This window comes from Anastrepha ludens, chromosome 6 (assembly GCF_028408465.1).
Source record: "Anastrepha ludens isolate Willacy chromosome 6, idAnaLude1.1, whole genome shotgun sequence".
Classification (NCBI taxonomy): Eukaryota; Metazoa; Arthropoda; class Insecta; order Diptera; family Tephritidae; genus Anastrepha; species Anastrepha ludens.
Window position 1 is genome coordinate 117,912,023 of NC_071502.1, and position 72,089 is coordinate 117,984,111.

At 35.8% G+C, this 72,089-nt stretch overlaps 1 protein-coding gene across 1 annotated transcript; it reads left to right on the forward strand.

The window, feature by feature from the left end:
* The first annotated feature begins 29,354 nt into the window (after positions 1-29,354).
* On the forward strand, positions 29,355-38,019 carry LOC128866708 (toll-like receptor 7). Its single transcript, XM_054107622.1, has one exon. It carries the CDS (start codon positions 30,170-30,172, stop codon positions 34,709-34,711), a length of 4,542 nt encoding a protein of 1,513 aa, XP_053963597.1. The 5' UTR covers positions 29,355-30,169; the 3' UTR covers positions 34,712-38,019.
* The last annotated feature ends 34,070 nt before the right edge of the window (positions 38,020-72,089 follow it).

A 72,089-nucleotide genomic window follows, 5' to 3' on the forward strand; every position in this document is an offset into this window, starting at 1 on the left:
TTTTAAACAGAAATTTAAGTTTTAATTTACACAAATATATAAAAGTTAAGTATGAAAATTTCTTTTATTAATTTTTAAATTTAAATTATAATTTCAAAAAATTTTTCTTTTAACCTATATTTTGACTTAGAAAAAAATTATTTTTTTAATTATTAAATACAAAATTTAAGTTTTAATTAAAGAAAATTATAAAAATTATATGAAATTTTCTTTTTTCAATTTTCGAATTTAAATCTAAATTCTAATTTGAAAAAAATTCCTCTCTAATTTTCGAATTTAAATCTAAATTTTAATTTTAAAAACAGTTTGTTGTTTAAGTTTGTGAATTTAATCTATGTTGTAATTGCAAAAAACACCCAAAAAAACAAACTCTTGCTTTAAATTATCAACTTGAAATTACTGAGGAAAGAAGTTTTTTTTTTTGCTTTTTTTCATAAATTTCAACATTACATTGCTTGCCCAAAAAATGCGGTAAAAGCTGTAAAAGCATTCTTAATATTTGTCGCTTTACTAATTTCTGTAAGTTTGCGCTAAATTTTCAAAGAAAGAATTTTTTGTAACCTTTTTAAATATAGGGTTATCTAATAAGAGTTGTTATTTTGATATTCAAAGAAAAATGCTATTTGATCGTATGTTTATTTCATTATAAAGAGGAAGGTATGCCGTTTATAGTGGAAAATAACATCAGGCAAATGGCCACCACGACCACGCTTAGAGAGATGACACGGTGCCGAAACTTTTCCCGTAAAAGATCAATGGTTTCGTTGCTTATGTGGCACGTAGCGCCGTCTTGTTGAAGTAAACATTGTCCAGATCAATACCATCCAATTCCGGCCATGAAAAATCGTTAATCATCTCTCGATAGCGCAATCCATTCACCAGTTACTGTGTATAATGTTCGCTATCGTGAGATGATAACGAACTTTTTATGGCCCGAATTGGAAGATATGGATGTGGACGATATGTGGTTTCAACAGGACGATGCCACTTGTCACACAGCTAACGAAACAATGGCTCTGTTGCGCGAAAAAATGGCTGATGGCCGAATAATCTCACGTCGCGGCGATGTCAATTGGTCGCCAAGGTCATGTGATTTAACACCGTCGGACTTCTTTCTTTGAGGTTATTTGAAGAAAAGGTGTACGTCGATAAGGCAGCAACAATTCAACATTAACGGCATAGAACCTCAATTATGCCGCAGCGTCATCGAAAATTTGGACCATCGGATGGAGGTGTGCCGCCGAGGCCGCGATGGCCATTTGTTTCATGGTTTGCTCCATACGTAATTGAGCCATATCAATATTATCACAATAAAGAGTAATAACAATAATTTAAAAAAAGAAATTGTATTTTATTTAAAATCGACACCGGCCCTTGAAACTTAACCACCCTTTACTTCGCATGCTATTTCTTAGGACTGTTTCGAATACTTTCGTGTCAAGTGATCTCAAAAGTAGGCACTCAAACCTGCAAATTGCTTGCTCCTGTGTTTTAAAAATAGATATTTGAAAAGTTGTCAAAAGTTTGGAAATTTTTTTAATCCCTTCATTTTAGTAGTGGTTGGTGTCGAAACTTGTTCATATATATGGATATACTAGGATGTATATATCTTCATATATATGCGCATAGAATGATATAATTCGCCATCGTTCATCTACCATAACAACTTTGTTAAATTACTTCCAAATTGAGCTGTAGGATTGCTGCAGTTCTTCCTATCAAAAATTGTATTGGCATTTCAGAATTTTCCTCTTTACTCTCATTAATTTTCAATTTCTTCATTTCCTTTATTCCTTCAATTCTGCTGTTTTAATTGCTTACATTGTTGCCGGCAACAAGTTAAAATTGTCATTTCACTAACTTCGTGAATCTGGTTGTTGTGTTTGTTGCTCTGCATTGCAATGGCATTTGTCGTTGCATCACAGCACTTTGCTCGTACATCATCTGCTGTCATATTTGTCCCAATCGTTGCCCACTTCTTCAACACTCCTTTCGTTATAGCGCACACCCATCTAGGAGTACTCGCTCGCATGCATACTTACATACATACATGCATGTGTATGTGCATGTAGCCTTACCTGCCTTGTTAGTTGCCCATTTCAATTGTTCGACGTGTAATTGACTTTCGGCTTTTAATGTTTTTCCAGCAATTCTTGTTCTTTACTTTTCTGCCCACCATCACTTGTCTTTGCCCCTCTGGTCCAGAAGGAGTCACAGTCATTTGATTGTTTTCTTTCTGTTTTTCCTTGTTGTTGCAATGTTGTCGTTGACATCTCAAATATGTTGCACTCACATGCCTCCGTCGTAGTTGCCTTGCGTTGTTGGTATGTTAGGTGGCATGAAAATCTCTCACCGCCGTTCAACATTTTTAGAATGTGTTATGTGTTATATGTAGGTGTACTAGGTAGTGCGTATGTATGTGTGTGTGTTGTATTCTCGTAAGGTGCACTTTGCCGGCACTGCATTGTAGCTGCTTTTGTTGTTATTGCTCTGGCAGATATCGCATTTAACTAGTTGCAATCAAGTTTTTAATTGTGATTGACTTACCGGGACATTTACAGTTAGTATGGAAAATTGAATAAAGCAATTTGCTCACTCCAGCTGGAAAATGAAACTGGAGGGAATTAATAGCTTTGAACTATATTTAGTGGGAATAAATTCCAAAAAAAAATTTAATTTTTTCAACCTTAAATGAAGGCATATTTGTTGTTGTAGCAGCACAAAACATTACACATAATGCTGGTTTAGCAACAATTCTCGGCCTTATATAAATTCAAGTTACTCCAAATATCATGAAAATAGCCGTGAGATACCTTAACCCTTTCGACCCGACATTCGCACAGCAATCCTGGTATAAAATTGTTTATCGAAGTTGGTTAATTAGGTGATGTATATTTTAAAATTTATTAAAAATCTTAGATACAATAACAAGGTGGCGCGGTGGGTGGTGGTGAACCGTTGTACCACTCCGAATGTTATGTGGTACAAATAAGTACCAGCCGTCCTGCAAAACACACTTTAGAAATAAGAAATATTCTACGCAAAAATTTATATTTTATTCATTTATTTATTTATTTTTTTATTTATATTTTTTAATTGTTACATTATTCAAGAAAATTTTAATGAAAAATATCTTTATACATAAAATTCACGTATGGTAAGGTGCGAAGCACATTTTGCAAAGCGGTACTTGGCACTCTTTACATATCGTCTTAGTGCGAGTCTGAATTTTTTGAGAACTGCAATTGGTACAACGATGTCGTGTAGTACCTTCAACAGGAAGATGTATTGCCTTGCATTTGGCAATTTGTGCTGTAATTTGTACGCCGTCCTGGATCCATGCCTTAGCTAAAGCAACTAAAAACGATTTGAATGGTATCTTTTTTCCGTTGAGGTCGTTATAAATAACCCAAGCGTTCACTGCTGTCAGCATTTTCCGCCACTTATCCGATTTCCTATCGTATTCATAAAGCCCAGACATCTGATCAGTCAAGGGGACTCCTCCCTTGATCTCCCTATAAAGTTTTATCTGACTTGGACATTGCACTAGAATTTTTTCTCCTGTTTTCAACGTTTTTGTTACATTAGTCACAGAAGGTTCGTGAAAACTACTCAATACCAATGCTTCCTTCGTTCCGTGTCTGATCTATACTTGAATGTCTTGGTATGTGGTTTGATATTGGGCAGTTCTGAAGTCCATAAACAGTTTTTTTGTGTACAAAATTTTCATCAGGAGTATTCCAAATAATATTTATTTTCGATGCGCCGGGGGTCGAAGCGACGTCATCAATGTCGCTTTCAATATCATCGGATAAGGATAATATAAATTTTGATCAAAACGAAGAGTCACATTATGTAGTATTTATAAGGCTAGTGGTACACATATGTACCATTATACCAGACGAATGGCACACATAAGTACTATATGCTAAAATAAGTGCAAACCTATATTTTTTTTACAAATACTTATATGCACAAATTGTGAACACTTTTATTATAATTTCTATATTTTTGGCACCTTAGCACAGAATATCTTAGAAAAACTCCGCGAAAACCAACCGCGATTTTAATTTTCACTGCTTGTCAATACAAAAACAGACCCCGTTAGTACAAACAACAAAAATTGTAACGGAACTTATCAGTATGTAAATATTTAGAAAGAGATAGAGATAATCAGGTGAATAGCAAAAGCCAGCAGAAATTCACTGAATCATTATTGTGGCATTTAATCTTTAAGTGGTACACATGTGTACCATTCGGGTCGAAAGCGTTAAGTTAAGTTAATATAGTTTATGCCTCATGAGTTACGTTATGAAAATATGGACACGAAAAATACTGGCCGGGCGAAAATCGTTGTGGCAACAAATTTATTTAATCTATCAAAACAATTCTTCTTTTGATGGCAAAAAGTCAAAAACTACGAAATTTTAAATTTTTTTTATTTAATAATAAAACAAATCTTTGGAATAAAAAATATTTTGAAATAAATTTCATGCTTTTTTTTGTAAGTTAATTTTTTGTATTAAAACATTTGATTATAAAATATCAGCCACTAAGAAATTTACAAATTTGAGTTCGGTTAATTTTTTTAAGAAAAATTTTGCAAAAGGCAAAAAATGCGACAAAAAATGTGACATAAAGTCAAAAACTACCAACTTAAAATTTTTTTTAATTTAAGTTTTTTTTTTTTTTGCCGGGACAGACTAGCAAGTGCGTGCTGCAGACACAATTAAATCCATCGTACTGCACTCGGATTCCCTTTTAAATTTTCTTTAAATCTTCTCGACCTCCGAAGAAATCTGAGTAGATCTTGTGGTGCCAAGGAGCCAAGGTGGTCGCTTCTTAACACATCAGTGCCAAAGACCTCAAGCCTGATTCGAGCGAAGGCGGGGCAGACGCACAGAAAGTGGTCCACTGTCTCATCCTGCTCTCCACATGCTGGGCAAGTGCACTCTCTGAGATGCCCACCCTTTCCATGTGCTTTGACCCGTCATCAGTCCAACCAGCTGTCTCCACTCCTAACTGCACAGGTAACATCAGTTTTGTCCATCTGCAGCCTCTCTCAGCCTGTCAAGCTCGCTTGTGGGCTAGAGTAACCCGTGTGCTAATCGTGGCTTTGATGGCTGCAGAAGGGAGTGACAGAACGGGCTCCGGGCCAAAAAAGTTCGCCTCAGAATTTAACTTAAACTTGAACTAAAACAATTTTGGACTGAAAAATATTTTTTTTGTAAATTAATTCTCTACCTAAGTACGTTTTACATTAAAAATTTGAGTTCAGTTAATTTTTTGAAAAAATTTTGGAATACCTGTTTTTTTTTAGTTGATGGCAAAACGTCCAAAAATAAGAAATTTAAAAATTTGGGTTTGATTAATTTTATGGAAAACATTTTTTTATGACTTGATGGCCTAAAGTTCCTTTGATGGAAAAAATTAAAAGCTTTTTATTTATCGTAATTTATGACTCTCTGATAAATGGCCTCAATGGAAAGGGATTTTTACTTCATTGATAATAATAAAGAAATGCTACTATTTTCTGCTAAATATCAAAATAGGCAGTCTTAGTGGAACACCCTCTATTTTTTCTTCTATTTTTATGAGCGAGATCCAACTCTCCCCTTTCCTACACCATCACATTTCTGTTCGTGCCTATGTATGAGTATTTGTCTCTGAAGCTTGGTAGCTACCCGCATTGTTTGTTTGCAATTGCATAAGACCCACATATTGTAGCGTATTCAAAACGTTGGAAACTGGAGATTGTCGACTAAAAAACGAAGACAGATAAAAGGACAAACTCAGCTACGCGCCTGAGACAACACCGACCAACAAAGCAGCGCAGCGCATGCACACGGACAGCCATCAGTACTCGTATTAAAATAGTCATCGGTATCGAATCGTCAGCAGGACACATACGAGTATCGAATGAGGCAAATCAATGCCACAAAAAAAAAGGAAAAAATTAAGATAGAAAAAATCCAGAAATTCAAACGAAAAAAAACAGCATATCGAGTAAACAAAGTCCCCTGACTGTCGGCTGTAAATCTGCAAATGCGGGCCAAATGCAGAAAGCTGCTGAGACGGCAAAATAAAGCACGTGGAGGAAACAAAAACGGTAGAGCAAATTCAAAAATGTTGTTCACAACATGTCAATCGTCGCGCTCTTAGTAGCTATTGGCTGACTTGTCTGCGGAGTGGTCAGTTGTTAGCTAGTTGACTGCTGGTTCGCCTGCCGCGCGCTGCTTTTTCAAAGCTACCGTTGACAAATACTTTAAGTGCGGCGAATACGCGACGGTCTCTTGCCCGTCCGCTTGCATGCGTGCATTGCTATTCGATCTAGATACCACACACGCTTACACACACACATACAAACATACATTTTTATGTGTCTGTAGTTTTTCACATCTGCGTCTGTATATCGCACTATCCAGCAGCAGGCAGAGGCATCGATTTAACAATTCGACTAACGCCCAGAAGGACTGCAGATTTTGCATGGCATTGGATTTAAGTTGGCTTGGATTTGATTTTGGCTGTTGCATGATTTTTTTGCTTCTCTTTTCTGTTTTCCTCTTTTGGCTTCACACACTAAACTGGTGTTCCAATCTCATTCTATAAGTGGCATATCTGGAGCAACATTGGGGTGTATGAGTGAAAAATTTTGGATTTTTGCAAACTATTTTCAGTTTTTAGTGGACAAAAGTACTTTCACTAGCTGGCCAAGGCGGCGCACACTGCGACTAACCCGGAGGATTTACTTTATATGCGAGTATGTGTGAGCTTGCTGAGCTCTACCGGAACCTCACCTGATTAACTCTCCAATGCCCAAGCCAAAATTAGTGAAAAAAATGTTTTTTAAGCTAACTTCTTTGCATAAATGCATTTAATGGCAAAAAGCCAAAAATTAAGAAATTAAAAATTTGTGTTTATTTAATTTTTTAAATAAATCGTGGAATTAAATTTTTTCTTGAGTTAATGGAACATGCAACATTTCATATCAGAAGTAAAGAAATGAAATAAAATTAAAAAAACTTTTAATTTACTTTAAAAAAAATTTCGAAATAAAAAAAAAATTGAATAAAAAATAATACTTTTTGTAAGTTGATTCTTTTTATAAATACATTTGATAATAAAAGTTAACCACTAAGAACTTTGAAAATTTAAGTTCAGTTAATTTTTTTAAAGATAAATTTAGAATATTTTTTTATGTTGATGGAAAAAATAAGAAATTTAAAAATTTTGAGTTAAAGTATTTTTTTTGAGAAAAATTTGCAATAATTTTTTTTTTTTTGGTTGATGCCAAAATTACAAAAACAAAGAAATTTAAATTTTTTAAATTTAATTTAAAAAAAATTTGGAATAAAAATCATATTTTTTTGTAATTTAATCCTTTGTTGTAATAGTATATTTGATGGTTAATTTAATTTAAAAAAAAAATTAAATAAAAACTCATATTTTTTCGTAAAATAATTCTTTGTATAAAGGACCCATTTTGCTTTTGCTTTGTATGCCGTTGACTCCTAAAAATGGCCTTAAAAATTGTCTTGAATCCTAAAAACTATTTATGACAGACCCAATTTTCAGAACCTTATAACTGTTTTTGTTTTTGTGCTTTAGCTATATTGCTTAGCTTTTGAAAAATTATACAAAGCAAATAAAATATAAGCAGAATAAGTAAGTCATCAAAACGGATGAGCCAAGGCCACGAAGTAACAGAAATAAGCAAAGAATAAAATAATATGAAAAATAAATTCTCATAGCAAGGAAAGTGAAATAAAACTAAAAATTCCAGGAAGAGAGTAGTAAGCAGCATGAATTAGAGGCATAAAAACGTCGTAAAAAAATTAAAAACGATAAAAATATTATATTTTCTTTTTCATAAATGAAAGTAAGGGAGATTTTGGGCGCGGTTTGTCGCATGGCCTCTTGGAAAATGGAAAGTTACCAGATATTCGCTTCTACACGCTTTAGGTCGACCAAAGAGTTTAGCAGAAAACTGCCTATGCGACTATTCACCATTTTAGAGTATTTCTATATACGAGTACACTAACACACGCGTGCACGCACGGCTGAAAGGCGCAGTAATAAAATTAAGATTTTACGACTTTTTGGTGGGTTGTAATAAGTAATAACATTTTTTTTTGAAACCTGCTTTTATGAGCAAATCAGCCGTATGACCTACTACTCCTGCCACAAGAACAATTTTTTATGTTTTTTGCTATAAAAATAGGTTAAAATTGGTGTAATGTCAGTAATAATGAATGAATGAAAGTAAAAATTGCTACTAAAATGCAGAAAAAAAGAAAAAATAAATAAAAAAAACATAGTCATAAAACATAGTAAAGTCGAATGCTGATTATATTTTATGATAAATGAAAAATATGGAAAGGAAACTGTTAATATAAAATAAGCTGCAATTTTAAGAAAATGTATGCTTGTATGTGTTACTGGGATTAGCTGCCAAATGCTGTTCCAATACTCAATGCTGAACCGTCTGCGAAGATTTGAGATCTCTTCATCACGTAGAACGCTATCATATTGCCCAAATTCTGCCGAAGCTATGAGCTATGGTGTTTTTATTTATTTATTTTGTTTAAGTTAAACATACAACGATAGGCTTTCTTTACAATAATTGTGCTTAAAAACAGCTTACATATTTAAATCATGGTTAAAAAAAAATAAAATTAAATTAAAATTATGCTACTAAAAAGTTGAAGTCTGATGCGCCAAAAGTTCTGAATATTATATTACAAAATCTTTTCACTCACGTTTGATCTTCTGCAAAAGCCACATACACAAACCAGTCGACTATCGTAACTTGTACGCAGCTCGTCTCGCTAGTACTGCCTGCGTATTGCAGCTCCCTACATGTTGCTAAAGAACTCAGCAACATGTTGTGCAGTTTGTTGCGCCACATCTTTTTTGCGCTACTGGCTCTCACATTGTTTCTCACTCACTACTGTTTCTACAATTTTTAATGACGTTAAACAATATTATTTACATGTTGCCGTTCGTTCGTCTCTTGGCAACAAATTCTTGTTGCTTTCGCTGCTGGCAAATGCTTGCTGGATTGCACTATTTCTGTCTTCGTAAACGCTGCGTTGCTGTTTTTTCATGTTACCTGCAGTTGTTGAGTAATTCGCTTTGTTGCGTATTTTTCTTTTCTTCGCCCAAAAACCTGTTTCATATAGTTTGTTTACATTTGCGTTGTAGGTAAAATGCTCACTTAGCACCGCTTGACAGGATTCGCTGTTCAATGAGGTATAAAAATTGAAGCAAAAAGCATGCGAATTTTTTGAATTTTTTTTTCAAAATTAAAGGAAAAATAATGTTTAAGTTAAAAGCTATAGTAATATTGTGCATGACTTTTTGTTCTTTATTAATTAGTTCCAAAAAAAACTTAGTTTTCTTAAGAGAGCTTCGTTATATATTTTTTTTTCTTTTTTTTATTATTTACATTGTAACTAGTTAATAAATTATAAACTAACAAATTTGAATTTAATTTTGTGCAATACAACTAAATTTAATAATGCTTTGCCCAAGGCTTGCACAGAAGTGGGCTACTGCGTGAGTTGGTGCGGTTTTTTTCGTTTCAGCCTTTCTTTTCATTTACCGGGATCAATTAGGGCTGAGGCTTCACTATTTACGTGGTGGCGTAGTTTTTCCATATAAGACTTGGCGTTTATGTTGATCGAAGTGGAAACTGATTCGATGCCATGGTCGTGTTCGATATCGGTGTTGCGCACGTACGGAGGTGCATTGAAAGCGCATCGTAGTACCTTATTTCGGAATCTTTGTATAGGTTTTATATTGGTTGAGCTTGAGCAGCCCCATAGGTCTAAATTGGTGTAAGCACCTGATTATATAAAAGAATTTTATTGTATAGGGATAAATCTGATTGGTTGCCCATAAGCCAGTACATATTTCTATATCTGATTTCTAACAGTTCTTTTTTCTTTTTAACGTGAGCATTCCATCTAAGCTTGGTATCTAGTGTCATACCTAAGTATTTGGCGTTGTTGTGATACGGGATTTGCACGCCGTTTATGTATAGTGGCAGATATTGGATTTTCTTCTGTGTGAAGTCTAAATGAACCGATTTTGTTTCATTTAGTTTTATGCGCCATTTAATGGTTCATTGGTATTTAAATAAATTTGAAGGTTTTTGATTGAGTCAATATGAGTTTCTCCTACCGACAAGATGGCTGTGTCGTCAGCAAAAGTTGCCGTGAATATATATATAAGAATATAGAGAATGGGCCCCAGCACGCTGCCCTGTGGGAAGCCAGTTTTAATTTCCTTAAGTTCGGAATATGTGACTTCGTATTTTATTCGGAAGAAACAATCCGATAGGTACGATTTTAGAATATTAAAATATTGTGTTGGTAGAAGCGCATTTATTTTGTTGAGGGCCCACCGTGGCAAACTAGTTATTTGTATGAAAAACAAAACAATTAAAAACTGATACAAAATATTTTTTTTAATAACTTATACATTTTTTTTATCTCTCCTATAGCGAATAAAAGGCATGAAGTTTATATTTAAATTTTGCTATCTAGATTAGATCAAGAGCTTTACACGAATGCTAAAATAAATGCGAACCAAAGACATTTTTTTCCTACAGTTTTATGGCACTTCCGAACGGCAGTTGATTCTTTAGAAACATTTTTTCATAGCAAACAAGAATGCTCCCGAATGCTCTTATTGCCTGCCGAGTAAGAATCACTAGCTGAATTTATTTCTCTATAATTTGATGTTTCATATTCAAAATGAACCTCGAGCCAGGGACCCACCGAAGTACACTTGCCTATAAACTCACTCGGCTAAGGCGAGCATTCAGCATGGAGATTTTAATCCTAAACATTATGCAAAAAAGTGTTTTTCAAAAACTACTTTCGAAAGATTAAAGTTGATTGACTAACCAATAAAACTATAGTACGAATCAGCTGGCTAGGAGGGAAGCGTAGCCTCCGTTGTTGCTTCGTGCAAAGAGTGGAGGATTCCTTTAACTAAATGTGGCCTCAGGTGAGTGAGCTCTGAGTATATCGACATGCAAGGTTGCAAAGTCTTTCTAGCCACCGCTACACAGTGCACTGAGGTGGTCGAGGGAGCTTCGGCATCTAAGAAAGCCGCAATTCTAGTTGTCCGTAAGGATTTTAACTGGGCCCTTACCGACGCAAGTCCATTCAGGGCGAATTTAGCATACCTTCTGATTGCACTTTTGCAGTTGCTGACTTTTGGATATATAATTGATGCTTACCCCCATATATTTGTTGAGTAAAGGGAACCACAATTTTATACCGCCCACGAATGATAGACAGACTGTTCTTTATGAGGAGATTTTCCATGGCAAAAATTCATTCGGAGATTTACTACCGCTAGCCAAGAGACGATTGCTATTAAGCTCAAATTGTTCTATGATTTGTTATTTCATGAATAAAGTGGGTTTCAAGCACGGACCCACCGAAAGGTAGTGATGTCAAATCATTAAGTACGGAAGCCGCGTTGGACTCTTCAATTATGACGTGGAATTATCTCAGCATCACCTTGGATGTGCAGCTCTCACGAGGTTAACATACAAATATTTAGACTTTCACTTCTTATATGCTGGATCTGTCAGGTTTGGCTATTCGCGAAAATTTTTAATTAGCAAGCGTTCTTAATTTTCATGGCTCGAATAGCTGATTTGTCTCTATTACCTTTCTTCTCCTTAACTGCCTTTTAATGTTATATAAATGGACGGTCCTCCTTTACTTACCTGCCCAAATGCGCCTTGTCCTTCGGGAGCGGCCTTCTAACCTAACCTGATCTTAGTCTTATTCTACCTACTCCATCCTAATTCAAACTCATTATTCCTCGTGAGCAATCTATCTGAAGCGGCTAGCAGCGGAGCTTAATTGTACGCGTTACAATGTATTCTAGTCGTCAGAGTCTACGAAATCGATTCCTGTGTGATTGTAGTTATAGCGACTTCTTGTTTTTTTAACAGCTGCCGCCCGGAAAAGCCGGCTATAAAAACCATTTGCTGATCGTAGGCGAAATAAACTGAAGTTATCTTTCCGAATGGCAAGGAAATCAAGATGTACGCAATATCTTTTACTATAAACTTTCTTCTTAAAATTCAATAAAAACAGAATTCGGCATTATCCGCATTTTTAATTGTTAATTGGCATTTATAATTGAAATTTCTTAGCACTCGATTGGTTGTAAAAATTTCAATTGCCATGTGGCAATTTAATTGCTGCTACCTGCAATCAGCAGCCCATTCGCTGGCAGAGAGGCGGCAAATCGCGCAAAAAGTGGCGATTTGACGCAAAAATTAACGAACATAAATTTGCCGCATAAACAGCGGCAAATCAAGCGCAGCAACTATGTTACTGCACACACCAGCAAATGTAACAGTAAGCAAAGAAAAACCAAGCAACACAAAAAAAAGAAGAAAACAAGAAAACGTAAAGACATGCCTATAAAATTCTAACCACCATCGGCTACTGAGCACAGCATAGCTCAGTGAAACCTACACCTTCTTCCGTAGCATCGCAATGCCAGCGCATCAAGCAGCAGCATCAGAGGCGCGACAACAATTGCCGGTTAGCTCAGCTGCTGCTGGTGCTGCTCGTCTTCGCGTTCACTGCTGCATCATCAGTAATCAAAGTGCAAAAAATTAGTGGCAACAGCTATAAAATGCGAGCAAGAACAACAAAAACAACAGCAATTAAGCTCATTGCCAAAGCCAAACAAGCAATCAAACAAGCAGTTAACCAACCAGCTTTCCGCTCATTCCGCCGCCGCTGTTGTTGCTGCTGTTTACGCTGCTATGTTGATATGCTGCTATGCTCTGTGCTGTTGGCTGCAAGTGGCACTGTGGCTAAGACACATTTCAATGCGAAACTAGTTAAACTTGTTTGGGCCACATCAAAACAAACTCAATTTTTTTGTTTCGCTGTATTTAATATTTTGTTTGAGTCTTGTCAGGGCAGCAGTAGGAGCAGCAGCAGCAGCTGTTGTTGATTATTTCATATGAAATCAAAACAATGAAGAAACCGCACTGAAAATCGCTGTTGCCGCAGTCAGCGATAGAAAATGCGCTCAGGTTGTTGTTTCTCTTAGTCGTGGTAGTGGGCGCTCTTTGTTGGCAAATTGTAATAGATCTGCTGGTGTTTGTGCGAGAATTCATTTTAGTCTACACTTTTGAGTGAGACTCGATAGAAATTGTTGAGCGAAATTTCAGTGAAGTTCGAGTGAATTATTGGTAGTGAGAGTGATGATTTTAGTTGTAGCTGTAATTTCTTAGTAATTTGAGTTGTTGCTTTGTGCCTTTATGCGTAGCACTAACAGAAGTTTGGGTAGTGGAATGATTGTTAAGTATTTTTCGAATACAAAACTCGGTTTTTGAAATCGGAAAACGTAAATATAATTACAGATATTCAATTTCGTTTTCGCTTTTCCTTTACAATAATGTTTTAGTAAAAAAAAATAGTAAAATAGTAAAATTAGTTTTTACTAAACATTTTTTTTACTAGTAAAGTTTACTAAAAGAAAATATTTTACAATTTTTTTAAGTTAACATTTATTTTAAATAAAAAAATTATTTTACAATTATTTTACAATTTTTTTAGTAAAAATTAATTTTAAATAAAAAAAATTATTTTACTATTTTTTTTTTAGAAAAAATGTTCTATTTTTTTGAGGCATTTTATGCGAAATTCTTTCTATCTAACTTATTTTCAAGTTCATTTAAAGTTGTTTTAATCCCAAAACTCTGTTTTTAATATCGGAAAACGTAAAAATATAATTACAAATATTCAAATTCGTTTTTGCTTTAAAATAATTTTTTACTAAAACGAAATAGTCAAATGGTAAAATTATTTTTTATTAAAAAGTAAGTTTTACTATAGTAAAATAATTTTTTTTGTAAAAAATTTAAAATTTAAAGTAAATTTTCACAAAACAAAAATTTTTTTACTATTTTTTTTAGAAAAATGTTCTACTCTTTTCAGGCACTTTATGCGAAATTCTTTTGAATAAACAGTTTTTTATCCAAACTTTATTTGAAGATTATTTAAAGTTGTTTTAATTCGACTATTTGAAAAAGAAATATATTGTATATACGTTCTATAAGTATTTTATATTAAAATAAAATTTTAATTAAATGTTTAAGCATTTTCTTGAATGAAATATCTTTCAAGAGAAATAAATTTCTTAAATAAAACAAATATATATATTTTTTACTTAATTATGAAATTGAAATATATTTTATTTATATTTTACAAAAAAAATGCTTCTTTTGATATTTAATATATTTTAAATTTAATTCTTAAAATAAATTTTTCTTAAAAAAAAATCGTCGTAACGTTAAACTTAATAATAAAATATTAAGAAATAATTATTCTTAAAAAACAAAAGTTTGTTTCATTAAAAATAAAATTTAAAATCTTAACCTAATTACGCAAACTAATTTTTTTCATAAATTAATTTCTTTTAAAAAAACTGTTTTATTCAATATAAATTTTTTATATGTGTACGGGTACGTATTTGCAATATATTATTGTATAATATTCCAAAAAAATGCTATATTTAAAATAGTTTTATGATTAATATTTAAATTAAATTTCCGTATAAAATTTTGTTTTTATTTATACTTATGAAATTTCATTAAATTATATTCACTTCACTTAAGTTTCGTTAGCCTAACTAACTAACTAAATCAGGTTGCTTGTCTAAGACAGGACACTCGGTGGCCCTGAGGCTAATTATGATGCCTACATTTGATTTCCATCCCCGAACTATGTTCCTTAAACCACTTTTGAGCAGGACAATTTAGTCTCTCCAGTTAGACATTTTGCAAATTTCTCAAATCTTTAAAGAAATAATCACCAAGATATTTGGTTCGGCTTCTTTGAAGTGCATGGCATTCACAAAGAAGGTGTTGCAGGTACAATGCCAAAACATACAACTTCTTTCATAAAAAATATTAGGCACCATTTAAATTACAAAATAAAATAAAATTTAATTTAGTGTCAAATTAAATATAAAATTAAGTCTTTTTTCAAATATTTTAAAATTTTTTTTCTAAAAGAAGTAATATTTTAATTTCAAATTGAATTTATTCTTAAATATTTTATTACTTTTATTGTATTTTTAGATATTTAAAGTAAATATTGAAATTTTTACTAAAAATATATTAATATTCTTATACATTGAATCAAAATATTTTAAATATATTTGTTTATCTTCACTGACAACATGCAATAGTTCACATAAAGGCCGATTGAAAGGGCAAAAGAAAAGGCATTAAATAAAATTTTGTTTACAAAAGCAAAGGCGTGCAATAGACAATAAAGACACTTTGTATAAAGCAAGCGCAGTCCTGTGTGTGTGTTGGTATGGTTACGTACATACAAATAGGTTTGGGTTAGTACCAATTCTAATGGGAGAAAATAGTATAATAAATGTACATATACATGCGTGAGTGATGAAAAATATACACATAAAATTATTTAAAAATAGTCCCTTAAATGTAACTAAGTGGCCTTTTACGGGTGCTTGCACTGTTTGTGTGCGCGTGAGAGTGATTTTTGTGCGCACAAGTGCCACCATCAGATCTGCTCGTACAAACAGTTAGACAAACTCGCTGATACCACCGACAACACATTGAACTCCTGACACCGTCAGACGGTTTGATAGATAAACAAAGCCACAGACTAACCGAACATACATACATACATACACACATACTTGCCTACTTGCATACAAAACTAAATGCATAAATGCTTACATACACATAAATATGCGTAGCTACAATGACACACTGCTTAAAGTGTTGAAGCTGCAAGCGAAAGAAAATTCGATTCGTATTTTCCAGTACGCAAACACACATACAAATACTAGCATCGACTATTGTATGTTGATATACTTGAAGAGGCAGCTCTTTGAGTTACTTTCAGTGACATCGCGACAACAGCTGGCGTTGAAACAGGAATCAAGTCATTGTACTAATAACAAGCCCAGTTGGCGTAGCAAGAAGATATATGGGCTTACTCTTTGATTTGGAATGATTTGTGTGCATGTGTGTGTGTGTGTAGCAGTGTGTGTGTAAAAACCTATACCAGCTTGAAGCGAGTAAGCGCTTAGTGAAAGACATGTAGACACGCGTCGCAACTAATCGATATTAAGTTTTCAATATTAAAATATCAAATGCAGCAGTGCAACAACAACAGTCATGGCAGACAGCTCAGCTGTCAATAAGCGCAAACATATACTTATGTAAGTGAAAGTGTGTTTGTAATTGTCGGTATAAGTAAAAACTGTTGTAAGTCTGTCGGAAGACGAATGTCTTTTAGCCTCAAGGCTCAAGGCTTAAAAAAAAACATTTACTAACTCAGCTGTAGATACTGGCAATAAGCTTATGAAGCACGTCATTGGAATAAGATAAAATGAATCAATGGGGATAGCCAATAATCGAAATGGTTTTTCACCTTAACAGCCTCCATTCGATGATATGTCAAAAGAGCGCTCAAAAATCACTTTCTATTCCTTAACTCTTACGCAATGTATGCTGGTATTTGTTAGAATGTGGTCACATAACGCGACATAATATTCCATAGAAAGTCTAAGGGATCTCCTGCCAATAAATATACTTCTCTGTTCACAATAATAATAGCGTGTAGTTGCCAGCAATGAGACTGAATTGGTCTCAGAGACCTCCTACCCGATCATCGGCATCACTCCGACTGTTGCTAAAGGGAAATTGCACAACATATTTCTCAGGTAAGCGCAGAAAAGATGGACCTCCATTTCTTTATGTGCTATTCCGAAAACCCTTTGGCCCGAGTACAATAGACGGAAGACTCACAAAGTCTTGGGGACTCCACGCCATTAAATTTACAAACTCCTCACTGTCTTTACAGGTCATTGGATGACTGGCACACTCACAAGAAAGGTAGGTTTACCATTTAACCCCCATTGCAGAAGCTGTGGGGACCTTTCAGAGAGGAGGGCAGTGCGCCAACCTAAACCCCACCAAGCTTCTCCATTACATCAACAGCGCTGGCTGGCTGCACATCTTATTCATGAGTTAGTGTGACATTCGGTTCGTTGGAAACGAAGTTAATGCGTCTAAAGTGTGAGTATATTTCTGTCATTGGTACAAAAATGAGTTTCGAACAAAGAGCTAATATCAAATTTGGTTTTAAAATCGGTAAGACGTTTACCGAAGCATTTGAATTGATGAAACAAGTTTATGGCGCCGATTGTCTATCTCGTACCAGACTTCATGAGTGGTTTACACGTTTCAGAGATGGTTGTGGGGACATAAATGGCAATGAACATACGGGAAGCCCAAAGTCAGTAATCACCGAAAACTCCATCGAAGTCGTTCGTAAATTTATCAAAAATGGTGTTTTCAACATGAACCTGGAATTAAGAGTCAAAGTGCCGAATGGAAGGCCCCAGACGAGCTACCACCCAAAAAATCGCGTTTAGAGAAGTCAAAAATCAAGCCGATGCTCATTTGTTTTTACGATTCCAGGGGAATTGCCCACAAGGAGTTCGTGCCAACGACCAAACCGTCAACGCAATTTTCTATCTTGGCGTTTTAAAGCGTTTGCTGCATCGCATTCGTCGAAATCGCCCTGAATACCGAGAAGGGCCAAGCTGGCGCTTAATGCATGATAATACACCATCTCATCAATCCATTCTTGTGTCTAAGTTTTAGACTAGACATCGCATTTTAACCATCAATCACGCACCGTATTCGGAAAATTGCATTTGGCTATGAGAGGAAAACGTTTTGCGTCCGTAGAGGGCATCCAAAATGTTTGTACCGACATCCCGACGAACATTCCGGTCAATGACTTGAAACACTCTTTCGAAAAGCTTTTAGACGCGTAAAACAATGTATCGAGACCAGAGAGGACTATTTTGAATAAATAAACTCCAAGTTATCTGAACAAAGCTCCTGTCGTTTTCATTTTAGCTCAGTCTTCTTTATTTTGAGCTTGACCTTGTAGATATCTGCCTGTTGGAGGTCTCATAGTGGTATCAAAATGGCGCTTTAGTGCTACTTGGGGAGTGCCAGAGTGGTGTTTCAACTATTTCACCTTGCGATGCATTGCAAAGTGTTGACTGCTTATTTAATATTTTTTATTTTTTTTTTTATTTATAACATAAAGTTTCATACTTTTTACAAAATAAAAAACAAATTTAACTTTCATTAAAATGTCAAACTTTTTAGTTAGAGTTTTTAGAAAAGTTCCGGGTACGCAGTTTTATAGTCCATTAAATTTCAGTGTTTTAGTTTTCAATAAATTGCATGTCTGAAGTGTCTTAAAAATCGCGTTGATTTTTGACAATTTTTTTTTTCGGTGGTCCTTTGCATTTCTCCCATGTAAAAAATATTTCGGACTTTCTAAATTGAATGTGTCACCACTGAAAATCTCCAAAACAAAAAAACCGTGTTTTTGACAACAAAAAAAAACCGTAACATCCGAAATGAAATTTTTTTTTTTTAAAGTTATGGTTCGTTTCATGTTTTCTACTCACTTTTCAGCTCTTTTCTCTTTTTTGAATCTTACTAATAAAAAGATGAAAATTGGAGTCCCATCTTTCAGTAGAATTTTTTGCAATTTATGCCACTCGAAAAAATGTGTAGAAGTAGTTTTAATCAAGACGGCGTAACTTTTGAAATTTGACAAGTAATGGAGATACAATTTTGGTAGGAATGCATGCCACAGATGTGACAACCTAACAAAGAACAAACAGTACACAAATTATTTGACTGATAGCGAAACCTGCCTGTTGTTTCGGGAACTGCTGATCAAAGTGGTATAATGAAAAATGATTTTCTTCTGAATTTTTGAAAATTTTGAAATTTTTGGAATTTTGATAGTTTTGAATATGAAATTTTTTCTTAATTTTACATATTTATTTTCCATATCTAGCAATACTTAGAAAATGTAAGACCAATATTATTAGCAAATCTAAATCTAATATTGAGTATCCATACATTTATGTGATTTTTTAGTTATCCTATTTTCCCTATTCTCTTCTTTTTATTTTCCTATTTTTCCTATTATCCTAACAATCCTAAATTAGTGGTTTGGACCCATAATCGGACTGTATCTTTGTTTTGTATATTTTGAATTACGATGACAAGCATATTTCTGATCGAAATGTGACAATGGACATTTGGTAGCTCATCGCCATGTAAAAAATTGTTGCGAGTTGCTGGTCTGGAAAAAAGACAGTTGCCTGACTAGTTGGGTCTACCACTCATACTAGTTGTGAGGTAGTTTACTGATTGCGTTACGCAGAGCTGTTTGATTTGTGAAAATATCCTACTTAGGCCCCTAGGATCCGTTGTGTTGCCAGGATGAAAACTATGTTGATCCTAGGCTCATTTGTCGAGTCCTATAAGAAGCAGAGCAGGGGCAAAGTAGGTGTTCCAAAGCACCCCTAGCATTCGCTTCGTTGCATCTGGCTGCATGATGTGGGGTGAGGCAGTGTCCCGTCAGCACTCCAAGCATTATTTTGCAGTATTTCCTAGGCAGTGATAAAATAAAACTTGTAGTTTTGGTATTGATATTGACTACAGGGTTACTAAAACTACAAAACAAAATATATACAAGGGCCATACAAAAACATTTTAGTTCTCCTAAAAATAATTACCCGCTCAGCAAAGCAGGTATTTCATTCTGAAAGAAGCTTCGGAGCTACAAACACAAAGTGAAAAAGATTACATACAAAAGAAAGTGTAACAAAAAAAACCTTGCACACTGAGTTCAATGTGGTAGTTTAACCAATGCATCAAATTTAGCGCAGACGTATACGCGTACATGCACACACACATACGCATATCATTCAAGATTTGAACTGCTTGCTGCCAATTGCTTGCCTATACAAGCGCGCTTAACAGTGTCTGAGTATATCGTATGTATGTATGCATGCATGCATGTAGATACAGTGTTTGTGTAAAGCTTACTTGCGGTTGCCAACAACAACAGCAACAACAGTACAACAACATGCTGCTGACAACAGCAAAACGAATCAACGAAACATTGACACTTGAAAAGCAGCAGGCCGCGTAAACATGCATACCTACCTACACAGGCATACATACATATTCACGCATGCATGCATGCAAACATAAACACATGCATCCAAGCGTACACACACAAATACTCTTCTAGCGCATATTTTTGGTAGCCAGCAGGGAGATGGGAGGCCGGCAGTTGCTCAGAATGTATCGCACGAAGGTGTGCTTTCGCGATCGCAGCAACAAAGGCACCTCACTGCCGTCATTCGTCATTGAGCCATGATAGATATGCACATATATATGCATAATAGGCACTACACATGTATGTATGTATGTATGTAGGTACGCTACAATGCGAGCAATCTGTAAGATGTCCATCAACATTGACAAACTTTGTTGTTGCTGCTGAGATTTTGGGGCTGGGATAGCCGCGGTTGCGGCTGCTGTTGGGTGAGCTGTCTCGCTGCTCTGCGTTGTTGTTTTTGGCTTGTCCGCGCTGTAGCTACCTTGCCAAATCTTTGAATTGTGTGCATGCACGCATGCATGCATGAATGAATGGGCGAATGGATGAATGAATGAATGGAAATCGAAAGGTTCAAAAGAATGCATTCACCAGCATGCAAGAAAAGAGAAGTATATGCATTTGCACACACACACACACACGTACACAGGAGTACATCAATGCATGCTTGTAAGGCATTTTCAATTTGGTATATATTTAGATGTTGCACGTATGTTTGCACGTTTATTGTCTCTGGCACACGTGAATCTCAGCTGCTTCGCACGCAGAAATCCTAGTTTCCTCAATGGAGCTGCTTAAATATTCTTGTAGTGATGCTGGTGGAGAATTTCTAGATAATTAATTGCTTTGTTGAGTTTTGTATTAAATGGCGAAAGAGAATCAGTGTTTCGGCAAACCCAGTGAGTAATAAAATACACGTCATTTTCACTCAATGGGAAACACACAAAAGTTGACTGAAAATAAAAATGTATTGCCAGCGAGAGATTCTCTACAAAAATCGTGTGTGCGAGAGCAATGGTCTTCTTGGTGTCTGGTATCTCTATAGAGAGCATAGAGCGTTAATTTTATGCGCTAATTTAACACTTCAAGTTGAGTGAATGAATGCATTTGAATGCATGGGTTTGGTAAATTTTGTTCTGATATGGGTTTTTTGAAATAAGAAAAAACAAGAAAATTATAGTATTACTATAATGAACCTTTTGCTTGTACCTAGGAAAAACCCTCCTAATGAAATATTAAAATCAATTTAGGGAAACAACAAAACTCATTCCTCCGAAGGTAGTAAATTACAACTGCTGAGGGAATTTTTTTGTAAATTTGTTGATACATATATTTATTGTAGATAAATGTATTTCAAATACATTAAATTTTATTAAGGGGGTATTCTGCTCTAGACGCCTTAATCTTAGGTATTTTTAAAACTAAGATAAAAAAATGGTTTTCTGGTTTTTATTAATATTGGAAAAGTAAAAAAAAAATTAATAAAATAAAAAAATTTTGGAATTACAGGCCGGTGGAGTGGGGGCTACATAAAAAACGGTGCTCCATGGTTGACATGATTTCAACCCTTCTAGTGATTTAAAACAAACAAATTAAAAAAATTATTCATTAGTTAGGATGTCGCTATCGGATTACGCCAAATCAAAGAAACAAAATTCACAAAATGGCGTCATCTTGAAAACAAAAAATTTAAAATACTTCAAACTTAAATTTTTCAAAATCCGAGGCAGGCGCGATAGACAGATGTATAATAAAAAATTGTTATCAAACTTCAAAGCGATCGGTCAAGTAGAACTTGAGATATCAGGACGACCATCTCAAAAAAGTAGTTTTGAGAAAATCGCGTTTGAAGTTTCAGCAACAATTCCAATAGAATGACTTAGATTATAATATTTACTACTCACTCTGGATTAATCGGCGATATATTTCCAGGTATATATTAAAGAAGTAAAGGGTTTTTCAATAAGGGCGGGTAGATGTTGAAATGGAATAAAATGGCGTTTGCTGTGTGGCACGTAGCGCCGTCCTGCTGGAACCACATGTCGTCTAGGTTCATATGGTTCAATATGGGCCATAAGAAATTGGAAGGGCCACCACGTCTACCGAAAAATTGGCGCAATGCGCGCTTTGCGTTAATGAACACTCATTTTGATAATAAAGTTTTATCATTTGAACGTGCTGTTCAATCGTGTAACTTGCCATGATGATTTGGCATAAACAACTGAATAATAAACAAAGATGACAGATGTCACCAAAACAAAATGGCTGCCACAGGACGCCAAAATCGACCCGCGCCAATTGAAAAACCCTTTATAAAGTATGTATATATATATATATATACATATGTATAGAATAAATAAAGGTTGTCAAGTCGTCCGGTAACATCTGCCCTTCATTGTGCGATTCGCTCCACTCGGCCGGCTTAGACGTCACGTCACAAAATCCGCTGTATATACGAAAATAATTCGAATTTAGAAAAATTGAAGGGCATCTAAACTTTGAAAATATGCAAAAGAAAAAAATCGATTTTCTTAAATTTGAATATATTATAATTTTTTTTAGAACAATTTTTTAATAGAATTTATAAATTATTTTTTTATCGAATTTTAACTTGTTTTTATTATTTTCATTAATAATTTCTAGTCCCTTCTTCAGTTTCCAAAACATTTGATACACCTGCAGCCACTTTAGTTTTTCAAAAACTCTTTCTTGCATTTCGCAGCCCGCAGCATCAAAAAATTAAATTTCTTTTATACCCAGAAATCAGAAAAATCTGTACCAGGATATTCACAATTCATCAATCATCCGTGAATGTGTGTGTAATGGCATATAAAACACGTTTCGGGTATTGAAAGCATTCAATTTCAATTTCGAAAGTGTTGCGAACCCAAAGTTTAGTTTCGCTAATTTCTAGTTTTGCTATACAATTTTAAATTTATCAGACTATTAAACTTTAAAACAGCAAAGTTAGAATCGAACTTTAAATTTTTACAGCCTGTTAAATTTTTCAATTTACTAGTGAAACGGCGCATGAGTCTCGCACAAAATATTTTCTTATAATTGCCAAATTTTTATAAAGGAAATAAGTTTTCGCTATTTTAATATAATTCTGATGCTGGAACAAAAGAAATAAAGGTCGGTAGAAAAAATGCTAAAAAAGAGAGCCTTTTAGAAGAGATTGCGTGGTGTCTATAGGGTTTACCATCCACTTTTTATCTTTCCTATCTGTATTCTTTCGACTGAAATCTATTCGGGTGTAGTACAATAGTCTACTGACTGAGTGCTTGGACTTGTGAAGCCCTCCCACATATCTAATCTGATCGAATCTAGCCTATAGGGTGGTCCATTATGTGTTTGGGCTTTAATTCGACCATAAATAGAATATGCATAAATATTTTTCAATATGTTTTTTGGAAAAAATTAAACTTTACCAGCTTAATTTCGTTAAAATTACTTCCACAACTGGCTTTACAGAAGTCTTTTACACAAGTTTTCTAGTACACTTTATTACTATTATTATTATTATTTAATTATGTATTTATTTAATAGGACTATGAATAAGTTCGCGCGGTTTTTTTTCGAAATTTGAAACTTTATTGACGTAAAATGGTTACAAATTTAATATTCAAAATATTGTCCATCGCTTACTACTACTTTTTCCCATCTTTCTGGCAATTCACGGATTCCCTTTGTGAAAAATTCGGTCGGTTTTGCCGCAATCCACGAATCGATCCATTTTTTGACTTCATCGTAATTACGGAAGTGCTGGTCAGCCAGGCCATGTTGCATCGATCGGAAGAGATAGTAATCGGATGGCGCAAGGTCTGGACTATACGGCGGGTGGGGTAGGACATCCCATTTGAGCGTTTCTAAGTATGTTTTGACCACTTGTGCAACATGTGGCCGAGCATTGTCATGTTGCAAAATAACTTTGTCGTGTCTATCGGCGTATTGCGGCCGTTTTTCTCGCAGTGCTCGGCTCAAACGCATCAATTGTCGTCGGTAGACATCCCCCGTAATCGTTTCATTCGGTTTCAGTAGCTCATAATACACAACACCCAGCTGGTCCCACCAGATACACAGCATAACCTTCAGGCCATGAATATTCTGCGCCGACGTCGATGTTGAAGCATGGCAAGGGTATCCATACGTTGCCCGACGTTTTGGATTGTCGTAATGGACCCACTTTTCATCGCCAGTCACAATTCGATGCAAAAAACCCTTTCTTTTGTGCCGTTGAAGCAGTTGTTCGCATGCCATAAAACGGCGTTCAACGTCTCTTGGCTTCAATTCATACGGCACCCAATGGCCTACCTTTCGGATCATTCCCATGGCTTTTAAACGTTTGGAAATGGTTGATTGATCAACTCCCAAAGTTTTTGCAACCTCTTCTTGCGTTTGAGCCGGATCTTGATCGAGCAATTCCTCCAATTCGGTATCCATGAACTTTGGCGGCGCACCCTCGCGTTCTTCGTCTTCCAAGCCAAAATCACCACTTTTAAAGCGTGCAAACCACTTCTGGCACGTTCGCTCAGATAGAGCATGCTCACCATAAACTTCCACCAAGATACGATGACTTTCGGCTGCTTTTTTCTTCATATTAAAATAATGAAGAAGAATTCCCCGCAAAAACACATTATTTGGCACGAAATTCGACATTTTCAAGTGTGGTAAAAATATTGTTGTTTACGCTTCAAATAAAAAACTTATACTGACGTTTGTGCCTTACGACAGTAGCTCTCCAATGAATGTTTGGAAATGTGGATCGATGGAATAATAATCAAGTTACGCCATCTGTTGTAAAACCGCACGAACTTATAAATAGACCTATCAGATCAGGCTATGAACACAAACTTCTTACGCACAAATTGCAACGAAAAGTAAAATAACTATTGGCATTGGTTTAGAACCTAAAAAAATGTAATATAAGGTACTTACAAATACAATTTTCGGCGATGACAAATATAATTGAATAGCACCCGATATTGAATTAAATTCACTTAAGGCTCGAACAGCAGGGTCATTACGTGAGCACTGTGTTTTTTGTTTATCACCATACAAAGATAAAGAGCTAGTTCCGGCCTTTATCTCACCGATTGCCCTCTTCGATTTTATGTTTTAACTCTTGGAAAGTCTCTGGGTGGTTGGCATTAGACTCACCTCTAAGAGCTCGTCATAGAAAATAGTCTATTGAAATCAAATACAAGCTTAAAGGCGTCCAATTTACATAAGCAATTCAGCTGATTATTCTCCTAATGAAATTACTCTTAGGATAACCAGGCTCTCAAAGTGGTGGTCCACCTAAAATTTAAAATCAATTTTTTTTTGCATGACTGGACTGGCATACTATTTTTCGAATAGACTCTGGCTCTTTTTCATCTTTAAAGTACCACCCGTAAGCCTCATTAAACTGGACTCTAAGCCTTTAGAAATAATTTTCCTCATTTCGACACCAGCTGCAAATTTTATTGTATCCGGTTTCTAAAATTGGAAAACAATTTTTAATTTTTTCTAAAGTATCTGCAGATTTTCTAGTACAAGTTTCCACACTTAAAAGATTTTCTTTAGATTTTTTATTAATTTTTTTTATACGAGAGTTTCAATCAAATCACATAAAACAATTAACAATAACAGAAAAAATTGATAATTTTAATAATGATAAGATTTTATTGTTCAAGTGACCAGCCTGTGGATATTAACTACCATTTTTTCTAGAGTAGCCACAAATTTTCTTGTATTAAGTTTTGAACCTTGGAAATTAATTTTCATTTTCTCTAAAATACCTGCAGGCTTCAGTGAACTAGATAGCGATCCTTGAAAAATAATTTTCAAAATAATAATATTTTATTATGCAAATCCCCGACCTGGTGATAAAAGCTTTTATTATCTCTAATGTTCCTTCAGATTTAATTTTACAAGTTTCAAAGTCTAGGCATATTTTTCTTAATTTTCTTAAATAGCAGTTTCAATGAAAAACACAAAAAATAGTTTTAAAAATAATACTATTTTATTACACAAGTTTCCATGTATGAACAAATTTTTTTCTATAAAAAATAAAAATAAAAAACTTACGAAATCGTAAAAACTAATGCCATTCACTTTTATTTTTTTCATTTTCATATTGTATTTCCATCGTCAGCTCCTTGAGTACCAAGTTGGAATATAGGGGGCCGTGATAAATATACTTGTTTATTATTTAGAAAAAATAAAATCAAATAAATTATAGATTATTTAATGCAATAAGGCTTGATTAAAGTGTTTGGTAGCACACCTTGATTGGATTTACCAATGAAGCTGGTTTTTCCTAAGTTATTATAAGCAAAATCTTTTCATTTTATACCTCCAGGCGAATTAATTTCATGCATTCAGTCCACTCACAAAAAGTCCCCACAATTTGGTTTTCCCTAACGGAAAATTTTCCAACATGAAAATTAATATTTAATTTCCTTCAACTACTACTGGTGCAACTCTAAGAGCATACAAAGCAGCGCCCCAACACCACTCATTTGAAATGAAAATTTCTACAAAAATCTCAGAGCACACTGGAGGAATATTTCGCATCCTTTTTGCAATAGAACAGAGATTTCGTCACTCTCAAGTTCACTCTTCTGACGCTCCCACACACTCACCTTGCCAAATAGCGCCATTTGCCACCAAAGCGGCCAAAAACCTTTAACAAAATCACAATTGTTAGAGTGCCAGCAACTCGGCTCAACAAATGTTTCGGATTCGCGAGCGAAAGGACAACACAGCTACTTCGTGAGCGCGTAGAGTGGCGCTCGTATTGGCAGCTGATTTTCGGCAAATTTTCGCTTGCTTCTATTTCTTTTCAGCTACTTTATTATGATATTACTTCCACCTTCTTCTTGTTCGTTTTCTTTTCCTTTGCTTTGCCTGCGTGTCAATGTCTATTGCAGGCCAAGAAGCAAAAAACGAAAAAGGCAAACAACAAAAACAAATACTTGCTCAAATGCCAAGTTTACGTACTTACAACATTTTGGGGCGGTGGAAAAGCGAATTTGGTTACAACGAGTTGAATAAACTGTGTAAGAAGCAAGTGGGCTCAGCAGCAGCAGCAGCAGCAGAGCATGCAGGCGCGACCTACAAGCGGGAGAAATGTGAGAGTTTGTGTGTGGGTGTGTTTGCTGTAATTTCCATGTGTATGTGGGTATGTGGATCTTGAAATGCAAAAGGATATTTGCATTTACAAAAGAATTAGCACAATTAGGCTGCTGGGTATTAAAGATGAAATGCTGTGGAGGATGAACTTTTGATGTGATTTAAGAAAGTATTTTTTTTTTCCTTTGTGGGTAAACAATTTTCCAAGCGACCAACGGGCAGAAGAGGCTAGGAGATGTCTAGTTTGACGAATAAAAGGTGGATTTTTGTGCGGTATATGGAATTTAGTAGTTAAGAATGGCTTTGAAATTCTCATCAAACAACTTTTAAATACTTACAAGGCATTGATGGTTTTTGAGATCGGTCTATAGAGGGTTGTAGAGCATTTCCTTTAGGAAAGTTCGAAACTTTTCAATAAGCATTGGGTAGACCTGCAGATTGTATTGACTATAATTGTTGTTGTTCTAAGCGTATGAAATATTCACTACATCTACTTGTGAAAACCCTTTGGCTTATACAGGATAACAATAATTTTAGAGACATTTTTATATGCAAACATTGTCGAATTTGTATGAAAGAAATTGGCAGAGACTGTCAGCAAAAAATTCCCAAAAATCAGAAGGTATTTCGTAGCCATTTACGACGTGCACTCTATATTAAAATGTAATAGGCTATAAAACGGCATACCGCTATTTATTCTAAAAATTCTGATTCAATTCAATTCAATTTTTGCACGAAGTTAGAGAAAACGATGTATACGGTTTTTGTGGTAAATGAACTAAACTTTTTTAAAAAACACTAATAGACACTAAATCAGCAAAAGCTAAAAACCGAATTGGCCAAGATGAATGTGCATGAGTGTGAGTCCGAGTTATTCCGGTAAAGTAGGCCCAACTGGCATGGAAATGCGCATTTGACTTTCAAGCATTCAAAATCTTACTTCGATTCAGACCAGAGATTTGCTAGACCTTCAAAATGTCAAGAGTAGAGTAACATATGAGCACTCCATTTCTTTGTTTCCTTCAGCGAACCACTAATTTGTTCTACCCTCATTTAGATCCACTTAATAAAATTTAACGAGTATTTTTTTTTTGGCAGGAGCAATTTTTTCATAATTACTTCATAGGATTCTCCTCTTCACTTACCACATACAACATATTTTCCTTAATAATCCTTCCCAGCCACAGCCTATCACAGTAAAAATGCAAATTCGACAACCGGAAGCGGAAATAAGTAGTGAAATGTGGGAAATGCAACATTCTCGTTTCCTTGAGAAGCCCCAGCAAAAAACCAAATCCCAACTAGCGAGCAAATGTGAATATCCTTTTTAATTTGCTACTTCTGGTATGTAAACGAATAATAAACATAGGCCTTTCCACACAAAAGGAAACAATGAAAAAACCCACTTGGCATAAACTCGAGTCCAAGGCGAAGAGTGAGGAAAACCACAAATGAAAATATAACAAAAACTGTAAACGCTCATCATAAACGAGGAGAGAATTGGAAATACATTTTTTGTAACTGACCAACGAAACTGCTCAAACATTTGAGAGGATAAATGGAGAGAGGGAGAGAGAGCCAGAGCGAGCGAGTGTGAGAGAGTGCGCAAAAGAGCACATTCAAAGCTACCGTACCGTGAGAGTAGAGCGCACACTTTGAGAAGTGAAAATTTATCTCAAAATGAACTCAACGCAGAGAGTTAATTTGTGCGGCGCTTGAGTGAAAAACGGCAAACGAGTACATTTAATATGTGCAGTGCTGCTCGAATCAGAAGAAAATCCCAGCAATGTGTGATGTGAGAGTTAGCTGTTTTATTTACAGCGTCAGTGGTAAGTTGCTGAGTTGAGCGCGTACTCGACAGCGCTCCAGCGAGAAACTCTACAAACGAGCGCTCAGTAGTAGTGACCACCCAAATACGCTCTAAGTGCTGCCGTTGTCTTCTACAAAAACTCGTTTTTGGGGTGGTTGCGCGCTGGCCACCGCCTGCTAGTGGCAAGAATCGTGCGCCAGCTCGTTCAACTATAGAATTTTCGTTACAAGCAGCAGCAGCAGCACCGTCGTTTATTATTGACTGCCGTCGCTAATGCTTTGACTTCGCCATCGTTGCTGCTGCCGCTGCTACTACGACTATTATTGCCACACCACACAACCGACTCGAAAGCAAGTCGAATTGTGCATACGACAGCGGCCAAGTGAACGACGAGTAAAAATGTTGAGCTCGACAACGGTTTGCAATCAGTTCGAGTTCGAGCGTCGTATAAAGTGGACGTGTTGGTTGTGTATGATTTTACGCGAAAAACGGGTTTTTCAGTTTTACTTTTTTCCATACACACAACCACCAAGCAAACAAACGCTTTAGTTAAAGCTGAAAAACGAAGTCTAGTGGCTGGCAGCAGCTTATGAAAAAGTCAATAATGACTGCAAACAAACGCCGTGCAAAGCGTTTTCCGCCCAACAAATAAAGTGCGTATAAATCAATGAAAAAAATGTTGTGTATTTTACGAAGGAAGCGAAGCTGAGGCAAAAAAAGGAAAAACTGGTGTAGTGAAAAAGTTCAACGACGACCACGACGACGACGACAACGACGACAATTGCGTTGACAAGTGATATGCTTTGCGTACTAAGCGTGAAAATTGTTGGTTGAGAATTTTCGTTAATGAAAAATTTATGCAGAATAATTCGTTTGGTGGACAAAGTGCAAAGTGTTTCGTGAAAAGCCGTATGAATTGGAAATTTATTAAAATCGATGCAAAGCAAATAGTGTAACAGATTTACACAAGAAATTGTTTTAAAATTACAAAAAAAAATTAAAAAAAAAACTAACCAACCGACATTTATGTGCAGAATTACAATTCACTACCATGAAAGTATCTAAATGCATTTAACCAAAGGCACCTATTCGACCGCAACGCGTAGAAAGCGCATATCTATGCAAGCGTTTAACTGTATAAGTCATTAACAAAAACAAAAAACAAAAACCGAGTATTAAATAAAACTAAGAAATGTGTAAATTAAGCAGACTACAAATGCGCCTCTCTGCCAACTACAGCGCGTACACGTTCCTGCTACTAGCACACTTGCTGACCCAGGGCTTGGGTGGCGCTTGGGCACTCCACACTAAGGGCGCCATTAGACCAGAGTCCTCCTATGCACTCTCCTCGGAAGCTGCCTCAGCCAGCGCGGCCAGCATGATGGCCACCTCCATGGCCGGTGCTAGTGCCGCTGCCACAGCAGGCGCTGGTGCTGCATTGTCCTCCGCCTCCAACAACGACGATGCTGCGAGTGCTACATCGGCCGCAGCGGCCGCCGCCCAGCCACAGCCTACAAATCAATGTTCCTGGCAGTATAATGGCACCACATCGGTACGCTGTAATTTGCGCACCATCGAACGGCATATTGCGCTCGATTTGCAGGGCGCTGATGGCACCAGTCAGTTGGAGATCAAATGCAGCGAAATCTACCTCTTTGAATCGCAACTGCCACAGGCGGCATTTGCACGTCTACAAACGTTGGATGTGTTGCGTATTGATGGTTGCAAATTGTTGCAATTGCCGAATAATGCTTTTGAGGGACTGAATGTGCTGCGTACGTTGGCGGTGAATACGCGCAATCCCGATTGGGGACCTGGCAAAACGTTGGAATTGTATCCGGATTCGTTGAATAGCTTGAAGCAGCTGACCGAATTGCAGTTGGGCGATAATAATTTGCGCGCCTTGCCGGCTGGATTTCTATGCCCGGTGGGGAATTTGCAGGTGCTCAATTTGACGCACAATCGCATACGCTCTGCGGAGAATCTCGGTTTCGCCGATATGAATTGTAATGGCGGTAGCGAGCTGCAAGTGCTAGATGCGAGCTTCAATGAGCTGCGCTCTGTGACCGAGAGTTGGGGTATTTCACGCTTGAGGCGATTGCAACAATTGAATTTGCAACACAATAATATTTCGGAGTTGTCGGGCGAGGCGTTGGCCGGACTGAGTTCATTGCGTATAGTTAATTTGAGTAACAATCATTTAGAAACACTGCCCGAGGGACTGTTTGCCGGCTCGAAAGAACTACGTGAAATACATCTGCAAAACAATGAGATTTACGAACTGCCAAAGGGTCTGTTTCACCGTTTGGAGCAATTGCTGGTGGTGGATCTGTCCGGTAATCAGTTGACCTCGAACCACATAGACAATACCACCTTCGCTGGTCTGATACGACTGATTGTGTTGAACCTGGCGCACAATGCGCTCACACGCATCGACTATCGCACTTTCAAGGAGTTGTACTTCCTCCAGATTTTGAATTTACGTAACAATTCCATTGGTCATATCGAAGATAATGCCTTTCTGCCACTCTATAACTTGCACACCTTAAATTTGGCCGAGAATCGTCTGCATACCTTGGATGATAAGCTTTTCAATGGGTTGTATGTGCTTTCAAAACTCACGCTCAACAATAATCTGATCAGCGTAATTGAGCCAAATGTGTTTAAGAATTGCTCTGACCTAAAAGAATTGGATCTGAGCTCTAACCAGCTTAACGAGGTACCGCGCGCTTTACAAGACCTCGCCATGCTACGCACACTAGACTTGGGTGAGAATCAGATACGCACTTTCGACAATCAGAGCTTCAAAAATCTGCATCAGCTGACAGGTTTGCGTCTAATAGACAACCAAATTGGCAACATTACCGTGGGCATGTTCGCCGACTTGCCACGTCTTAGCGTACTCAACCTCGCCAAGAATCGCATACAGTCCATTGAGCGTGGTGCCTTTGACAAGAACTTCGAACTGGAGGCTATACGCTTGGACCGCAACTTCCTGTCCGACATCAATGGCGTCTTTGCTACGCTAGTCTCGTTGCTGTGGCTTAACCTATCGGAAAACCATCTCGTTTGGTTTGATTATGCCTTCATTCCAAGCAATCTCAAATGGCTGGACATACATGGTAACTATATTGAGGCGCTTGGCAACTACTACAAATTGCAAGAGGAGATACGCGTAAAGACGTTGGACGCCAGCCACAATCGCATCACTGAAATTGGTGCCATGTCTATACCAAACACCATTGAATTGCTGTTCATCAATAATAATCTCATCAACACTGTGCATCCGAACTCCTTTGTGGACAAGGTCAATTTGGCGCGCGTCGACCTCTACGCCAACGCGATGTCTAAACTGCAACTTCAACAGTTGCGTGTTGCACCTGTTCAACCGGCCAAACCGCTGCCGGAGTTCTATCTTGGCGGCAACCCATTCGAATGTGACTGCACCATGGACTGGCTGCAACGTATCAACAACCTCACCACACGCCAGCATCCACGCGTCATGGATCTCACAAACATTGAATGCGTCATGCCACATGCGCGCGGTGCCCCCGTACGTCCACTTACCTCACTCAAACCAAAGGACTTCCTCTGTCGCTACGAATCACATTGTTTTGCTTTGTGCCACTGCTGTGATTTTGATGCTTGTGATTGCGAGATGACATGCCCAAGCAATTGTACCTGCTATCACGACCAAATCTGGTCGACCAATGTGGTAGATTGCGGTGGCCAGCAGACCACCGAATTACCGCGTCGTGTGCCCATGGACTCGAGTGTTGTATACTTGGATGGCAACAACTTTCCAGTGTTGAAGGACCATGCTTTCATTGGACGCAAGAATCTGCGTTCACTCTATGTGAATGGCAGCCAGGTAGCGCGCATACAGAACCGCACCTTCGCGGGACTGATTTCACTGCAGGTTTTACACTTGGAAGATAATCTGCTACGAACGCTGCATGGCAACGAATTTGAATTCCTCTTCGCATTACGCGAGCTCTATCTACAAAACAACCAGCTGACTGCGCTGGATAATATAACACTTGCCCCACTCGTGTCCCTTGAAGTGCTGCGCATCGATGGCAATCGCCTGGTGACCCTTTCTATGTGGCAGCTGCAGCAACCACAATTCAAGCAAATGCGTACGCTGGCGCTGGGTCGTAATCAGTGGAGCTGCCGCTGCAAGTTTCTGCAGGAGCTGACGGCCTATGTTGCTGACAACGCGCTGATAGTGCAAGACCTGCAGGACATCTACTGCGTGGACACGGGTGTGAGCGGCAATAGTGTATTGCAAAAACGCGAGCTGGACTTTAATGCCACCGCTGCCTGCACAGATTACTATGCTGGTGGCTCCATGCTGCAACATGGCATACCAAAGACTTACATACCGCTGCTTGCTGCAGCGCTAGCACTCATCTTTTTGCTCGTGGTGATCATCATAATTTTTGTTTTTCGTGAATCATTACGAATCTGGCTGTTCGCACACTATGGCGTACGTGTGTTCGGACCGCGTTGTGAGGAGTCGGAGAAGCTGTACGATGCCGTGCTGCTGCACTCGGCCAAGGACTCGGAGTTTGTTGCACAACACTTAGTGGCAGAGCTAGAAACTGGGCGCCCACCGTTGCGTGTGTGCCTGCAACACCGCGATCTAGCGCACGACGCCACACACTATCAGCTGTTGGAGGCATCTCGTGTCTCGCGACGCATAGTCATACTGCTATCACGCAACTTTCTACAGACTGAATGGTCACGCTGCGAGCTGCGACGTGCCGTGCACGATGCGTTGCGAGGGCGACCGCAAAAGCTGGTCATCATCGAGGAACCGGAAGTGCTGTTCGAAGCGGAGAGCGACATTGAACTGCTGCCCTACCTGAAGACGTCCGCAGTGCACCGCATACGTCGCACCGATCGACACTTCTGGGAGAAGCTACGTTACGCGCTGCCCGTCGACTACCCCACCTATCGTGGTGGCGTCGCCGGTGTACCCGGCAATAACTACACATTGGATCACAACCACGAACGCATCAAGCAGCCTGCCAGTCCAGGCATACTCTATCGTCAAGCGCCACCACCCGCTTACTGCACTGATGGTGTGGCGGGCGCAGTTGGCGAGCACGGTGGTGGTGGTGGTGGTGGTACCGAACCCACTAACTACTCCTCCGCCACAACAGCGACGCCCAGCCCGCGACCACAACGACGTGAACACGGCGGGGCCGTTGGTGCTACGGCCACGTTGCATAATACCATTGTGGGCACACATCTGCATCCCAGCGCAGCGCAAGCGGCAACGCTGGCAGCCGCAGCAGCACAAAGAGGTGCAGAACTGAATAGCGGTGGAGGCAGCGTTTCTGGCGTAGGAAATAATAGCCAGTATTATCACCATGCCACGGCGCCCAGTCAAACGTACACAATGCGTCCGCCCTCGGAGCACATTTACTCCAGTATCGATTCGGACTACTCGACGCTGGACAATGAGAATATGCTCATGATGCCGCCACCCTCACCCACACCCAATGGTGTTGCGGGCGTGCAGAGCTTACAGCGATTTCAACAACAGCACCACCACCAACAACAACAGCAACAGCAGCCGCATATGTCACAAACATGGCGGCCGCAACAACAACAACAGCAGCAGCATCAACAGCGCAGGGAGGTAGAGACGGCGAGTGGCGTGACGTCAGTAACAGCGGCGAACGGACAACAGCAGGGGCCGCATGTGCAGGCGTATCTAGTGTAGATGTAGTTGTAAAGCAAATAGCGGAATAAAAATACGACGCACAGCTAAAGAAATAATAATGATTTAGATATTTATTAAGTAGGAACGTAGCGAGAAGAATTTGGGACTGGTTCCTGGCACTGAAACTAACACAACAAAAGTGTAAATGTAAAGTTTTTATATTACCTAAAAGTTGATATATATTTAAATACAAGTTTAAAAAGTCTAAAATTTTGCATAAACTAAAAATCTAATTTTTTTTATTCGGAAAACTATTTATGCTAAAATGAAAAAATTTAACACAATTTTTATTTTTTTTTGTATTAATTTTAAAAGCGTCAAGTGTCGATATTTGCTGCGTAGCTATTATTAAAATGTAATTGTATTTATATGAAACGCGTAAATGAAATACAAAAAAATTAAATTATTAAATATGAAAAAGTTGCTCAGTTGCCTAAGCTGAACAACTGTTCTAAAAACTAATTTATTTAAAAATTAACTAATTAAAATGTTAAATTGTATAAAAAATGGTAAATGAAAATAAAAATAAAAATAAAAACTAACTCATCTACGGCAAACTACTTGACAACCCAGTGACGAAAAATAAATAAAGCCTAGATAAACAGCAAGGAAAATGCCCTGTTTATGAGTTTGAAAAAAACAAAAAAAAAAAAAAAACAATTTGTAATATTGAACAAAGCGATTAAGTCGATGCAAATGCCGTTAATGACGACGATGATAAACGTATGTAATGTAGTTATGTATGTAAACTCGATTTTCCTCATATAAATATTATATAAACCTACGTATCTAAAGAGACTCTCATAAGTGTAAATAGCTACTATAGATATACATACATACACACACATGTATATGCATAAGTCTAAGTACATACATAATGTATATGAATACCGTGTACCTACATGGCTATATTTAGTTAGAGTAACCGCATGAAAGTCTCGGACATTAGCTGTACAGTGAGTGCTGAAGTTGAGTTGAAGCGCTAGAAGGTTGTGCGTGGGGGCAGAGGCGGGTTGGAGCAGCGTGAGGCGTGCAGCGCACAGGTCATGCGACTGCCAGTGATTTCTAGTGCGAATTTATATAAACTACACACACGAACACTCCCGCATACGGATGCTCTTATGTATGTATGAGAGCCCGCCCGCCAGCCTCTGTGACCATTGCAGCGCTTCTCGCTCGCTTAACCGACTGTCCAACTACTTGCGTTGTGCCCGAGCTGATGTGTAAATATTTAATTTAATTAATATAAAATAAACAACTATTACAGCAGCAAATAAAACACACACACACACAGACGCACACACATACACGGAACAACACCACCACAAGCAAAACTGCCAAACGCTATGTAACAATTAATATAACACTGATGTACAGTTACAGTTGGTTAATGTGCACTACACTAATGACGCAAGGACATTCATTACTGTTGACAAGGACGCACTGATCATATTTATTAAGTGAATTCACTCAACATATGTACATATACCTATATTTTGTGTTTTTTTTGTTGTACATTTGTATGTATCTTTGAGTGCATGTATCTACGCGTGTTTGATGAGAAATTATGACTGACAGTGACCGGAATGAGTTTTGTATATTATAGCTTAAGCACTTCTTACTTTTTTGCTCGACGAAAAAGTGAATATTTATTAATTAGTGTAAGCGACAATTCGAAATTGTGAAAAATTTTAAATAAATTTTTGTTACAAAAAATTAAATCTTTTTTATTTTTATTTCATTTCTGTTTTAAATTAAACGCAGTAAGTTCAACTAACACAAATAAAAAAAATAAATAACTAACTGAAAGTGAATAGTAATTTTGTGGAGAAGTGTGCGAAACACTGCGAAGGAGTGGAGTTTGAACAAAATAATTCTTAAGGGGGAACGCCACTGTGGGGGGTCAAAAAATAGTAGATTTTTGGGAATTTTTGTTTTTTTGTAAGTAGGAATAATTATTCGAGGATCGGACAAAAGGCAATTTATTATATATGTATTAAACTATGTTGATGTAAATTTTTATTAAAAAATATTGAAAATTGACAAATTAATGTAAATAAACGCAACGAGTTAAAAAAATGACGTCATCTGGTGGCAGCGATACAGCAATGAATAATCATCTGAAATCAAAAAACCAAAAATTGTATTAATCTACACAATATTGCCTATCGTTGTACGTAGCCGTTTTTTTTTTTTTTGACAAAATGGTGGTGATTTGAATTTCGATGTGTGTTTTACACCATTTTTTTGATTTGCAACAGGCCCAAAAAAATAGTTATTTTCAAAATTTTGAAAATCGGCTACGTACTACGAAGCCAATGCGATAACAAAAATTTTGAAAAAAAGAAAATTAAAATCGGTTATTCTTCGAGAAATCGTTGCCACCGTATCAAAAAAAGTCGTTTTGAGAAATAAGCGTTTAAAGTTTTCATTGCGTATTCAATAGTTCTGCATGCAGTTACACCTATTTGGTATATCTCAGTCAATTTCTAAGATTTTAAATTAATAATTTTTTACATATTTTTGAATATTTACACTTTCAGAAAATCCAAAAAAAAAATCGTTTTCACACAGTGGCGTTCCCCCTTAAAGATTTAATCAACAGCTTATGAAAAATTGTAAACAGACAAAAAAGTTTAAAATTTTGAAAAGTGAGAAAAAGAGATAAATCATTTAGTAATAGTAAAGAATTCCCCAAGTTTACCCCATTACTGCCGATTTGCATTTAAATACACAGCAAAAAGTGTTCACACAAAATCTAATGTTTCGAAACTGCCACATTCTGTTGAATTGGAAGGCTTTTAAAGTATAAAGTTTTATAGGTGCCAAGGCATATTAAACAGCTACTAGCAGTAGAGTGAAAAAAATGAGACAGAATCTTAAAATCTATAAACAACGACTGACAGGTTGGACAAGAAATTACAAAAACAAAAAAATCAAATCAGCTGCTCTACTGCTTCGAATACCTTTTCAATGTGCCTTAAGGGGGTCTCTTATCACTGGCTTAAAAAAAAAGGGTTTTTGCTAAATTTTTTTTCGAGGCGAAAAAAGCGACACACAGGCATGATTGAAGAGTAATAAACATTTTTCTAACATAAACAAAAAAACAAAATGGCGGACATATGAGGGATCTGGCACAGCTTCTCGATGGGCGCTAGTAAAACGGCGTGTAAGATTGCGGTCGTAGTTTTCACCGGCTTACCCGCATATATGTAATAGACTACTCTTGTATAAAAATATAAAAAATGAACACAAAATTATTTATTGAAAAAAGTGCTTTTTTTCGCTTTTTTCAAAAAAGGTGTTAAATAAAATTAAAAATGATTTTTTCTTGTATTTTGTTAGTTAATTAGTTGCGCATTTTAATTATCTTTATATAGATTATCGGTCTTAAACGATAAATTTCGTCGTTTTTTTTAATCTTACACGGCATTTTCGAAAACCTGGTTTTGAGAAAACATGTTTCAAAGTTTTCAGAAGGTAGACAGTATACTCCCACGAGGAACGGCCTGTAACTACGAAATCACTTTGAATTCCGCTATAAAATGTTGAGAGCATACTCGTATTCTCCTATAATATATCTATCGACTGCAGTAAAAAAATCGATTTTTTGTAGCCGACTGATAAGAAGCCCCCCTTAATGGATAACAATTACTTTTTAGAGGTGGAAAAGTTCAAACTTTTTAGAATTGGAAAATTTTTTTTCAAATTTCAAATTACACATCAGCCGTTAAATTTGTAATTCATTTAATTAATTTACTTGTGTTTTCTGCCAATTTTTTGTTTTATTAAAACCTTTGTGCTTTAATTCACATTCACTATTTTTTTTTTTGAAATTTCATAAAAGTTGTACGGCGAGTTCTTGGGTTAGGTGGAAAATTTAAAATTTTTGGAATTGGAAATTTTTTTTCAACTAATAAATTTGTAATTCATTTAATTAATTTACTTGTTTTTCCTTTCAAATTTTTATCATTTAACATTTTTGTTGACATTTGACTAATTTTTTCGTACGGCGAGTTTCTTTGGTTAGGCAGAAATCGTTTTCCTATTATAAAAATTGCTTCACTCTTCATAGAAATAAAATCTTTATCACTCGATTAGCGCGCCCACAGCTGCATTAAAAATGTTTTAAATCTTTAGAAAACATAGAAAACAGTTTTGTGTATTTGAAAAAGCGAGTTCATAAATTTTATCCATTTGAATAGCACAGAAAAGGTTTTTTTAAAGTTCAAATTATAAATCAGTCATTCAAATCAATTCATTTTTAAGTTAGTTGAAAAAGTTAATATTTTTTTGTTTTAAATTTTTTTCATCTACAATTTTTATACCTTTATCTACATTCAATAATTTTTTCGTAGAACTTCATAGGCATCGAATGGCGGCGAGCTCTGCAAGAGGCTTTGGTTTAATTAAAAAATAGCCTTTACTAGAAAAAGTTGTTCAGTATAGAATTAAAATTTTCAGACTTTACAAATTTCAATAAATATTTTGCATATACAATATTATATTTCTTTCTAGTATGAAAAAAGTTCTTTGCACTGAAAGAAATGAAGAATTAATGTTAAATAATTGTATTAAAAAAGTTATTAATCTAAGGGAATTTTTTTATTTACAACAATTTATACAGCAATTAATTGCAGCGTAAAGTAATAAAAAAGCGACGCCAGCTACAAGGCTTTCGGTCTAAATTAGAGGACTTTTACATTTTAATTAAAATCAAGTTTTCGGTTTTTTTTTAATTAAAACTGAATTCTTCTTCTAAAATTAAGCTATTTCTCTATATTTTAATTTTTTTAACTAAGTTGTTCTTATACTTTATAATTAAAATCGAGTTTTCATGAATTTTTCCCTATTTAAAGTGAAGTATTTGTACATTTTTTGAATTAAAATATTTTTTTGCGACATTTGTGTATTTTTAAATATTATAAAAATGCCTTTTTAATTAGAAAAATCAGAATATGTAAAACGAATCTTGAAAAGGTACTCAGAACAAAATAAAAAAATATCTGATTCATTAATTCAACTTAATAAAACAAAAATTTGTTAGAACCTTGATCGAATTCTTTGTCCTTAATTTAAAATATCAAAATGAAGACAAGTTGTGGTTTCTGTCGGAATTCTCAAATTTTAGTGCAATTTCTTTCAACAAAAAAATCAGCTAAATAGTTAAATTATTCAATTATTTTCATTAAAAAGTAAAATTAAATTAAAATTAAAATTAAAATCAAAAAACAAAAAAATTTAATCAAATATTTTAATTAAAAAAATTGTTTTTAAAAAATATTGCAAACTGTTTATTAAAAAAATAAGCGATACAGATTACAATTTTAAATAAGAATTCAAAAAATGCTGTAAATTATTTTGTTATTTAAATTTCTTAAACAATTTTAGAATAATGAAATTTTCCATTGAAAAAATTGAAGAAGGCAGTCTTTTGCCAGAGCTTCTAAAATTCAATCCATGCTTTTCAAATTTAATACAATTAAAAAAAAATTAAATTTAAAATTAAAAAAAAATTGAATTACTTTAAAATTTTTATTTTAGTTCGTTTTGATTTTAAAATGCTTTTAAAAAAATTTAAATCTGAGTTCAAAAAATCTAAAATTACCATCATAAAAAATTGTTTTTTTAATAGGCTGTATATGCATTTTTTTGCTTGAAAAAGAATAAAATGTTTCGAAATAATTTTTTATTTAAATATCAATTTTCGTACTTTATTATAATTCACAAAAATATTTAGTTCAGAGTTTCTGTTAATTTTTTTTGTCCACAATAAAAGAAAAGTAACAAATTTGTAGTTTCTGCGAAAATCAGGAAAGATTTCAATACTACTTTTCATAGCTATTGTTTGCGAATATAAAAAATGGTATATTTTTTCAAATTCAAAGTAAACTAGAAATGAAGTTAAATGTTCGACTATCAATTTGTCTTTAGTAGTTGAGTACTTGGCGAGTAGTCAATAGTCGTTGAATAGTATTTGGTTTTAAAACATAAAATATTTGCTTGATTATAGCCATTCGTTACTTCATTACTTTTTTAAATCTTATACATTTATATTATTTTTATCCTTTTGAATATTCCATAAGACCAGTAATTTAATGCAAAAAATTAATATATTCTGATTGACATTCCCTCTACACCAAACGCAATTTTATATACAGTAGGTTCTGTTTTTATGCGGTAGATACGTTCCGCAAGAAACAGCATAAAGAAAAAACAGCATAAAAAAAGCTACTAGTTCTATAGTAAAACTATAGATACGTTTCAAATGCTAAAACCGCATAAATCTGAAATAATGTAATAAAATCACATAAAAAAGGGCACTAGTCCCATATTATTACTATAGATACGTTCCATAGACCACATGAATCTGAAATAATTAAATAAAATCGCATAAACAAAATATTGTATCTTTGAAAATTATATCTTTATATATCTTCCATGCTTGTAGGGTTAGCATTTCTGATGTAATCTGTGATGAGTTTTTGCTTAGCTGGTTTAGAATCTTGTTTATATGTACAATTCCCGATAGGTCGACATGCATTTTGTAATTTAAAAAAAACCGCACTATTTCAAAACCGCATAAAAAAAGCCGCATAAAAACAGAACCTACTGTATATATTTTTTAACAGCATTCACATGAAAGCTGAAAATTCAAACTCGATTCTCGAAAACTTCCATATCAGTGCCTGCCAGCTGTGGTTAACGGTTCAATGGAATGCTCTCCCAATTACAGTATAGAATAGCAACATGAGAAAAGTATTTATTAATTTGGGTTTTGCTAACATTTTGAAGTAAACGAGCTCAACTCAAATACTAGATATGCAATCGATTTTAGGAAAACTAATTATTAAAATTTTTTAATATTTAATTTGCTGTATAATTTTGTTACAAAATTTCCAGTTAGCCTTTTCCTAACTTTCATTATTCATTTTTAAATAAATTGAGCTCTAAAATGTTCAACTTAATTTCTTATATGTAAATCATTTACTGGCCCAATAAAATGCAAAACAAAAAAAAAAAATTTTATCTAAATTTTGCTCTAAAAAGTTCAAATAGGAAATTTAAAAATTTAAATAAACTGTCATATGAAAATCACTTAGATACTGGCTGAATAAAATGCAAGAAAACTAAAAAAAATGTTTCCTAGCTTAAAACGACAACAAGCAAATGGTAGAAAAAATTCTTAAAATTTTAAATAAATTTAATTCTAAAAAGTTCACACGAAAATTTAAAAATTTAATTGAATTATTATATGCAAATGACTTATAAAAATCAGCTATAAGTTTTGTTTTTATTCTCAATCATTAACGGAAAAAGGAAACCAGCAATAGGAGGGAAAGTCTCTAAAAAACTATAACAAGATTGAGTTCCTAAAAGTTGAAATAAAATAATTAAAAACTTTTAAATTGTTGCGTGTAAATCACTTAGGTAATGGCCCAATAAAGTGCAGGAAAATTAAAAAAAAATTGTTTATCCAGTTTATTCATATAAAGTTAGTCTACGAAAGTGCAAGCTTTTTACAGACTATAGGCAAATAAAAAGTTTATTACTAAAAGCACTAAAAAGTGATTACAAGAATTTATGAAATTAAGAGATTAAAAGTAAGAGTTCAAAGTCTTAACAAACTCATATTTCGCTAAGAAAAACAATGATATAGAACTCGAGATCTTATTTTATATCTCAGTCGTTAAGAGAAAAGCTCACCAGCAAAGGTAGAGTCGGCCGCCGTAGTCGAATGGTTGGTGCGTGACGACCACTCGGAATTCACAGAGAGAACGTAGGTTCGAATCTCGGCGAAACACCAAAGTTAAGAAAAACATTTTTCTAATAGCGGGCGCCCCTTGGCAGGGAAGGGCAAACCTCCGAGTGTATTTCTGCCATGAAAAAGCTCCTCATAAAAATATCTGCCGTTCGGAGTCAGCTTGAAACTGTAGGTTCCTCCATTTTGTGGAACAACATCAAGACGTACTCCACAAATAAGAGGAGGAGCTCGGCCAAACACCCAAAAAAGGGTGTACACGCCAATTATATATATATAAAAAGGTAGAAGTACAAAATATTTATTTCGGTGATTGCCACTCTTCGACCAACGGATTTCTTCCTCAAAAATTTGAGTGCGAGCAAAATCACAATTTTAGATGAGTTAGGAAAACTTAAAAGTCTGATAAGATGTTGAATGTAAAAATTGTTGACCTTAGTTAAGTGGAAGCGGAATTGTTGGAAATGGGGTTAAGCGAAAATGTTCTCCATTGTGCTCCTCCCTTTCATAAAACATTTACAAATATTTGGCCTTTGGTGGTATAATGTCTATTGCGGTGGCTATAAATAAGGTCTTGTGTTCAGTCGGTTCATAAATTCATTCTACGCCGTTTCGGAAGGAATTTCGCTAAAGGAAACGACCCTCATAGGTTTTGTTCAGTAAACTGAATAACTCTCATATTATCAAGTTACAGGAGCATAACTACTACATAGCACCCCCTTATTAGCCATTACATTTTAAATTACAGGGTATCTAATTTAAATTTTTTAATAAAATTTGTATGCATTAAGAACTCTTTTTTATTCTCGGGACAACTAGCAAGTACAGCACTCAAACAACATTAAGTGGGTTCTACTGTACTCCGGTTCCCTATTTAATTTTCTTTAAATCTACCCGACATCCGAAGAAATCTGAGTTGATCATGTGGTGTCAAGGAGGGAAGGTGGTCGCTTTTTAACACATCATTGCGAAAGACCTCATGTCTGATTCAAGCGAAAGTCGGGCAGACGCACAGAAAGTGGTCCGCCGTTTCATTCTCCTCTCCACAAGCTGGGCAGAGTGCTTCGGCCATGGTAAGTGGTCCGTCATCAATCCAACACGCAGCCTACAGTCGCTTCTGCTTAATGATAGAAAAATCTGCGACAGTAGGTAATAGGTGACAGAAAACATTACTTCTGTCAAGATATACAATTTTAAAATTTCTCATAATATTTTATTTATTTAAAATTTAACTTATACTGAACAAAAATGAATTTGTTGGCGCTTAATATTTCTACTTAATAAATTTTCCTACTGAGGCTATGTTAAAATCCATCATAAAATTGAATGCCCTTTAGCCCTGGTCATCAGTTGTTTATACTGAACGCCATCGGTTGCCATTAAACATAAAAGCTCAAAATTATTTCAGTTTAGAGCACAATTTTTAATCAATTTGCTTATCTAAATGATTTGTAAAGCGACTTCATAGATGCATTTTCTAGGCATTCAGCTCATCTTCGCTAACATTTTGAAGAGATGAATGGAATTTCTAGGTCACTTAGATTAGCCTAGCTGTCACTGCAGTCTCTTATTTGGTATGCCAGCTACCTTTTAGGATGCTCCTGCCAAGCATCTCCCGTATCACTGCAACCCTTACAGGTCATTAGAAGGCAGTCATACTTAACCTTCCTCTCAATCCCATCTGCAGAAGATTTCAGGCGAAACGGGGAAATAAAGTATTTTCCACCACTTATTCGAATGCCCAGGTCTATCAAGAGCAAGCCTTCGCTCTTTCGATAATCCTTCTTACAACAAGTTAATGAAATTTCAGACATAGATATAAAAAGTTTGCTGCTAGACTTGGATCTCACGAAATGGATTTGACATCAAGACATCACACGAGAACAGTGGTAGTAATAGCCCTGTCGCTAATTACAATTATTCCAATAAAAATAGTCAACCTTTTCCCCTTCCACAGCTGCAACAACAACAACAACAACAACAACATGCCCGCTAACTTTTCTGAGCTTAACTTTTCCCTGTTTTTGTAAATTCAGCGCTCTTTAGTATTTAAAGATCTTCGATAGAAAGACAAACGACCTATTCAGGCGCAGAAAGTTCTGATATTTCCCGCCAGCACTATAAACTAACAAACAAACCTTTGACGTTGTTCTTTTAAAACACTGCATACATATACAGTATGAGCTCGAACAAGTATTTGGGTTGGGAAACTGGTAGAAGCAAAAATTATCGACGTACACCTTTTATTTTAAATAACCCCAAAGAAAGAAGTCCAACGGTGTCGTTGACGTTGTGGTGTGGTTCACATTCAACATCGGCCCTTGAAATTTAACCACCCTTTATATATATATATATAAAAGAAGAACTTGTGGTGCTTTTTGTATACTTAGGTTAGGTTAGGTTAGGTTAGGTTTGGCAGCCGCATCGCACATAGAGACAACGATGCCACTTAGACCACCGGTCCGTTGTGAACCGCGGGGGCTGAGCTACATTTCCCTCTCCATATTAAACCATCCTGAGCTTTTGACAAAGCGTAAAAGGTTGTTGATACCTAAAATGTATAGATTATCTCTATTCGTTAAAAAGTAGGATTTTAAAAATTGGTTCCTGCTTCTGGCTAGAGCTGGGCATGTGCAAAAAAAGGTGTTGAATTGTTTCCAACTCCTCCTAATTTCTGCAGCTACGACAGAAATCATGCGTGTAAACGCCTAATCTCTTTGCATGATTTCCTGTGAGACAATCTCCTGTGAGGGCCCCTACTAAGGTCCTGATTTGAAGTCTATTCAGTTTTATAATACTCTTGGACAGACGTAAATTTAGCCTTGGCCATGTTTGCCTAGCAATTTCACAGGTGTTAACGCTAATCCATCTTTGATTTGTAGACCTGATTAATGCGTCCTTAATGAGAAGCTTACAAGTTGCGAGAGGTATCTCCATAAAATTACTTATGTCTGGCATACAGGTACCTTCTCTTGCAAGTTGGTCTGCCCTACAGTTCCCTGGTATATCTCTGTGGCCTGGGACCCAGCACAAGATTTACGATATTGTTTGGCCATCTCATTTAGAGATTGGCGACAACGTAAGACACTCCTTGATGTTGTTTGGAATGCATCCAGGGCTCGTAGGGCAGCTTGGCTGTCTGATAGAATGCAGATATCCGTTGATGATATTCTGTTTATCTTTAGCCATTTTAAGGCTTCATGAATAGCGTTTATTTCCGCTTGAAAAACACTACAGTGATCCGGTAGTTTAAAGGATTCACTAATAGAAAGCTCTTCGCAAAATAACACCGGTATCCATTTTAGACCCGTCCGTGTAGATCGGGTGTGTTGGGTGTTGGATCTTCTTCAAACCATTCCAGCCTAGAAGGGATTTTCATTAGGAAATTCCTTTCGAAGCAGAGAATGGGAGGGTGATAATCACAGTGACTGGGTATATCCGTGTAGGACTTAGTTGAGGGATTTTGTGTTTCCTAGTGAACAATATAAGTTGTGTTTTGTCTCGGTTGACTCCTAGACCACACTTTCCTGCCCACCTAGAAAGTATGTCTAGAGCATTTTGTATTAGGTCTCTTAATGTAGATACAAATTTACCAGAGACAGCAATGACAACATCATCGGCGTAAGCTATCACCTTACATCCCACCGATTCCAGTATTAACAGGAGTTTATTTACAACTGCGTTCCATAGAAACGGTGAGAGGACTCCACCTTGCGGTGCACCTCTACTTACCAATCTCCTGAGCACCGATTCTAGTTTTTTATTTTTTTATAAAGTTTTTTTATAACTCTTTATTATAATTGTTTTTAATATTTTGTTTTTAATATTTGCTTTAAGTTTTTTTATAATTTTTTTTATAAAAATTGTTTCTTTATAATTTTTTTTTTTAATTTTTTTTTATTTTGGATTATGACACTTTTGAAGTAGATGAGCGATATGCAATTGCATACATACAACTCGCGAAGAAACTTTAGTAACACAACATTTTAACCACTTTTAACTACTTTTCTTACGTTTTTCTAGTTTAGATTTATTCTTATAAAAACTGACTTCATTTCGCAATAAATATCATTTAAATAAAAGTTTCAGACATCGTACAAAATTCATAAAAATTCTAAAAATTTTCATGAAAATTTCAAACTTCACACAAAATTGATGAAATTTCGAAAAATGTGTATCAAAATTTTTAATTAGCATCTTTAAAAAAAGTTCGAGTATGCAGTTTTATAGCCTATTAAAAATTCTTATAATAAAATGCAAGTTTTGAGTGGCTTTAAATTCGCATTGATTTTTGATTTTTTCCTATGCGCAGCTGTATGTAAGATTTGTGTAAAAGTGCAAAGAAGTTAATTTCAAATTACCAAATTACTGATTACCAACAAGACGTCGACAAACAGACGTGTAACACATACAACCACAGGTACAATAGACACTTAATTTTGTAAACAACAAAAGACATGCAACCAAATACTGCCATATTTTGAAAAAAAAAAAAAAAATTTATAACACAGTACAAAAACAAACACACACATACACATAGCCGTGTATGTGCGGATAAGTGCAGCATTTAAATGGTAAAATTAATGCACAACCACATCAAAACTAAATAACCAACTTGCATACACTGCAACAAAAAAGTATGCAGCTAAGTGCATTTTCTGCATCAACAAACAAACATACACTTACAAAGAACATATTGAACACTTATTCATAAACAGACATTTTTTTTTTGAATTCATATAAGCCGTTGTTTTGCTTTACCACTTAACCTATGTGTCATATTTATGTATTACAAATGTACGCTCATACATACAAAAAAGAGAACTATTTCATATTTCATATTCATGCATACCTACAAATACATAAATACATACATATGTATACCAACAATACATGCAAAAAACAAGAAGTAAAAAAATTCTTGCAAAAAGTTATATAATTAATTGCTTACATAAAATACATAAAAAAAATACATACTTACATACATACATATGTGTACATACATATGCTTCGCTCATGCTCATATAACATACTCATATTTGTATTTATGTATGTACAGGCATAGAAAAAACACCAAAAAATATTTAATTCATAAATACATACATACTTACATGCATACATATACCTGCGTATATATTTGTGTGTATATATAAAAGCATGCCATGTAATCCATTAAATCATGCCTAACGCTTAATAATCGCCACATACATACATACATACATACATACCTACATGTACATACATACATACATACATTCATGTACATGCCTATGCGTATATGTTAGTGTCAGGCTTTCCTTTCGAAATACTTACGCTACACTTTTTCTCGAGTTCGCATCATAAATTACCGATGATTTGTGTGTAACTAGTAAGTGTGTGTGTTTATAAATTATTTACGAAAAAACGTAAATACATACTTACATACATACAAAAATACTCGTAACATAATGAATACAACGCCAGGCATACATACACACAGGCAATCGTAGGCTTGTATTCTGCTGAAATAGCAGCCCAATAAATTACAACTACAAACATAATTACATGCGCATATAAACAAATGCCTAGACACACATACATACACACACACATATATTTAGCTTTACAAGTACTCAGCTATTACACACACATACATACATACCTACAACTGTAGTTAGCCAAACTTTTTTAACATAAACAATTTTACACCAACAACTTGTAGCTAAAACAAAAAATTCGAAAAAAATTAGTTCAACGTCAAAAATTGAAACACTTAACATTTGTTGAAATTTCAATAGCAAATTTAAAGCTAATTTTTCTTCCAAAATAAAATAAATACGCATGTATGTGTGCGCTGCACTGCTATGCTAGCCAAATTTCATGCGTAATATTTCAAAAAAACAAAAAAGCGAATGAAAATATTGACTAATTGATGCATTTAGGCATAAAAGCTTTAATTACTATTCATTTTATTCATTGCGCAACATAAATTGATACACCACAGAAAAAACAAAACAAAACAAAAGGAAATATAAAATGAAATATAATATTTACATGTAGTCTCTCCTAACGGACACCTCTCTTAAGTGGATGTTTAGCATAAGCGGACATTTTTTTCAGTACATACCAGAAATCCTTAAAAAAGATTTTACAATTTTTGTTTATCCCTCCCAAAAACGTTAATACTCGCATAACATATTATTCCATTTTTTCATTCCTTTCTCATAAGCGCACACCCGTCATAACAGGACACATTTTTCAATTCCTAAGGTGTACGCTGAAGCGAGTGTTTACTTACTCTATTGGAAGAGAAGGGATACCAAAAACGCATAATAATAAAGAGGAGGATATGAAAAGTTAAATTTGAAATTATTTTCGCTTTTCGACATATTCTCCTATAAGCCTAACCACACTTCGCAGAAATTTCATAAAATCTAAAATAAAATTAAAAAAAAACTGTAGGCTTTGAAGAGTCTTCAGAAATAAAGGTTGGTTAAGTTTCAAGGGCGGGTGTTGATTTTAAATAAAATACAATTTTTTAGGAAACTATTCTTATTTCTTTTTATTATGATAATATTAGTATGTCCCAATTACGTATGAAACAAAATATGGGCCAAATGGCCGCCGCGGCCTCGGCGGCACACCTCCATCCGATGGTCCAAATTTTCGATGACGCTGCGGCATAATTGAGGTTCTATGCCGTTAATGTGCCGAATTATCCCATCCTTTAACTCTTGAATTGTTGCTGGTTTATCGACGTACACCTTTTCTTTCAAATAACGCCGAAGACAGAAGTCCAACGGTGTCAAATCACATGACCTTGGCGGCCAATTGACATCGCCCCGACGTGAGATTATTCGGCCATCAAATGTTTCGCGCAAAAGAGCCATTGTTTCGTTAGCTGTGTGACAAGTGGCACCGTCCTGTTGAAACCACATATCGTCCACATCCATATCTTCCAATTCGGCCCATAAAAAGTTCGTCATCATCTCACGATAGCGAACCCTATTCACAGTAACTGCCTCACCGGCCGCATTTTGGAAAAAGTACGGCCCAATGATGCCGGCGGTCCATAAACCGCACCAAACAGTAACTCTTTGTGGGTGCATTGGTTTTCCGGCAATCACTCTTGGATTATCATTTGCCCAAATCCGGCAATTCTGCTTATTGACGAATCCATTGAGGTGAAAATGTGCCTCATCACTGCAGATGAAGTGCGCGATATGCATTTTGATTTGAACGCCCGTTTTCATAATAAGCCTGAATAAGTTTAACGGGTTGCTCGATTGTGTATCTTTCAATGGTTCAAATTGAGTTAGTCTGAAATTGAAAAATGTCAAATAAAATGCAGAAAAGCACTTGACGTTTACGTGTGGTTCACTTCAACATCGGCCCTTAAAATTGAACCACCCTTTAGAAATAATACAAATATTTTTTCAATGCCCTTTTTTGATTTATACGTTAGAACACCTTCTGTGCTTGCCCTGCGTTAGCTACAATATGAGAAGTTGACTGTCTATCGGGGTCGCAAAAGACGCAGTCTTGATTACAAGATGTCTACTACAAAGAAACGTAAAGGTCTAGCTCCATTTGGTAACACTAAGTACCAACAGGTCTATGTCTCAGCTAGCCAGGCCAACCTAACCTAATCTTCATTTAAGCAGATAAAAAAATGTTGCCAAGATGGCATTAATTAAACTAAAATGGTCTAGCGGCTTGCCATCCTGCATTGGCAGACGCAAACTTCTCGGTGTACAATCTTAACAATATCGGAGAACTTACTTACTTAAATCAAAGAATTGACTGTGAGGAATAATTGATGAATTGGGAATGTAGAGTTTTTTGTATTTCAGTACTTCATCGCGTGAATTGGGGCATAGTCAGTTGCTTGTCGAAAGGCCGCATATAATCCATACTGGCTACAATGAACCAATTCTACGTCTATGCAATAATTACGCGCTATATAGATTTTAATTCAACTTTGACGAAATTTAAATAAAGCTTATTTTCTCTGTTAAATTAGTATTTATTCTGCAGACTGAACAAATAAATAATAATAATAATAAAATAATAATAGTAATAAAAAGTAATGATATGAAGGCACGAAATCTACAATATAAAGAAGGTGATTTAGTGCTTCAAAGCTTCTTGTACATTTTTGTCGATCAGCCACAATCTTCAACACCTCTTTAGTCTATTTTCCTGTCCTTTTTTCCAGAGTGACATCGCTTTTGCTGACACTTTTTGAATGACATCTTCTTCCCAATAATAGTAGGGTATTTTCGCTTAATATTGACGCCTTCTTCTACATAATCGAACTAATCAAATGCCTTCTGAAATTTAAACAATCCTGTACACACATTTCTAGCCGATTGAAATTTTTAAACATTATCCGGCATCTTACTTCGGGCACAGGTTCTAAGAGTGTTAAGTCTAAGTTTTTTTCTCAAGCAACTATTCGGCTCATAAGTATTTTTTTAACTTCTCTTTCGCACGTAATTTGCGATCTCTGCCGCTGCCTTAAGGCGAGTCTCCTTATTAAAATAACTTGAAAAAAAATGTAAGCAAAAAATCGTAAAAAACGTCTTGCGCATAAAAAAGATGTTGAAAAAATCTTAGCTCCAGAAACTTGAGTTGTAGTCTCCGTGCAATTCAACAGCGTATTCGTCGCGTCAAATCTGCCAGCTTGGGCTCTCGAGCTTTCCCCTAAAATTGTATATTTTTTTGGAATTTTTTAAGAAACACTTACCAATCCTCAACCATTGGCCTGATATCGTGCACTTACTAGGTATCAAAATGATTTTTTTCCATAGCTTCAAAGCGAAAATTGTTCCAAATACAATAGTTTCAGTGCTCTCTTTTCCATACTTTTTATCTTGAAATAAATTTCTAAAGTAAATAATACTCAAAAAATAATAATAACATATGGCAGGTTCTATAATTCACTATCGAGTTAATTTCATTGAAATTTTCTGGCAACCACTTTGAAATTCCCTGTAAGTGAATGACAGTAGGTACCTGCCCGAACAAATATATTTTTTTTGTGTATCAAATTGCACAATAGCCTAATCGTCTAAATGCGTCAAATTGAAATTTTATTAAATCGAAAAGTTGCACATTTTCGCTCTTTTAGCCTAAAATGTTATGCTATGAATTAAAATCTCTTTCAGTAATTACAAAGTAAGCGTTAGTTAAAATGATTTAATGCTCAATGAACTGACAGCTGAAAACTGAAAACAAAAACGAAAAAAACACACTTGAACACCATTGAACTCGCAGCAAATTTTGTTTCCTTTTAATCGACACGCTTCAAAGTAAAAAAGAAAAATGATTTTTATTGATAAAAAATAATTACTGAAAAAGTACTCATGCATGAAACAAGCACTTCATAAACACATACAACTAAACATTTGTACATAACACACACCCTTTTGAAGCGTAAATAAAAGCCAATACATGAACATGAACACGGACACAAACTCAAATGAAATGCTAACGTTTCCGTAACTCAAATTTATACTGGGAAATAAATTTATTTATGTAATACTTTTTTTTTTCAAATAGATGAATAATTAATGTGCAAAAAGAAAGAAATTATTTAGCGGTAATTAAATATATGATAGATATTTAAATAGAAATAAAAATTGCAAAACAAAAACACAAACAAATTCACACTGCTAAAATATGAATGATATGAAATTTACTTTTAAAAGCCATGTACGCGTATACATATAAACATATATACATATATTTATATAGATAAATACATACTTACTAAATAAAACATATATGTATGTAATGGCAGATGATTGTACGTAAAATGTGAAGCAGAAAAATCCAAAACTGTTATTTATTTTTTATTTTGTAAATTATAATTATGCGATAATTAATTATGCGCTGAAGGCAAACTGATATATGGCGTTTATGATAGAATAAAAAACCAAACAAAAAACTGAATATGAAATGCAAATGCAAATAAGAAAAGAAAGCAACTTTTTTGTGAATATATATTTTTGTTTTAAAAAACAATTTCAAAAAATTCAAAACAACTGTTTTTTATTTACAATGCGAGTAATTTTTTGGTGGAAAGCTGTTTGCTCGGTAGGTTGAGGTGAGAAATGTAAATACTCGTAATGCGAGTAGCAGCGAGTGGGCGAAAATTTTTGAATATATTAAATTTTGGAATTTTATCAATGTTTATCTCCCAAGGTGTTTCTCTTTTCCTTCTTCTTTACCTTCTTCTTGATTGGCGTAGTAGCCGCCTTAGCGATTTGGGTTAATTGCAGAATTTTCTCTCGCGTACCAAACTTTACTCTAGTCGATCTTATCAACATAGGGGAGGCCTTTCTTCTGCTCATTCACAACCAGCTGCGTTAGATCCCTGGATTTTCCTAGTTTCTTTTCGCATTAGGAATTCTAAAAAAATGTTACCCCATCATCACCTCAATGTACGTAGTTCGATGATAAGGAACAAGTAACTTATCCGAGTAAAAACTCATTTTAGAATTCATTTTATGAATTCATCGAATTGACGAAATATGTGTCCCATTAAGTATAAATATCGAACCAATGAAATATTTATTTCTGCCCCCTGGACTTTTACAATTAAAATATATAAAATTTTTTTTGTTGCTGATTCTCAATCCTTATTAGCTCAAAATAAAATCATCGAAATGACGAATTATGAATACTTATATCATTAAGTATACTATAAATATTACAAAAGCAGTAGTACCATTTATTCATTTTTATTATTACAACGCGCAATCGAAATTTCATCGAATAGATGAAATATTTATATGTGCTCTCTGAACTTTCGCTATTTCAATTTGTAAGAATATTTTTGGCGGTCATGCTCAAGCCTCAATAATTCAAAACAAATTCATCGATTCGACGAATTTTAAAAATTGAATTGACGAATTATGAGTATATGCCCTCTTAGGTATAATTATTATAAAAGCGGTGGCCCCACCTACTAAATGCTTTATTACAACTTACAAGCGAAATTCATTGAACTGATGAAATTCTTTTTATGCCACCCGAACCTTGTCTATGTCGATTTATAAGTACATTTTTCGAATTTATCGCCAACTCTCCTTACCTCAAAAAGAAATTCATCGAATCGAATGACAAAAAACATAATATTTATTTTTGCTTCCTGTACTATTATTACACTCGTTTTAATAGTGCTATGAATGCAATGAAATACATGTTCGCCTGAAGTTCAAAAGTTCATCGATTGGATGAAAAATTTGGATGAAAAAAATAATATTCCGATTTTGCAACAAATGGGTGACGAAACATGTGATCTTAGGCGATTCATCGATTGGATGAAATTGATTGACTTTGATGTAGGGGTAATGTGTTACTCGTTTTTTTTAAGTTAACAATGCATTGTGTTTTTTCAGCAGATACATACATCGATTGGATGAAATATATGCTCTTGTTTGTAGCAGTGTTAAATTACAATTTTTTAATAACTGCAAATGATTCATCGATTGGATGAAAAATATGCAATCGTGGAGAAAAAAAGTTAATATTTAAATTTTTTAAATCGATAACGAAATATTTATTCTTAGGAGGTTCATCCTTTTGATGAAGTAATTTTGTTTTATGTAAAAATTGTGCAACGATTTGCAATGAAATGAGTGTTCCCAGCAGATACATCGATTGGATCAAATGTATACACTTGTTTGTCAAATTCCTTTTTTTAAGAACTATGTATTATGAGTAAGTTCAAGTGTTCATCGATTGGATGAAAACTTATAATTGTAGCTGAAAATTATTAACTTTGATGTGACTTAGCAGTGCTAAGCGAATTACGAACGTTTTACAATGAGGATAAAAATTTATTGTGGAAAGCGTAAAATTTCGCAGGGATTTCTTTATCGCTTAACAGAAAATATGTGGATTAAAAGTTTTTGCGCTCGTTTCGGATTAAAAAAATTGATTTTCCATTGTTGCAGATTTTATAAATGTTTTCTACGGTTGACCATACATGCATACACACATATCCATATCCGGTCAATGCAATTCAGCATTCAGTTTTCTTCTAGCAAACCGTAAAACAGTACGGCAAAGAGGTCAAGCCACTGAAATAAAAGCAAATATGTAATTTGCATATGGAATTGTTTTTCGCTATAATGCACACCTCTGGAAAAGTTTTTAATATTTCTTTGCTGTACAACAAAGCACTAAAGCGTCGCCCTGATTGGCACTGCCGGCAAGCGATTTTTATTGTTATTGTTATTCATTATTGCATTACATAATTGTAAATTCATGCGCGGACACAAATTGTTTTTATTCACATTGAATTACATTTGCGCCAGAATTTGTTTTTTATGTATGTGAAAATGTTGGTGACGACGTTCAGGCATTCAGTCATTCATTTAGTCATTTTTTCGGTCACTCATTCATGCAATCGTTCGTTCATTCTTCCTGTGTTGTCACAAACATCAACGAAATTATTATATAAAAAATGCAAACTAAAATGCGCACAAAAAAATTTTACAAAAAAATCGAAACTTAAGCGCTGCGTTGAAAAAACTGTAGCAACAACAATAACAATATCCTAGTGTACAACAAAACATGATAAATCATCGCCAAAGCAGACAAATGTGCTCATACACAATTGCACACATTCATACTTACACAGGAACATAGGGACATACATACATACAAGCGACCAAAAGTGATGCAAGCAGCAGCAGAGAGTAGTCGTTGGATTTGCATATGAACGCATGATATACGTACATATTGTACACACACATACACACACATGCATATACAAAAACAAAGGTATATCGCGAAAGAAAGGCAGTCGCCCATAGATTTCAGCAGCAGGCGGTCTCCCCGGTTGACTTGTCTATCTCTTCGTCCATCTATCTGTCTGTCTGTCTGTTTGCATCGCAGTGGGTATCTGCATACACACATACACACATACATTTGTTTGACTGGCTGTTGTTCATTTGGCAGTTTAACTGAATTGTTGCAATACAGTTTGTGGGTATGTATATATGTATGTATGTACGAATGTTTGTACACTACCTAGTACGATATTATTTATTGTACTTTGTATACTTTTCGCGCCGAAAACCCGAAAAAATCATAATAGCGGCATCGCCGTTGAAATTGATGCCGTGAATCACCTTCAGCGCGCCTGAATGAAATTGTTTTTCAGCGGCACTTGGAGGCCTCCCGATGCTGCGGCATTTATGTAGATTGCGAGTAGAAGAGTAGGTGTCAGGGGGTGGGCGGTGCGTTGGGTTGGTGAGGTAGGTGGGTGGCTGCTGGATGCTGAAAGCTGAATGCTGGATGATGGCAAAAATCGTGTACGACTGCAATGATTGACTGTTGGCATGAATTGAATTGGTTTCAATTAAATTGGTGGAATCTACGTAGTTATGTATATATGTGTGTGTGTGCATGCATGCATATTTATATACAATTTTGAAACTACTTCTCTACTGTGCCATTTTGCTATTTTATTATTCATATTTTTCCACAATCGTGTTTTTTATAATATATTCGAGTTCAGCTACACATTTATACAGGGTGGTCCAATATAGAATTTTGTAATTTAATGTGTTTTATGAATATTTTTGTTTTGTTTTTTTCTTGGAAAGAAAGCTAGCTCTACAGTGGCTCATCCAGTCTACCCTATTAAAAACAATTTCGACTTAAGTTTAAACTATTGATGCCTATACATTCTTACTCTTCTTAAAGCAACTTTAGGTCGAATTTAACAAAGCGCGTCAGTCGTTTCTTTCTCGTGGTAACCGGGGCCAGTTGGACACACCCAAGTGAAGCCAAGTCCCTCTCAACCTGATCTTACCACCAGCAGATACCGCATTGAATACTTTCAGAGCCGCAACAATTGCATCCATTCAGACAACATGACCCAGCCAACGAAGCCGCTGGATCTTCATGCGCTGCACTATGTCTATGTCGTCGTAAAGTCATAGTTCCATCCATCGCCTACGATGCTCTGCATCTCAAACACTCCTTTCTCTCAAACGCTCTAAGCGACGCCTCATCGTATAGTATCATCGTCATACTTCTGCGTCATACTTTAGGACGGGCGCGATGAGAGCCTTGTAGAGTGTTAGTTTTGTTTGTAGAGAAGAGACTTTACTATTCAATTGCCTACTTAGTCGAAGTCGAGCTTCCCTTATATTTGTGGTGTGGATCTTAATGGTTTCCGACAAACGGAGCGATCTAAAATTTTATGCCGCCAGATAGTTTTTCTTTTAGAAATATACTTAGAGCCTTGCCTACCGAGGCGCGATTGCTATTAGCAAAACACCTTTTCTATCATTTCGTACTTTTTTCCGGGATTTGGACACCGTGCACTACTGAATGGTAGTCACACACGCGCTTATTCGGCTACGGCGGCCGGCTTTCAGATGTTTAGCGTAAGACTTATCCTTTACGGCTCGTTACACAAAAATGGTCTACTGGAGTCAAACTGCGCCTTCCAATTGACTTCATCATTTCGACTGTTTATTCAACTTTCGTAGATTTTTATATTTCCGAACTTTGTTTAAGTGAAATTCAGCTGTTTTGTAAATGGCAAATTATCAGCTAAAATTGTGACACATTACGAATTTAAGCATTACTACAGCATTCAAAGTCAAAAAGATTTATAGTTTAAATTCTTACTTCTGGTTGGACTACCTTGTACTAGTTACAGCTACGGTCGAATAATTAGCAACGCAGCAGTAATGGCACTCCTTCTAATAATGTTTTCCAATTTTCGCCTTAAATATTTTTTCTTCCATGGGGAATACCTTTGACGATTTCCAAACCTGTTTTTATTTTTAATTGCGTCTTTCCCGCAGTTTTTTATAAAGAACCTGATTTAATTGTTGCCGTTCATATCAATGAGATTTTTGCTTTTTGTCGCATTTTATTTGCTACTTCCATAGCTCGAAACTCTATTTATTTTACCTTCATGCGAAAGCAGTACGATTTTTCATACCTTCAGTACCCAGTTGCGCCTTTTCCAGCGAGTTCGATTTAGTTTTTTGCGATGTCGTTCCAAGAATAGAGCTCCTTGCAAAATAACATTCCAAAGAATATTTTTATATATTTTGAAATTCTACTACCTGCATGTCGTTGCCAATTACTTGCCCGTAACTGTATTTATGCACATCAGAGTCTCTTATTGAAACTATCACTTCACCCATAAGCGCGCTTTCCCTTACCCCTGTGTGGGTTTGTGACTGATCTTTATTCATTTAAAATGTAGCAAAAAATTTCATGTGTAGTGCCAGTAGTGGAGTGGGTAAAACAATCAGAAATATACAAAATTCTACTTAGCAGCTACAAGCACAAATAACGTTCATATCCCACACAAGTTCAGTGGCAAAGTCTACAACAGGAGATTTGATTGATGTCGAGCATGGATTTTGAGTGAACTGCTCGTTTAGTGTGAGACGACTGGACATATGTATGTATGTATGTATGGGTGTTCATATAATACTATAATTTAGAATGCTTGCTTGTTATGGCGGATTCATACGAACAGACTAACGGGCTGGGCAAATCACATTCATCACAAAAAGTTGTTTTCGATCTGAAGTGGAAATATTGTGAGTGAGTGAGAGACGGGGAACGGGATATCCAGAAGCAGCGAAGTCTTCAAATAATTTCATTTCACTCAAAATTCTTTGATCTGTATTATTTTATCTATAAGAAAATAAATAATTTTTTGCATTTTTGTGGAGCCAAAAAATGGCTATGTTAATCGCTAATAAAATGTTTCTAAAATTTCACTAGTGTGCAAAAAAATTGTTATCAGAACAAGGGTAATAAAAATAAAGGAATCGCACAAAAATGTCTGCAGTGGAGCAAAATTATGCAAAAGAGAGAGAATTCAACAAATTTTCTTACTTCTTCGCCACCATTTGAATGACCAAATTCAGGAGTTCCAATAAGAAGTTTGTTCATTCATAACTGAATTAGTAAAGTGCTATTCAATGCCCAGGTTAAGAGCCAAGATTTCCAGTAAAGATTCCCGCCACTAACGAGAGATGCGGCTTTGTTAGCTCTAGTAGATTTTTTTGTGTTGTTTTTTCATCCAATTAGAACCCTTCATCGGTCAACCCTTTATCCTAACCTAATGCAGCCCTAGTAGATCCCTTAATTGCCTCCAACCGAGCTGCGGTCAGTCAGTCTTAGCAACGCTTTTTTGGCACAGCCCTCGCTGAGTTCTTCGAAGTTCACATGTCTAAAAGTAGACCGTAGGTAGTCAGAGAGCCTTTACCCTCTCGGTGCACGAATAAACTATTTCAAGGTCGTCCGTCTTGGCAGCTCAACGACAATGCAGTTTGATCTGTGGCTTCCCACCGAGATAAATTTATTGTATTTGCAAAGTATTTGGCTGTCAGGCATTCCCTGACCAGTTTGAATCGCACTATTAGTGAGCTGCAGTCATTGATTGCCACTTGGTTTTTGAAATAAATATTTAGCTTTTAAGATATCCGGTTGACTGAAAATTCTATGCTAAAAGATCTGGGAGATCGAATTTAACTAAAAATGTAACAGCTGTTTCTCTGCATAACTTAAGATCCAATTACTGCACAGCCAGAGACCCGGACTCGCAGACCGAATATTGTCTAAACTTGAATAACTTTTCTCTGATTGACTGAGAATATCTTGACTTAAAGGACGTGAAAATCAATTTAAGTAAAAATTTTAACAACTCTTTTAGTCTTTGCTGATTAACCCACGACTTGGAGTTCGCGGTTAACGAGTTCAGCTAAGATTTAACAACTATTCGCTTGCAGAACTGAGGAGCAAGAGAGAGTCAGAGACAGAATATAGTCGAAATTTGAACAAGTCTTAACTTCATGGACCGAGAATATGATGATGAATTTAAGGGAGTTTAAGGACTTCGAGATCGATTTAAGCCAAAATCTTAACTGATTTTTCAATTCTTGACTGATTAACCCAGGACTTGAATTTTCGGAGATCTAGATCAGCCAAAGTTCAACAACTCTATAAAGACTCAGTGATAAAATATAGTAAACATTTTACCAAATCTTTCTCTGATTGACACTAAGTATATGATGACTTTAAGGAGCTCGGGATCGACTTTAGCTAAAACCTTAATCGCTCTTTCAATATTATCCATGACTTGAGTTATCGGAGATCGAGTTTAGCCGAACTTCAACAATCTCTCCTGCAGATCTCAGGATGATTATAGAGCCACTGGGATTGAATATTGGCAAAACTTGAGCAACTTTTTCGCTGATTGACCGAGAATGTGATAACTTTCAAGACTTGGAGTCGATTTAAACTCAAATCTTAACTACTCTTTCAATCCTTGACTGAGTAACACAAAAATTAAGTTCTCGGATATCGAGCTTAGCCGAACTTCAGCAGCCTCTCTTGAAGCTCGCATTATTTTAATTTGAATATTCCCAAAACTTGAGCAACACTTTCACTGCTTGACTGAAGGATATCATGGAGGTGCGATCGAATTCTGATAGAAATCAATTTGAAAAAAATATATTTTTTTTTTGAAATTTCGGCAGTAATAATTGATAAATACAATTAATTTAGTTGCATAGTAAGAATTTCAAAGTTTTACAGCAATGAAACAGTACTAAAATAGTTTTAATAATTTTTGTTTTACTGGAGTTTGAAATTTAGTTTTGTGGATTTTTAACATATTTTGGCTAAAGTCTCGCCTCCTTTGCAGGTTCATGCAATTTATGTCGAAAATAAACCTTCCAAGAGAGGCTGGCTTCAAAACACAAAATAGCCTGTACAAATCGGGGCATTTCGTATTAGCGTACATATGTACATACTTTGAGACTCTATTTTTTAAGGTAAAGAGATACGACGAAGCATTTCCGCACTTTCGTTTGAAGATGACAAAGCAACCCCCCCAATGAATGTCCAAGAAAACCTTCTCAGTAGTACAGTAGGTTTTGTGGACTACTTTTTCTTTCTCAAATATAGAATTGCCCGCCTTAGTCAAGCTGCATCTGCATGCCCAGCTACTTTTACCCTTATGCTTCTCAGATTCTTAAAAGAGATTAGCTTATCCACATCCAACACCCAGTGAGTTATAAACTGCGCATCTGCTATTTTCTTTAATGGATCTTCGCAGGCGATTCTCCATTCTCCATTCCCCATTCACAATCTTGACACTTTTTTTAATCAAAATCTGTATACAATCACTTCAGAATTTATGCTTTAGAGATGCCTATAAAGGCTTCTTGAAATAAAGTTGCTTTGCGCTGCTAAATCTTTGATTGCCGATTAACATAAACAATTGCAGAGATTTACTTGAGCCTCAAGTAAATAATTGTACCCGAGCATATTAAACATTTGTATGTAAGTATGTGTGAAGCATCTATCGAAGTAGGTGTTCCACATTTACTCACTGCCGTTTATCGCCAGCACCCAAAGCGTAGACAAATTTCCAGAAATTCATGTGCTGCCATGTAAACGGCTCTAAAACTTCAAAGGCAGAGTAAGCAGGCGAAAAGCCCACATAATTTATGACTTTAAATATTATCAGTATGCAATTCTATAATTGAAAAAATGTTCATCGAGTGCCTACCTGTGTGTTCTATTTGACATACAAATTCAGATATTTTATACGCACACATGCATACGTATGGCACAGAAAAAATGCTGTTGGTGGCACAGTTGCTTGCTACATGTGAATGTATGTGGTGAAATGTGCTGATTGCAGCCGAGTAATTCAGAATGATACCCCATACACGGAGAGTGCCCCATACATACATAAATGTATATGTATACGAAAGTTTATAGCTACTTCTGAAATACTTTGGTAGCTGCCGCCGCCATAAAATACCGTTGAGCGTGCTTTTGCTGCAGTTTTCCGTATTTCTGCCCAATTTTTATTTCATTTTTTTCTTTATATCATTTTTACATACATATTTTTTACAAATAACTATATAAAAAAACCACTTCAACTGCCACTTCTCCATTGCTTCACTACTTTTTCGAGGATTTTCTCTTCATTCCAATTTTTCTTCTTTTCATTCGTTTTTGCTCCGTTTTTATATTCTACTCTACTGATTTATTAGGTGCAGCTCGCTGAGTTGCTCTTCATATTCAATAAATTGTCACACAAAACGTGCCACCCATAATTGCCATCACCAATAAAGCAAGCAGAAGAACCACGAAAAAACTCATGCAGTCGCTCCGTTGCGTTTGATTGCCAAATGGGGTCGCGCGGGTGTGTGTTGTGCGTAGCTGAAATGCGCGGCGCCGCAGCTTTCGGGAAAGCAGGTTGACATATGTATGTATGTAGCTCAGCTAGTGAAGAGTAAAGGTACTTTTTTATTATAAAAAAAATACTAAAGTAAGCTCATCGAAAAAAAGCAGGGCAAATTCCTAGTGACGGGCAAATGAAGTCTTTGGGAAGGTGGTTGGTTACCGTGATTGGGGCAAAAATTTCGCAGTGCCTTCTACTTGTAATGCTAGCTTGTAGGATTTTGTGTGTAAATAGTGGCATAACAAAGTTAGTCACTTCACTTGGTACAGCTGTTTAGTGACCCGCGCGTTATCTGCTTGGCGTTTCGTTCATTCTTCACCATTTCACGTCGAATTTTGAATTGTGCTTCGACCGAAGTAAGTTTCGAATCCCAATTTTTACTTGTGCCATCAGTGTTTTCTACTATTTATTTTATTTATTTCTAAATTTTATTTCTGCCTCCCACTTTTTCCCCGTATTATCAGTTTTTTCTGTTATTTCTTTCATTTATAACGAAATTTACCTTTCGGCTCCCACTTTTTCCTCCTGCTGTCGGTTTTTTTCTTAATATTTCTTTTGTTTACTTTGAAGTTCTTCTACTCTCTTACATTCCATATTCATCATTTCTTATATCCAAAATATTGGCTTGGCGTGTCCTTCCCGCAGTTTTGCATACATCGCCTCATTTGATTGTTGTCTTTCTTTTCTATAGAATTTTTTCGTTTCGTCACATTTTATTTGCTACTTCCTAACCTCACTTTTTTCCTTTTACTTTTATTACCCATATTTCTGTTATTTATTTGACAAGTTTATGTAGGTTGTCGACGACTATTTCTCCTGGAGAACGTGACGAAAAGTTGCAAAAAGACTTCCTTCCTGCCGCACCGTCTTGCTTCCGGTAAGAGAAAAGAGAAGAAAATAATAATAAAAATAGAATAAAGCATGAAATAAATGAAAAAAGAACATTGAATGACATATATATCTAAGTATATATGTACTTATTTATGTGCTGTCAGGAAAGTACTGCCAAAGTTGCAAAAAATTTACACACCTACAGACCCAGTGGCGCATAGAGCCATCTGGATACTTACGCATACATATGTACATATGGAGTGTATAACTAATATATGTGCATATAAAATTTATATTTATATAAATGCATATATTGGGCAGCTTAAAAGCTACGCTAACAAATTTGAGTAAATTAAAAAAAAAAATGTTTTTAATAAACTTCATTCAAGGCACTTTTTGCCATTTTAATCTACTTCTGATCTTTTTTCATAACTTGATTATATCAATCATTCTATTAGTCTTGAACATCGAGTTCTCTGAGCGGAAAATTAATTCAATTTCATTTTGCAAGGCTCTATATAAGCTTCCAAGAAGACAGCTTTGCGAAGACGGACACAAATGGTAGACTGATGCGATATTATTGGCAACAAGACAGACGACAACGTCGAAGCAGGAGTCTGAGGCATACTACCTATAAGACTCCTATCTTACACAGAAGAATGGCAAGGAACCTCTGTTTCCCACACCGAGGTGCATTCTATAGAACTACTATATACCTGTGAAAGTATGCCAAAAGTAGGGTAACCAAGAAACACATTTGCACATTCCAGCAGCCGTGCAGCGTCTCTTGCTTCGAAAGCATCTAAACTTACCTTCAAGCTGGACTATAAAATTCTTGGACCTCTAATAATTCACATGGCGTTCATGATCTGAATACACCTCATATGAAGTGACAGATGTTTTGGCTGCTAAAGGGGTAGCTCAGAAACTTATAGAACCAGAACTTTTCCACAGATTGACAAGCATTTCACTTAGACACTACTATGATATCCAGATGGATGAGCAGGTTCTACATTGCTAATCGAATACGGAAGATAATATCAAAGTTCAAAGCATGCTTTTGAAGATATCAGCAAAGAGATCCAAGACACTTATTGCTCTTGGAAGTAAAGGAGAAGCCGAGGGATTTTTCGAGTCAGTACACTTTTACGGACTGCCAAGCTATAACAACCAGATGGCTAAGGAAGACGATCATTACCGGACGAAAGCCTTCTTTACGAAGAGACTAGCAAGGGGATCCAAGGTACTCCTTCATCTTAACAGGTGCAACGTCATATATATATGAATACCTATATATAAATAGCGTGTACATCCTTTGCTGGTAGCTTGGCAGGGCTCCTCCTCCTATTTGCGATGTGCGTCTTGATGTTGTTCCACAAATGGAGGGGCGACTCCAAACAGCGGTTGGTTTCTTATGAGGAGATTTTTCATGACAGAAATACACTCGGGATTTCGTCATTGCCTGCCTAGGGGCGACCGCTATTAGGGAACATTTTTTCTATTGCTTGATTTTTCACGTCCGGACATTCGAACCTGGACACTTTCGAATGCGTTCACGCACCAAACCATTCGACCACGGCGGCTCGAACATGCTTTGTTGAGGGCTTAGCCGCGCTCCTCCTTTAATTTGTGATGTGTAGCTTGATGTTGTTCCACCAATGGTGATACCAACAGTTTTACACTACATTGGAAAAGCAGACAATTTTTTATGTGGAGCTTTTCATGGCAGATATACACTCCCAGGTGTGCCATTGGCCGCCGAGAGGCGACTAGTACTAAATCTAAAGCTTTTCTATCAGTCTGAGTAGTTACATATTTTTTGTTTACCGGTCAAATTTAGACAATCAGTCAATCAGTCTGTCTGAGTAGTAACGGATTTTTTTTACCGATCATTGCAGAAAAGCGTGAAACACTTGTCCAATTTTGGCATAATGTAAGGACATACAACATAATCGCTGGATTTCGCTTCCTGGAACCACCGTACCTAGAAGCAAATGAGCGAAATGGATTTTCGCCTCTAAGGGAGTGGAGGATTGTTATAATACATACATTTTGGTCGCTGGTTTTAGTCACCCATGGTCACCTCTGTTTAGATCAATATATTCTAGACTGATGGTGCAAAGTCCGAACTTTCCAATTCATGAAAGCTTCTCAGTCGAACTCTCTCAATTTTTGCTGCTCCATCAAAGGGTTTAAGGAAATCTGGCATTGCCATAGTGGAATAGGAGGAACGCTCTTGTTGAGCAATTCTCATCAATAGACTACGAGTATAAGATTCATATCATTAACTGTAGGCAGTAGAGAACAGAATTGAACGTTTGGTCAAATGATGACAGTTCTTGAGATACCACTCTCTTCTAATTCCGTAAAAGAGGGTTCGTTACCTTCTTTGGCTTAGGAGTGAAGAGCTAAGGTTAAGGGAGGTTAGCTGACACCAAATTGTGGATTTAAGCCAGGCGAAATTCTTACTGGGAAGTAAAATCAAAAGAGGTTTATGAAACGCATAATCCTCCCTAAGCATAAACAGGAAACGTTCACGGGCGCAGTCATCTGTACGGTATTGAGATATGGTTGCCTGACTCTTGTCGGTGATCTCAAGAAACTCTAATGCTTCAATGCAGGCTGAGAAGGCTGAGATATCTCTGTCAAACGTAACCAGAAGAAAGGCTTATACGCTCAGCCCTGCCCAGCACTATCTTGAGTTCAATAAAAGAACTGGGTTTGGATGAGTTACTGGGTTAAATAGAGGACACAAAAGACCAAGAGGTCGAAGTGCAAATCTCAAATCAAATCAATCTATTTATCTCCCTTCTTTGGTTTTACAGCTCACTTTACTTACTTATTGTAGGACATGACCCATTTTCCACCACATTTTATCTAATCATCAATTTTGTGCCGTTTCAGCAGATTTTCCGAGTAGGAAATTCGGTTCATTCAAATGTTCATCGTTGTAGATATTCGACTTGTAATTGACAATCATAATTTGCTACCGATCTTTTTAGACAACCCAATATATTATATGCAATATCGCTATTTTGCACAGTTCCCAGCGCAGCTGTCTGTCTGTTTGTCTGTCTCCTTGTGCGGCTTATTTACTCCACTTTTGCCTCGCTTCATTTGTGCAGAAAGCTCTCTCTCGTTTGCATGCAAAAAATTTTCATAATTTACCGCCAAAATAAACATTTGCCAAAGTTTTGTCTCTTCGGTGTTCAGCGCTCCGCAGTTGAGTTTTTTTCTTCAAATTTGTTTCAGGGTTTTCGAATTTTTTCTTTCATTTTATTTATTTTCTGCTGCTACCGCACTTTCTTCCTGTAATTCCTTCATCTTTTTTTCTCGTTTGTCTACTTTTGCGTGCTGACATTGATTTTGTTTTATGTTGTGCCTTAAATTTTTGCGTAGTTCGAAAAGTTCTGTCATAATTTTGTTTGAGATTTAATTTAATTTGTTCGGCAACAGAAGAATTCCAAACTTTCGCAGCCTTGGAAATGCACACATACATGCACACATCTTTGACATATCTCTTTTATTTTATTTTTTTTCTTTTCCCAGCAGAAGTTGGCCTCGCTTTTTGTTGTGTTGGGATAGGAACGCAGATACTTGGAATTATGGGGGAGGTTAGGTTAGGTTAAGAAGGCGGTGTTCAGACTCATTGTCCAACTAGCAAATAAGTACTATTTTGATGCCATAATATATGGGTGACGTGTGTTGAAACCAATCAGCGAAGTTGATGAAAGCTCCTTTACAGCTCGGGAGGTTAAAGTTGGATGAGTCTTACAGAAGATGGTACTCACATGCTTCCAGTTTGGCTCCGCCGCTCCGATGTTATAGCTGAAAATCTGCAGTAAATACTTAACCGACTCCTGTACATTTGAAGCCCGACCGTTTCTGCGGTAATTTTTATATGCCCCAGCACCTGGCGTGCGGGCCAATAGGCCTGTTGTTCTGTAAGGACCGTTGCGAGCTCTGAAACTTCAGGTGTAAGCTTTGCTCGTGGTTTACTTATTCTAGTAAACCAAATTCAGGCGAACGAGTTCAGATTGCAGACACTATTTAAAAGAATTTCGCTTTGGTTATCCAGTCTCGAGTGTTTTGTTGCGCAAGACGCAAAGTAAAATTATCAACTCAGCTGTCAAGGAGAAATTATGTCGCGATCGTCTGAAGGTATCGTGACTTATTACAACAACAAAATTACATGCTTTTCACAATGGAGTCTGGTAGAGAGGACAAAAAACGTACGTGTACCGGCGATCTGACGGCGAAGTTTTCTTCTGAATTTTATTTTAGTGGGGCCAAAGTTTTCATCCTTTTTTAATGATAAATCATTTATCAATGATGTGTAGAAAATAACGGGTAACATTTTTGGGGAACATTTTAATCCGCTAACTTCTCAATAGTTGTGGCCAGGAAATACTCAACACAGTGGAATTACCTGTACTTACAAGCTTATATGGCCTTATCAAGGATCACAACCCGTTACCAAAAGGATATAGCGGGTTAAAATGTGCTAAAAAAATATTCGTCATAAAATTCTACTATAAGTCCTTAAATACACCAAAGCTCAAAATTCAATTTAAACGGAAGAAAAATGTTAAGAAAAAGGGTAATGTGTTTTGGTAAAATTTTCATATAAGTTACTTTAATAATTTTGGATGAGTATTTTCTTATTTGTAAAAAAATATTACGAGTACATTCTTTTTAGGCATTTTAGAGTTAGTGGAGAGACATTTAGCAGATCGTCCCAAGGTTTGGGGAGTTTTCTTTTAATTTTTATCGAGTTATGATGGTGATGCCATTGGCATATACACGGACCAGGAGTCACTGTCGTTTGAAAAATTTAATACATCAACAATAATACAAATCATCAACCACAATGGGCCATGGCAGGGGGTAAGTAGAGTACTCACCCTTGTGAGTATTCTTTCGCAGAAAATGGGAAGATAGAATACCGCACAACCGCCGGATGCCTTTTCAAAACCTCTTATCTCCGGATGCTTCTTAATTAATCTAATGAGCTAAAGAGAAGTGTATTTATGGAATTTAATACTATATGGGGTGATAGCGAAGGTCACAAAGGCCATAATATCTCGGATAGGGATAACCGACGGTGAGTGCGTAAATTACTGCTGTAGAGCAGCTTGCGGAAAAAAACTCGCCACATCTTAAAACATCTCTGGAGTTGAAAGCGCGATTGACTTAGACCGAACACTTTTCACCTCTAAAGTAAGAGAGCTTATGTAATTTTATTCAGCCTTCACTTCGCTCAAATGCAAACAGCTTTCTTAGTCATAATCATAGTTTAGTTCGTGGCTTAGGAAGTTTTGCTCCAACTAACTTCGTCGTACAGTTGTAAGTAAGCGCCTTAAGTTCGCAATGCAATCGCCTGTGTAAAAGCGTACGCTACATAAATAGAATATCGCGGAAGAATTGCACTTTTAACCACAAAACCATGCACTACAAACTGAGCCTCTGCTAAACATACAAGCCATAGAACTTTCGGTGCAATTTAAGCGATTAAAAGTACAGCTGCTGCGTTGAGACTTCAGTGCTCAAGTCCGCTAAGGTGGTACGAAGTTTGAATGTACGAGTATATGAACACCTTGGATTTCGCGTTGTGTCTGACCCAAATGCCCAAATTGCAAATCCACTTAAGACAGTTAACAGTTAGAAATGTAAGCAGTCTTAAGCGTAAGTAAGTAGTAGATACTACAGACAGACGCAGGGACGGTGGCGATTGCCTTGGGCCTCTATGCTTGCGTGGTGTGAGTGGTATGAGTGCATGTGGTTGTGTATTTGTATAGTGAAAAGTTTTCTTGAAATGATTCACCGCATTTGGTGGTTGGAGTAGCGGGGAGGAGGCATGCCTCTCATACGCAATTTAATTAAAAGAGTACATTGCGGCGATGTGAAATGGTAGAGCAGGCGGGGGAAAAAGTAAACGAAAGAATTTAAAGGCAGATTGGAAAAGAATAAATTCAAGCGCGTGTAAGCAGTGGAAGGAAGACAGCACATTTTCATATTCTATATTAGCAATTACTGAAAAAAAACTACGTATACATCTACGGATGCTCGAATTTTTTTTCTTATATGTGGAAAAAATGCAACGGATCGCCGGAAAAAAATTCGCAAAAATCAACGCGATTTTTGAACCCTCCACAATTTATAGTATCAAAATTCATTGGGCTAAAAACTGCATACTCAAAGTTTTCCTAGAAAAATTGAAACCTTGATAGAAATTTTCTGATTTTTTTTAAATGTTTTTTTACAAAGAAAGTATATTTTTAAAGTCTGTGGCACCTTTTGCAGCTTAAACTATAATATATTTTTATAAAAAACAAAACAAAAAGTAAAATAAAGATGAGGTGTGACAGGGCTATTTGACCCATAAACCCAGCTTATTAAAAATCTTAAAAGAATTTCAGATGATAGCAAAACTATATTTTTATAAGGAAAAAACAAAAAAAAAAAATTCTAATAATAAAAAAATTAATATTCAAAAGTATTCAATGAAGTATTCACCTCGACCTTTTTTCTTTGTTTTATATAGATGAAGTATGGCAGTACTATTAAGCCAATTTAAAATCTTCAGAGTATTTCAGATGATCTGATAGAGCTCTGATAGCTTCTCCAGAGTTCTTAGTTTCAAAAATTACAGCAACTGCTCGTTTGAGCGCGATGCGCCAACAAATTTCGTTTGGACATAATAAAAAAAAATATATAAAAAAAGCTTTACCGGCATGTGCAAGGGGCAAATAATCAAAACAAAACAATAAAAAAATTAATGCAAAAAAGTTCAAAAATGCGTTGATTATCAATAAGGTCTGATATCTGATTCAAAGTCTTATATAAGTACCTCCCATATTACCTTACTTTTTCCTCACTGAGAAAAAATAAAAAAATAAAAATAAAATAAATGTTTTCTTTCCTTTTTTTAATTAAATCTCAGTTATGCTTCAGAAAGGAAGTGACCTTAAAATCCATTGCATCCTCTTACACCAGACGATCCTCCAATACTACATTAATAAAAAAAAATAAAAAAAATATTTTTGTGGTGTGCGTCTTGATATTGTGCCAGAAATGCAGAGACCTACAGATTTAAGCTGACTTCGAAGGTAAGGGGTTTTTATGAGGAGCGTTTTGATGACAGAAATACACTAAGAGGTTTGCCATTGCCTCCCGAGAGGCGAAGGCTGTTAGAAAAAACTTGTTCATCATTTCGTTTTTTTTTTTATGCACGGAGATTCCAACCTATGCATTTCCGAATGTTAGTCATCCACCAATCCATTCGGCCGCCCTAATACTACATTGCTCTTTCGAAATATAAGAAAACATTGGGTTTTGTAGTTCTCGCAGCCTTTTCTACCACCTTTTCTGAGCTCTTCTTTGATGGCGCGTAATCCCATCGACACCAAACGCTCGGATTCTACTGGTACACATTGTTGCCACTACCTCTTTAGCTAATGAAACAGCTTCCCCGTTTTTGTTAATGCCTTGTATTGACCCGGGACCCATTGAAGTTTCTATCTTCGATGCACTCCAAGTCTAGTGATGGGCAGTACACCTGGAAAATTTAAAGTGTTTCTAAATCATTGCGCTCACCCAGTATAGGTAATTAAATGTGTTAAGTTAAGACAACAACAAGAAATAAGTATTTGGAGGTCCATCTATTACTTCCCCTCACAAGAAGACACAGCTAATTTCTTACATCACTTTTTTTTGGTCTCAATAGCTCGTTGAAATAGTTGAGCTTAAATGTTGCAAACTTGCAAGACGGTATGCCACTAATTGCATGTAGATGAGGCCGGACATACATACACATATACGTGTATATAAGTTAAAAAAAAAATCAAACTTAAACCAAGGCAACATACAAACATATGTCCGTATACGTATTGTTAACCGCAACTTGAACTGTAGCGCCTTGAAAAGCGAAAACAAACCACAAATAAATGAAAAGTGAATAGAGTATTTGAAAAACTACCCGCACCTGAAGTACAGCGTTAATATTACATGTACTTGTACGAGTATAGTAAGTCAATGGCAGCCGCGTAAGGAGTATGTATGCACTCGTACATTCGAACTTTTCAGGCGGCCTTGTAGGAAACTTTAAATTTTAAGCGAAGTTTCGCAGACTTTTAACCATAAAAGAGGTATAAAAAAAACTCGGGGCGAAAAGGATTATTGACATTATAGAGACAGTAAAGACACTGCGAATAATCACAGGAGACTCAATTTACTCTGATAAAGAGCTAATACGCAATAATGCTATGTTACCTTCATTACGGGAAGAGATAAAACGAGACAACAGTCGTTTGTCCAGCCACCCCGACCTGTTTGTCAGGGGCATAATTCAACCAACACAGTACGCACCTCTTCAAACCATATAAAACTAAAAAAAATTATATTTATAAAATCAACCTTAAAATGTCATGGCTCTCACTTCACGTGCAGTAAGTTATTCCTTTCAAGAGCAATAGGTGAGCAAATTTTTTAGTGAACTTGGACTTCACGCTATATAAATTTTTTAATGTATAAATTTAAAACAGATTGCAATAAATTTAAAAAAAATAGCTTTATCGACTTGAGATATTCCATTAAGTTTTGGACCCTAAGGCGCATTGTATGAACCACGATTCGTTAAATCGTTAAATAGCAAGCCTAATCTACTATACATCAGAGTTCAGACTCATTGCCATTGCAACCATTATAAAGGGGGTTTAATTTCATGGGCCGATGTTAAATGTCAACGACACCGTTGGACTTCTTTCTTTGGGCTTATTTGAAAGAAAAGGTGTACGTCGATAAGCCAGCAACAATTCAAGAGCTAAAGGATGAGATAATTCAGCACATTCAGCGTCATCGAAAATGTGGACCATCGGATGGAGGTGTGCCGCCGAGCCTGCGGCGGCCACTTGGCCGATATTTTATTCCATACGTACCAATATTGTCATAATAAAGAGAAATGACAATAATTTCCTAGAAAATTGTACTTTATTCAAAACCAACACCCTTGGAACTTAACCACCCTTTATTATGAATAAAATTTTGAAAAGATGAGAATACTTTTCAGTTCTTAGCTTTCACTGGAAATTCTAATTTCACACTCGTGCGACCGTTAATCTGTTAGCCCATATCTTACCTTAAAGGGTTAATACCAAAGTTCACTTTTTTCTCAAGAATTTTTTTTTCATATTCGTTTTTTCATGAAAATTGATATCAAACATAAAAATTATTTTATTACTATATTTGAAGTACTTAATTACCTATAATACCTAATATTGAAGTACTTTGCTCTACTCAACCATTTCTCACAGGCCTTCTACTGGTATTAATAGTTGCGATTGCTGCCACACGCGCTGCTTACTATTTGGGCTCTGCTTTTTGGTTTTGGTAATGTGAAACGTTTAACAAGAAACCAAAAAAAACTAGACATGCATAAAAACATACATCTTTAATTCGTTTGAATGACGTACGAATGCATGAATAGATTGTTTTAGTTATTGTTATATTGATTGTTGTACATATGTTGTTGCTGTTGCTGTTTTGTA

Excerpts from the sequence above, each read along its gene's own strand:
- LOC128866708 (XM_054107622.1), top strand. The coding sequence starts at position 30,170 with ATGTGTAAATTAAGCAGACTACAAATGCGCCTCTCTGCCAACTACAGC.